The sequence below is a fragment of the Orcinus orca genome, chromosome 7 (genome assembly GCF_937001465.1).
Source record: "Orcinus orca chromosome 7, mOrcOrc1.1, whole genome shotgun sequence".
NCBI classification, from domain to species: domain Eukaryota; kingdom Metazoa; phylum Chordata; class Mammalia; order Artiodactyla; family Delphinidae; genus Orcinus; species Orcinus orca.
Genome location: NC_064565.1, coordinates 79,684,550 through 79,756,638, shown reverse-complemented (window position 1 = coordinate 79,756,638; position 72,089 = coordinate 79,684,550). Strand labels below are relative to the sequence as shown.

Below are 72,089 nucleotides of genomic sequence, written 5' to 3'. Positions count from 1 at the left end.
ATTTATAGGACATTCCATCCAAAAACAACAGAAAACACTTTCTTCTCAAGTGCTCATGGAACATTCTCCATGGTAGATCATACCTTGGGTCACAAATCAAGCCTTGGTAAATTTAAGAAAATTGAAATCATATCAAGTATCTTTTCCAACCAAAATGCTATAAGACTAGATATCAATTACAGGAAAAAAGTCTGTAAAAAATACAAACACCTGGAGGCTAAACAATACACTACTAAATAGCCAAGAGGTCACTGAAGAAATCGAAGAGGAAATCAAAAAATACCTAGAAACAAATGACAATGAAAACACGACGACCTAAAACCTATGGGATGCAGTAAAAGCATTTCTAACAGGGAAGTTTATAGCAGTACAATCGTACCTCAAGAAACAAGAAACATCTCAAAAAACAACTTAACCTTACACCTAAAGCAATTATAGAAAGAAGAACAAATAACCCCCAATTTTAGCACAAGGAAAGAAATCATAAGATCAGATCAGAAATAAATGAAAAAGAAATGAAGGAAACAATAGCAAAGATCAGTAAAACTAAAACCTGGTTTTTTGAGAACATAAACAAAATTGATAAACCATTAGTCAGACTCAACAAAAAAAAAGGAAGGGAGAAGACTCTAATCAATAGACTTAGAAATGAAAAAGAAGAAGTATCAACTGACATGGCAGAAATACAAAGGGTCATGAGAGATTACTACAAGCAACTACATGCCAATACAATAGACAACCTGGAAGAAATGGACAAATTCTTAGAAAAACACAACCTTCTGAGACTGAACCAGGAAGAAATAGAAAGTATAAACAAAACAATCACAAGCACTGAAAATTGAGAATGTGATTAAAAAACCTCCCAACAAATAAAAGCCCAGGACCAGATGGCTTCACAGGTGAATTCTATCAAACATTTAGAGAAGAGCTAACACCTATCCTTCTCAAACTCTTCCAAAATATATCAGAAGGAGGAACAGTCCCAAACTCATTCTAGGAGGCCACCATCTCCCTGATACCAAAACCAGACAAAGATGTCACAAAGAAAGAAAACTACAGGCCAATATCACTGATGAACATAGATGCAAAAATCCTCAACAAAATACTAGCAAACAGAATCCAACAGCACATTAAAAGGATCATACACCATGATCAAGTGGGGTTTATTCCAGGAATGCAGGAATCTTCAATATATGGTAATTAATCAATGTGATACACCAAATTAACAAATTGAAGGAGAAAAACCATATGATCATCTCAATAGTTGCAGAAAAAGCTTTTGACAATATTTACACCCAGTTATGATAAAAACCCTCCAGAAAGTAGGCATAGAGGGAACATACCTCAACATAATAAAGGTCATATGTGACCAACCCACAGCCAACATCATTTCACATGGTGAAAAACTGAAAGCATTTCCACTAAGATCAGGAACAAGACAAGGTTGCCCACTCTCACCACTATTATTCAACATAGTTTTGGAAGTTTTAGCCATAGCAATCAGAGAAGAAAAAGAAATAAAAGGAATACAAATTGGAAAAGAAGAAGTAAAACTGTCACTGTTTGCAGATGACATGATACTATACATAGAGAATCCTAAAGACGTTACCAGAAAACTACTAGAGCTAATCAATGAATTTGGTAAAGTACCAGGATACAAAATTAATGCACAGAAATCTCTTGCATTCCTATACACTAATGATGAAATATCTGAAAGAGAAATTAAGGAAACACTCCCATTTACCATTGCAGCAAAAAGAATAAAATACTTAGAAATAAACCTACCTAAGGAGACAAAAGACCTGTATGCAAAAACTATAAGACATTGATGAAAGTAATTAAAGGTTATCCAAACAGATGGAGAGATATACTATGTGCTTGGATTGGAAGAATCAACACTGTGAAAATGACTATACTACCCAAAGCAATCTACAGATTCAATGCAATCCCTAGCAAACTACCAATGGCATTTTTCACAGAACTAGAACAAAAAATTTCACAATTTTTATGGAAGCACAAAAGACACTGAATACCCAAAGCAATCTTGAGAAAGAAAAACAGCTTAGGAATCAGGCTCCCTGACTTCAGACTATACTACAAAGCTACAGTAATCAAGACAGTATTATATTGGCACAAAAACAGGAGCATAGATCAATGGAACAGGATAAAAAGCCCAGAGATAAATCCACACACATATGGTCACCTTATCTTTGATAAAGGAGGTCAGAGTATACAATGGAGAAAAGACAGCCTCTTCAATAAGTGGTGTTGGGAAAACTGGACAGCTACATGTAAAAGAATGAAATTAGAACAGTCCCTAACACCATACACAAAAATAAACTCAAAATGCATTAAAGACCGCAACGGGAGAGGCCACAGCAGTGAGAGGCCCGCGTACCACCAAAAAAAAAAAAAAAAAAAAAAAAAAATGCATTAAAGAGGTAAATGTAAGGCCATACACTATAAAACTCTTAGAGGAAAACATAGGCAGAACACTCTATGACATAAATCACAGCAAGATCCTTTTTGACCCACCTCCTAGAGAAATGGAAAGAAAAACAAAAATAAACAAATGTGATCTAATGAAACTTAAAAGTTTCATAAAGCAAAAGAAACCATAAACAAGATGAAAAGACAATCCTCAGGATGGGAGAAAGTATTTGCAAACAAACCAACTGACAAAGGATTAATCTCCAAAATATTAAAGCAGCTCATGCAGCTCAATGTAAAAAAAACAAAAAACCCAATCCAAAAATGAGCAGAAGACCTAAATAGTCATTTCTCCAAAGAAGATATACAGGTTGCCAACAAACACATAAAAGGATGCTCAACATCACTAATCATTAGAGAAATGCAAATCAAAACTATATGAGGTATCACCTCACACCAATCAGAATGGCTATCATCAAAAAATCTACAAACAATAAATGCTGGAGAGGGTGTGGAGAAAAGGGAAGTCTCTTGCACTGTTGGTGGGAATGTAAATTGATATAGTCACTATGGAGAACAGTATGGACGTTCTTTAAAAAACAAAAATAGAACTACCATGCGACCTAGCAATCCCACTACTGTGCATGTATCCTGAGAAAACTATAATTCAAAAAGAGTCATGGTGCTTCCCTGGTGGCGCAGTGGTTGAGAGTCCACCTGCCGAGGCAGGGGACATGGGTTCATGCCCCGGTCTGGGAAGATCCCATGTGCCGCGGAGCAGCTGGGCCCATGAGCCTTGGCCGCTGAGCCTGCGCGTCCGGAGCCTGTGCTCCACAATGGGAGAGGCCACAGCAGTGAGAGGCCCGCATACCGCAAAAAAAAAAAAAAAAAAGAATCATGTACCACAATGTTCATTCCAGCTCTAGTTACAATAGCCAGGACATGGAAGAAGCCTAAGCGTCCATCGACAGATGAATGGATAAAGAAGATATGGCATATATATGTAATGGGATATTACTCAGCCGTAAAAAGAAATGAAATTGAGTTAATTGTAGTGAGGTGGATGGACCTAGAGTTTGTCATACAGAGTGAAGAAAGTCAGAAAGAGAAAAACAAATACCATATGCTAACACATATCTATGTAATCTAAAAAAAAAAAAAAAAAAAGGAGTAAAAGCATATGTGCAAATAATTCCAAGTTTCAGATAGTTATGCTGGGTCCCCCAATCCTGCCTATATTTCCTCTTCCCCAGGGCAAGAAATTTTAACTCCTTAGCTGCATATATGTATTTAACTTCATTTTTAAGAATTATATGCTTGTGCTTATACTGCTTTCTTTTTCAGTGTTTAGCTTTAGACATGAAATCAACACTAGGATATAAAAATGTATCTCTGTTTATCTTCTACCTCTATTATACAGAGAAAACTCTCCATCCTTGTAAATTCCTGATATAATTATCGTCATTTTTGTTTACATTAATGTCCTGTAGTTATATTACTATGACTTTGTATATGCTCCTTATAAGTCATCCATGTAAAACATTACTTTCCTTGCAAATAAAAATTTATTTCTTCTCACTTTTCCATAAAATTGTCACTAATATGACTGAAAACTTTGCATAGATTTTTTAAATGTGGCAATACACTCAGGTACCGAAGACAGTCAGTCAATTTTAAAACGTTTTGTGTTGTATGAACTCTTTTAATCTGAATATTCCATTTTTTGGATCTGGAAAATTTTCTTGAATTATTTCTTTGCTAATTTCTTGCCTTCAGGTTCTCTGTTTTGTTTTTTGTTTTTAAAGAAAGTGATTTTCTTCAGATATTAGTTCAGCTGGACTAGTCTTTTAATTTTATTTCTTTTAACTTTTGTGTTGCATTCATTTTCTTATCACTCTATTTTGCAGAATATTTCCTCAAATTCTAAACATTATCCAAATTTTCCTGTTGTTTGGTATAGATTTTACCATGGTCTTTTTAAATATCCAAAATGAATTTTGTTCTTGGAATAATTCACTTTTGTAATTATCAGTTTGATTTCATCTGCATCATTTTTCTTTCTGAGGATATTAATGATAGTTCTAATTTTTTGTTCCTGCAAAAATCTTTCCTGCCTATCACAGTTTTTCTCTCTTTTTTATGATAAAATCTTTCATCAAAATCTGGGGATCCTTGGCTTCCTGATCATGTTTCATGGTGTATTACTAAGAATCTCATTGAAAACTCTCATTAAGTTAGTTATCTGTGCACTTCACTGAGAATAGGCTCACTGGGGTTTTTTTATTGGGGAAACCCCAATATCAGATGCACTAGAGAAGAACCATTCATTCTCCTTTTAGAAGACTACATTTCTGACTGAGGATCCGGGAGCTTCACAGGGAAGAATATTAAAAGTCTTAACATTTATAATGTGTATATTCACTTAGTCTCCTTATTTTCCATACATTTCTTCTGCCACCCATTAACCTCAGGGTTCCCAGGTCTGACAATCTCCAATTTTACCTCTAGTACTTCCCTTTTCTGATGTTGCATTGAATAAAAGAGATCAAAACCTTGCTAGTAAATAAAATATTTTATGTATCTCCCTTATTTTTTAGTTGTAATTCACATCCACCAGCAGAGCTGTATGAAAATATCTAAGTTTTCTGGGGGAATCCATTGAGTAAATGCTGATGTTGTTTTTCCCTTGACTTTTAACTGTATGGCCCATAGATTCAATACCCATGATTTTGAATCAGTTAGAACTCACCGTTTGCCCTTCCAATTTCCAAAACTTTGCTATGGTCTCTTTTGCTCTTCTCTTTGTGCTATCCGGGTTGTGCTTTTAGTTTGCTACATTTTTACCTCAGTTGGAGAGATAATGAAATAAAATATGAGGGTTCAAGCTGTAATTTTATGACTGTAATCTCATTTATACTTCATAATAACCTTATCATATTGGTACTATTTTCATTCCCCTTTACATATGAAAGAAAAGGGGGCTCAGAGAAGTCATTAATTTTCTCAGGGTCCCAAAGCAAGTAATGGGAAATTCAAGGCAAAATAAGTAATTGAATTTACATTCGTGGATCTTAGCATTTATCAGAGGAATGAAATATATCTTCCCTTATCTTTGATCATAGAAAGTATCAATACTTTATCTGCACACTCTTGCCTGTACAGAAGATTCAGCTGGTAATCCCAGCAACTCCTATTGATGCAGGTTAGCACTCAAGATGAAATCTATTTGCCATCTATAATGATCGCTTAGAATCCAAAGAGAAAAAATAATGGCTAAAATTCATTGGGCACTCTATTGTGCCAGATAATTTGCATATAATTTGAAACTTTCAAAATAATTCTGCAGTATACTTTCCTCCTCAATTTATGAATGAGGAACCTTAAGTAAGGAAAGGTTAAATAACTCATGATTAGTTTGATTCATGTAAATCTATAGTTTGTGATATAAGCAGTCAATTGTCAGGTTCTAGAGTCAAATATAACTGTGTCTGAATCACAGCTCTGCCATTTACCATCTGATCTGGCTCTGGTTCCTTATTGGCCTTATGACAGTGTTCTCAAATATAAAATGAGGATTATTTAATGACAGCTATTCTAAATAAAAAGTCACTATGTGATTTTTTTTCATTTTATTCATTGATGTATCACAAGCCTTAGGAATACCGTCTGGCAAATTTTACCATGTGTGCATGGACATGTGTGTATGTGTGTGTGTAATAACAGCATATAAGATATAGAGATATTATTTTAACACAATATATTTAAATGATTGCTATTGCCCACTGAGAAATGTTTCTCTTTTCTGATATATAGGAACTGAGAAATGGTAGTTTCAAAAACTGTTAGATTCTCAGAATAAGCATTCATGAATCTGAAATGCCATCCTCTTAAACATTGTACCACATCCAAAGTTTCAGTCATTCTGTGAATGGTGATCAGTAAGTGAGGAAAGCATTAGCTTTATTGCTAGCCATATATTACAGTGAGGCAGGTGGCAAAGCACCTGCCACCAGAGTTTTCCAGCCTGTCCCTCTCACACTTGTGAGGCTTATGAAAATTAACCAAAGCACAAATGCTTCAGCAAAAATGCACTCACACTCTATTTAAAGGCACATTTAGCAACACACTTTGGGGTAATTTTTTCAAATAATCATAATGAAAATGTAAAATAAAGATACTTGAACCTTGCCACATTTCATGTTTAAATTCATTACAACAGTCTTGATGTGTAGGCTTTCATAAAATATTTATTACCAAAAATACATGTATACATACATATGTGTACACATATGTATACATGTATGTCTATATATATAAAATTTCCCTTTGAAGTGACATAGGGAAAGCATTTATTTGGAAACATGGAGTCGCTCCTTTCCCTTACCTTTGTGACCTACGCAGAAAACTATAGATTTTCCAATTCTATCTCCCTCAGCAGATAATTCTATTAAAGAGAAAGTAGTAACTGTGAAGGATTAAACAATCATAAAGGGAAAACATTGGGAGAGAAAGAGTCAAACTGGAGAGATGCGTTTTCTCTTCTAGAGACACATAAAATCATACTTCTATTTCAATGGAATAGTACAGAATAGAAAGAATTCACAGACACTTGAAGGCATTTGATCATAGCAATTTTAAATAACAAAGGTTGTCAGTGCTGGATATCTTTCTGGATCCTGAAGTCTGAGCAAGCAAGTATAGACCATGAGATTGAGAGCATTCTGCCCTAAGCTTACAAACAATTCAATCAGCCTGAGAAGCAGAGGTGGACAAAACTGATGAGGGACTGAGAACTAGAACAGAGAAGGAAACGTTACTGACTCCTCCCACGACTTCTCAGCTTCTCCTGGATATACATTTTGTCATTTCTCTAATGATAAAGGAATGGACATTGAAGAAAGACCACAAAAAATGTATAGCCTGCCAATTCCCTTTTATAAGTCATTATGTATTACCATTTCCATCTAATAGTTGAGGAAACTGAAATTAGTATCTACCCTGACATTAAGTGGCAAATCGTGACTTTAGCTGAGTTCTTCTTGTCTCTGAAATCCCGGCTCTTCCAACATTGTTCTGCTTTTCCATTTCATAAATGTTTAGTAACCCAGAGTAATTTTTGAATCATATTTAAAAGGTAAATTGCAGATCCTCAATGTTACATCTCAATTCCAAGTTTGAGGAAAACTAACTTAAAAAATCATCTTTTCTTGAACATGTCTTAATTTTAAATTATAAAAACATTTAATTTTGTAAGTTAAAAACAAATGACATAAAAATCAAAATTAAATACATACATATGTGTATATATGTTTGACATGTATGTGTACATATATATAATCTATTCTATCTATGAATTTGTTTTATGTTTGTTTTTCTTTATAGTACACAAATATGTGAGATCATACAGTATTTGTTTTTCTCTGGCTGACTTATTTCACGTCTCATTATGTCCTCAAGGTCCATAACCAATGCTATTTGTTGGTCTTAGAAAAAAAATTATTTGTGTATGATTAACTGATATTCACTATGGTGTTATTTAAACAGCTTATGATCAAGAAAATCTGTTTACTTTTAGAACATTTGAGTACAACTCATCACACAAATTTAGCTGCAAAACATTTCTGAGACCCATGTACTTCAGTAACGGTCAATTTACATTAATAAGCATTTGCTGGGTGGGGGGGAGTTAAATGTTTTCTGGGCAAGAGAGAAAAGATTCTTAAGTGCTACAATGCTAAGGAGCTAAAATGATCTCTACTGCTAGGGCCATTGGCCAGCATGTACATGGGATCCCTAAAATCCCCATCAAAGCTCCATTCTATCCCAGTGGCATTGTATCTAAACATTTTCCCTTTTATTCTTATTTACATATATCAGATTCCTGCTTTTAAATTTTATTTCCTTTAAAGATACTTCTCTTATCCTTTTATGCTTCTAGCTTTACACCCTTTATATTACATATCTCCAGTAGAAGAAGTAATATAATGATGTAATAAAATGACATAAAAATAGGTGCCCCTAGATAAAATTTATGGGATGTACCGGGTTCTGTGCTGTAAAGTTCATTGTATAGAGAGAGAATTACATAAGCACTTGCATTACCTACTTTCACCTGAATTTGAAAAGTAGAGCTTATGGAGGGAAGATGATCTTGCAGCTCTACAGTAAAATGAAGAGAATGTAGTTGGGCTACATTTTTACTTGAATTTTTAACTTAAAAACAAAGACTTTAAAATTTAAAAATATGTAATTTCTTACACAAAGAAAAATGTGTCACAGTGTCATGTCATATTTGAAACTCAAATTTATACATAGTGATTGTTTGATCCTAACTCTAATTTAAGCATTTAATCAATTACTTATTTTACTAAACTCCCCCGCTTCCAGAACAGGAATTTTTAAATTCTCCTCTTTATTCTCCCCAATAGTAGAGACCAGCTCAATTTAACTAGATAAAGTTTGTCTATTATGTGTTACCTGAATATCCCTTAAATAACACTTTTCTTATTCTTTAGGCTCTAATAATCAAAGGTGTATTATCTTTCTCATCAGCACCTTAAGAATCTGAATTAATTCACTTAAAATGACTAGCAAATGATTTTCTCTTTCCTCTCTGTAAGGATATATCAATTCATTAATAGAAAAATTCTCTGGATATATGCCCAGGAGTAGGATTGCTGAATCATATGGTAGCTCTATTTTTAGTTTTTTAAGGAACCTCCATACTGTTATCCATAGTAGCTGTACCAATTTACATTCCCACCAGCAGTGTAGGAGGGTTCCCTTTTCTCCACACCCTCTCCAGCATTTATTTTCTGTAGATTTTTTGATGATGGCCATTCTGACCAGTATGAGTTGATACCTCATTGTAGTTTTGATTTGCATTTCTCTAATAATTAGTGATGTTGAGCATCTTTTCATGTGCTTTTTAGCCATCTGTGTGTCTTCTTTCCCAGAGAAAACCATAATTCGAAAAGATACATGCACCCTAATGTTCATTGCAGCACTATTTACAATAGCCAGGACAAGGAATTAACCTAAATGTCCATCAACAGAGGAATGAATAAAGATGTAGCACCTATATACCAATACAATGGAATATTACTCAGCCATAAAAAAGAACAAAATAATGTCACTTGCAATGACATGGATGGACCTAGAGATGGTCATACTGAGTGAAGTAAGTCAGACAGAGAAAGAAAAATATCATATGATATCACTTATATGTGGAATCTAAAAAAAGGGTACAAATGAACTTATCTACAAAACAGACATAGAGTTACAGATGTAGAAAACAAACTTATGGCTACCAAAGGGTAAGGGGGCAGGGAGGGATAATTTGGGAGATTGGGATTGACATATACACACTACTATATATAAAATAGATAATGAATAAGGACCTACTATATAGCACAGGAAACTAGACTCGATACTCTATAATGAGCTACATGGGAAAAGAATCTAAAAGAGTGGATATATGTATATGTGTAACTGATTCACTTTGCTGTATTCCCCAAACTAACACGACATTGTAAATCAACTATACTCCAATTAAAATTCAAAAAAAAAAATAGAAAAGTTCTACTACTTGTGAAAGCTTGGACATTTCTGACTCTGCTCAAATAGTATCTTGTAGGCAAACTTTCCTATCTTTCAGAATGAAACCTCTTTAAATGGTCTCCTGGCATGTTCATCAAAGAATACACAGTTAAAATATATTTAATAATTGTGATTAATTTTGCAGGTCTCTAGGCAGTCTAGAAGTGATTGGCATATCCACCAGGCTAATTCCTTCATCAGGATCTCTAATTCCCATAAGAATTTTATATAAAATGTGTACTTTAATTTAGGAAATTTTTATAGTAAGTGAATACATCTAAAATATATATCTTCTGAAACTTTAAAAAAGAATAATCAGCATCATTCTCATTATGAGACTATTAATTGCAATTTTAATGTTAATCCAAATATGTGTATTCACATCTGCAATTAAAGATGCATGTTTTTCTAACTAAAACTCACTAGCTGAGCTGATCTGAGCTAATCATAACTATAAGCCAAGTTTTATTTCTAATACTTCAATGGTAATCACTTTAATTAGTTGTATACAATACAAATATTAGTATACTTTGTATATTTCCAATAATATATATTTATAAAATTACCATACATTTTTTGCCCAAACAAAAAAGTAGATATTTCTACAATTATGAATCCTAATGCTTCCCTTGAATTGATTAAACCATAACATTACACAATCTTTCATATTCTGTGACAATTTCAGTTACTTAGTATTGAGGATACACAGCTAACATAAAAATGTATATTTCTCCTCTATACCATGTACATCTGAGTGAGCATTCTTTCTTTGCCATTCAGCAGTTCTGTGATACATAATTTATTCTCTGTGTCACACCAATTCCCATATAGATTTTCTATGGCCAGATTTATGATATGAGTTTAATGGCTTCTAGAAGCTAGTTTGCTAATGCCATGATTATAGGAATGGCTTCATGGGGATTTTATGTTCCCTAACCACCTACTAATATGTTGGAAAATGCACTCTGTTCTAAGCTTGTTTCTTGACAAGTGTGCAAGAACAATATAGAGTAATAAAAGAACTTATACAAAAGAGGTATTCCTTGGTCATTCTGGAAAATGTCTCAATTGTATTAAAATTAATATACAGATTAGGGAAGACCTTGGAGTTCTACATTAACTTATGACACTGTAAAGAAGCAAAGTTGGTGAGCAGAAATAAGCAGGCAGACAATACAAAAATGCAGTCCACTTGAATGTATAAAATCTGCTTCTCTTTTATAATTTCACCTGAAGGTTTGTATAACAGAGGGTACAGTGGGTCCCAGTCTTGATTTTATTTTAATGATGTTTGTGTGTATAAATGTGTAATATGTGTGTGGGGGTGCATGTGCATGCATGTGTGTGCTTCGTAGATACATCCAGAAGCTGCAGTTCCAAGGATATAGAACCTGGATATGATTTCCCCTATAGCTCAAAATTTTCTCAAAAGGTATGTGGACAGACAATATGAATAGAATAGATAACCAGAGAAACCTGATTGGCTACTGTACACAACTCCATTCTCCTACTCATTTATACCATTCCTTTTGGAATCTCACTCTTTTCTTATTGTTTATGATCATAATCTTAGCTGTTACATGATGTTGTAAAGTACAGTTTAATAAGTGTTACAGAGATGACTTAAAAAACTTTATTTTGACTCAAATTGGACATTCTGTGCATTGCGAAATTCTATTTGACAAGTATAAAACCACCTGACACTTGAGGGCATCTATAGCATTTATTTTCATTTTCTTGCAATTCACTATCATTTCTCTGATATCACTGATAAAGCTCTAGTTGTTCACTAGATCACACACCTTCCTACGATAAGTTCCAAGTACTGAATTTAGACTACAAATCCATATATAATATTTACAACATATGTTCTTTAATTACTTCCCCCATATTCACTAACTCAAATTTATAAAGAATGTATAGACTTGTCCTATTCAAGATTTCCCAAATTATTAAAATAGGGATTTTTATTCTTGTATGTTAAATCTTGGGCTAGACCACAATTCTGCATTTGTAGAACTTTTCTTTTTGCTAACCTTTATTGTATACTCATGTTGGTCAAAAATATTCTGAATAAGTTGACAAAAAAAACTTTAACTTAGAAAACTAAGAGAAAAAGATTTCATACTGATATTAATATTAACATTAATTAAATTGATAAAGTTTTATTATTAAACCTTTAAATAGATATTACTCGCTGAGTATTTCATTATGAGCCAGGTAGTATGTTAAGTACTTTATATACATTGTTTTATTAACCATCATGTTAACCCTGTGAGTTAGGCATTATAATCTTTAAGTTAGCAAAGGATAAATTAAAACTCAGTCTAAATTATTTGTCCAAGCCCTATGGTTAGTAGGAAGGAAAGCTAAGGTTAGAAGCCAAGCAGGCAGGGCCTTTCTTTCCATCCAATTCACTTTCTTATCCAATAACATACATTACTGGCTTCAACATAAGATGTCATGTCTTTGTCTTTCAAAATAAGGGTTGTGGAAAGGACAATTAAGACCACAGTGAATTCAATTCTTAAAATAAACAAATATCAAGGTATGGGCTTAATGTTGACTTCAAAGTACCCTTTAATCTGCATATGGATAAAAGAACTGCCTGAACTTCTGGACACGGTGTCCTGCCTTACATAGATCTTGAGACTGATTCTTTTTTGATTTCTGTCCTCCAGATCTCTTGGAGAAGATTTCTTGACTCAAGTTTTACTGACATAAGCAGATGTATTTTCTTCACATCTACTAGTCATTTCTCTCCTCCTCTGTATCACCCTTGTCAGTGAGATCCTTACACCAGGTGCTGGCAAGGAAATAGTCAATCACACCTTGAGTTAGATGCTAGGTCTCTTCTTTGCTAATTAAGTTAACACAGAGAAATTTAAAAGAGAGAAAGATGTTGCTAGGAGAGAGTAGTAGAATGGCAGGGGGAAAAACAGGATAGGTGCACAGTGGATGGAGTGGGAGATGCTATCTATTTATGAGTAGGTTAATTATCATGGTATCTCTCCTCCTCACTGCATGGCTTTCCAGAGTATAACTTTATTTTTGCTCTAACTACATTTTCTTTAGAGTTAATCACTGGACTTTCAGTTTCCAAATTTCCATGTAATATTACTACTAATTACTGGGGTTTATTTAACATTGCAAAGGACATGCCTCTGTAGTGCTTACAGTAACCGTGCTTACCAAGTTTTTTCCATATCCAATAGCTCCAGATGGACCTAATTTTTCTATATTTTACTTTGAAGAATCTTAAAAGCAATCTTAGGGGGCGTTATATAGAAAGCGTTAAGTTTCCACATGCTATAAGTAAACACACGTATGTCCCACAAGGCAATGTTAGAAAATTACATATTCTGAGTGTCAATTCACATGCTGTCAAGTTCAGCCAGTTTTCAAAATATCGCATATGTTCTTTTCTAGTAAGAAATACACTGACATTAAATTCATGTCAGACTTTCCAGAAAGATAACAAGAAAAAATACAAGATAATCCAATTCTTTGGCATAAAATGATAAATGAGTCACGCTGAAAAGTGGGCAGTTATATCACATAAAGAGATAACTACTAAAAGCTTTCCAAATAGCCATCTGACTCAAGCCAAGTAGGTGGTCAGCATGCTGGTTTGGCAGAATGCATAGCTGACTGCTGGAGTATTTTTGAACAAAGCAGCTATTCATTTCACCTGCAAAATTGGCAGTTCACTTTGACATTGCACATAACGAAAAACAAGTCAATGGCTATTTTTAGGCTAAACTAATAAAGAGGGACAATAAGGAAAATAATAGCACCTTTTCTGCTTCATGGAGAACACCTTAATGGATAATGTTTCTGTTATATGACTTATTTTTTAAAAATTATTCATTGTGTGCTTTCTTATTTAAATTATATTAGACAAATAGGACATAGCTTGCTGCAGTACTATAATGACCATTTTGAGATCTGGTGAGGTTTTAGGAATAGAATAAATTATATGTTTTCCAAATGTATTTATATTATTTTGTATGTATATGTACATGCATCTAATATTCTTTCCACTTAAATTAAACAATCTTATTGAATACTTATTACCAGTCTTATATAACATCTACACTTATTAGTAGAGAGTAGAATGAGAAAATATTTAAAATAGAAACACAAAAATGATTTTTGTGAGTAATTTAACACATTATAAAGTACACATAATATATATGTGTATACATATGAAAGGTAAAGATGTAAAACACAGCATAAACATTGAAACAATATTTAAAATACATCTTAGCACTTTAACAAAAAAATTTGTTGATAATAAAACTGAATATATTGCACATAAAAATAATCACAATTATAAAACACACACAAAAAATAGTAATTGATAGTGCAAATGCTCCTATTCCTATTTGGAATATATGTGTGTGTTTATGTAGTGTGTATATATAAATATAAATATTATTAGCATTCCTATTTTACTATATATGTATCTAACACAGGTAATAAAGATATATGAAAATATGAATCCTAATATTCCCCAGATTTACCCATTAAATTTGTTTTAATGTACATAATACACATTTATAACAGATACTTGCAGAGGAATAGCAAAAACTGTCATCTCAAAAAGGCATATGTAAAAGTTTACATGTGGAGGGGGGGGAAGGTGATTTAACCAATTAATACAGATAACTCAGAAAATCACTATGTTTATATAAATGCACATGTGTTTGCTTCTTGTTATTTCACTAAGAATTTTTGAGTTCTCTCAAACAGAAAATCCAAGGCAATATACCTATAATACATATAATACAGTAGATACAAACACTATCCTAAATATGTGTTTCCTTGTATGTGTTTGTGTGAATTCTTACATTCCTTAGAGTATTAAATACAGCTTATAATAACAAAAAGTCAAACATTTAGAATTCACTTAGAGTACTGAGTCAATGTTATTTACTCTAGTAAAAATATATTGCACATTAATTTAATCAATAGTAGAGAAACTTAAGCTTCCTGTACTCTAACCTGAGAAAGCACAAATAATTTTCCATATGCAAAAATTTAATTTTATAAAATCAAGCCTTTATCTATTACAACAACAAATTAATAAAACACAAATTTGAGGCTTTTCAACTAAGTGCACATCCTTATAGAATAATTTTTAATACTCCCAGTGAAGATACAATTATTGTATTTATATCAGAACTGAGGTATAGTGTGGAATAAAATGCACTAAGCAACTTATCAAGGGATATGATAAGAATTGAAATTTTAGGCAAAATTTGCAATGGCTCGATTGAATTGGCTTCTAACAACTTTTATGATCAGTTATTTTCCCTTGAGTCCAGCCATTATCTTTAATCATCACTCTCCATATCTCTAAATTATTAATATTATCATGTTATTATGGTTATTCTTGCTTACGACATGAGGAATACATACATGTGCATGTTTCCATGAAATTTAAGGTATATATTTAAGGTATAAATACACCTTGATTGCTCTTAATTTCTACATACTGATTACTCTGTAGCTGTTACTTTTTCTTTTTTTCAAGGTAGCAGTAAGTCTGAAAGAAATTAGAAGACCTTCAACAGAAGTCCTTGATTAAAACTACACTTCAAAGGAATATGCTGTGTCATACATACATATTAGTACTTCTTATTAATGTTAAAAAAAAAAACTTGTGATGAGTTAAGAGATAGCTTTTTACAATGATATCTCTGATTTATACTAGGAAGTGCTGGAATACAGTGTGACCCCACTTTAGTAGTGATGATTGTCAAAGAAGTGTTATTGATTCATGTTTCAGCTGAAGCAGAAAAATCAATACCAGACAGCTCTAGAGGAGATGTTTCTAATGGTTTCACTGTTTTAGAGTCACCTGGGAGATGCTTTTCAAAGATGATCAACATGGCCAAACAAGATCAGTCCATCTATACTGTGAACCAAATCTAGGGACCTCAAAATTCAATTTGGAAGAAATCCATCTTGGTTCTTTATTCCTAGAAAAAATAAGCATTGTACAAAAACATGTATAGGTGTATATGTAGATTAACTGTCATTCAAATACTTTTGTTGTTTTTATAATTCATCAGAAAATATATTTTATTGTGTATATATATATATATATATATATATATATAGTTTCAAATATTACCTCATTTATAATTTAACAAGAATTCCTCCTGTCAATAGATCAGAACATGGTAAGCAATTAAATTTTGTATTGTTTTTTTTGCCATCCACTTTTTCCAACAATTTGCTGTAGTCTTTTGCCTATCTTTACAGTTTTCCCAAATGGCTGGTGGTGGTGAAATAATTTTGTTAAACTTAATTAACAGAGTCTCCAAACTTGAAAGGTAAAGTAGAGTGTTTGGCAGAATGTATAGAAAAGCAATGTGTGACTTAAAAGAGTTGCCAAAACATTGATGTTTGCAACATAGAATTGAGATTAATCTAACAGTGATCTGAAACACTTGAAAAGAAATATTACACAATCAGAAACTGTTGGAAGCTGTTTTGCAAAATTGAAACTAACATTTCAGTTTTCTATCAGCTAATTAGGATGGGGAAAACTTTGGTAACATATCCTAGATAATCTAGCATGTTTTAGAACACTTTACAGATTATTCAACCTACAAATATATTCCAGGTCAAAAGATATCCTTTCTTATGAATGTTTTCCTTAAAATTGTTCCTGGAATGTTACATGTTCCGTGAAAAAAAAAAAAAAGTGGAGGAGAGATTCCGTAGTTAGTAGTATCTGAATGTCAGGTGGCATAAACCCAATCCAAACTGGCTAAACAGTATGTAGTTGGAAAATCCAAGGCATAGTTGGATATAGGGAATCAAATGATATTATCAAGAATGTGCCGGGGGCTTCCCTGGTGGTGCAGTGGTTGAGAGTCCGCCTGCCGATGCAAGGGACACGGGTTCGTGCCCCGGTCCGGGAAGATCCCACATGCCGCGGAGCGGCTGGGCCCGTGAGCCATGGCCGCTGAGCCTGCGCGTCCGGAGCCTGTGCTCCGTAACGGGAGAGGCCACAACAGTGAGAGGCCCGTGTACCGCAAAAAAAAAAAAAAAAAAAAAAATGTGCCGGGACTTCCCTGGCAGCGTAGTGGTTAAGAATCCTCCTGCCAGTGCAGGGGACATGGGTTTGATCCCTGGTCCAGGAAGATCCCACATACCACAGAGCAACTAAGACCGCGAGCAAACAACTACTGAGCCCACTTGCCACAACTACTGAAGCCTGCGCGCCTAGAGCCTGTGCTCTGCAACAAGAGAAGCTGCTGCAATGAGAAGCCCACACACTGCAACGAAGAGCAGCCCCTGCTCACGGAAACTAGAAAAAGCCCACACGCAACAATGAAGACCCAACACAGCCAAAAAATATAAATAAATAAATAAAAATTTAAAAATTGAAATAAATACATAAAAGAAAAAAAATAGACTTTAAAATATTTTAGTGGTCAAAAAATTGAAGAAAATATTTCAAAGAAAGGCAAAGATCATGGAGGGTTTAGAGTCTATTAATGACTCTAAACCTTTTCATTACATGAATATCTTCAAGTGTGTTTGTTTGTTTTCATGAAGAACTCAAAAGAATAAGAGTGGGAAAGACATACTTTTTGTATGATTTAGGGTTGAGGTTTTACAGAGCAGGTGAGGCAGAGGACATAGGATGGGGGATGGGAAAGGTATGAGGCTGATAAAAAGACAAAGTATGAAAGGAGAAGTCTAGGGTAATTAAGAACAGAAAAACAGGATGAGACAGATAGAAATAAGGAGACAAATAAAGGTACAAGGAAGGGTTTAATGGAAGAAATTAAATGAAAGGACTAAAAAGATACTTTTGTCAAAAAAGCATAAGAATTCATTAATACTTTAGAGGTTGAATATTGTCTGAGATAATATTTCAAGGATACATGTAGATATATGAATGGCTGAAGTTGAATAGAAGAAAAGTTAATTGGAATTAAGGAATCAAATTACTGTAATGAAAAAACATTTTTGTGGATATTGAATTTACTGGAATAATGGACACATTTTAACTGCAAAAGGTTATAACCAAAACATAGTGTCAAAATCACTAGTATCCGTAAAAAAATGATTTGGAGGTTGCTAAATGAAAATGATGAAAGCAGTAAAACATGACCATGCTTAAAGACCTGAATATTTATTGATTATATAATTAGGACCACAAACAAGTCTGGAATAATAGTAGATTTTTGCAAAATATTTTGTTATGGCATTGTAGGTATTATTAACACATTCAGCAGTATCAGGTAAGAATCAAATAGCTGTTTTCAAAAGTGGTTTTTTAAACAGTGATCATAATCAAAAGAGTTCTAATTTTATAGAAATTTTATATGTGTATGCAGATACAATTTTGCATGTTGCTAAAATCTTATGGATTAGCTATTGACATATTTAAATATTTTCACATCTATTAGTAAGGAGTTGTTTTGGCCCCTACCCTTAAGGTAACACTTCAACCCAACAAATAAAGTATAGATGTCTACACAGCAGGTGGCCTTGAAGACCCTGTTCTACCCTGATGTGGCACCAGCTGTTAAATATTTTGACAGTCACCCCTCTGTGTATGTGCATTTACATACTAAAAGTCATATGCATATATTTTGATATCAAAGACATAGCCTTCTGACTATAGCCTCCTAACTATCCTCTAACTACTTTCACCATGAGCATTCTGCAATCTAAACTGGAATTTCAATTGTTTCATCTCTCTAAGTTTGCATATTCATGACCCCTGCCTTTCTTTCCTCCCCCTTTACCCTGTGCACAGTGTATAGCCAAAGTTTTAGTACCTCTGTTGTCAATATCTTTTAATATCTTGACTACAACCTCTGTCGGCTTTTATATATTGGATTTAAGACTCAGTCTTGGGTGCCTACCATGCTCCAATTTTTGCTCAGATGATTTCATAATGCCCACATTTCATAGTTTCATGTGTAGGTTTATGAACACCAAATATCTCTTACTGATTCTGTTCCATTGAATTTCACACATCTATAGGCAGCTGCCTACTCAGAATCTCCACTCAAGGGTATCATTAGCTCCCTATACTCAAAATTTCAAAACCTGCATGTATGACCATCTTATTCTCTATTCCTTTATACTTGCTGATTTTCCTTTTTGGACGTTATTTTTATATTTTGCCTTTTTTAAGTGAAAGTTGACATCATGTACTGAATATTATTGACAGACAAGAGTCCTGAGAGTCTTCTTAGAAAACTCCTTGTCTTCAACACCCAGTTCAGAAATTACATGTGTCCTAAGCCAGTTCATTAAAAGTGAATCTTACTGTTATTGTTCAGAACAACCAAGTGTGAAACAAGGCTGCAGAAAGCAGAGAAGGGACACAAAAGGAAACTGAGTTCTGTAGCATTGAATTTTTGATCATGTAACTCTCTTGGGTAAATTTTGCCAATGGATTCTCCTTTATTTGATAAATCTGTTATAAAATCTGCCTCTAAAATAGGTAAAGTTCTCTTCTTACACAGTCCTGCAGCATCCTGTATTTTCCTCAGAGATCTTATGACAATTCGTAATCATATACTTGTGTAACTATTGAATAAATATTTATGGTTTTCACTAGAATATAAGTTTCAAGTGGATAAGTATGGTATAGTTTTCTTACCATTAAATCCCCAATGCTGCCACAACATATAAGCTCAACATTATTATTATTTTTTTTATTTATTATTTTTTTTTGCAGTACGCGGGACTCTCACTGCTGTGGCCTCCCCCGTCGCAGAGCACAGGCTCCGGACGCGCAGGCTCAGCGGCCATGGCTCACGGGCCCAGCCGCTCCGCGTCATGTGGGATCCCTCCCGGACTGGGGCACGAACTCGTGTCCCCTGCATCGGCAGGCGGACTCTCAACCGCTGCGCCACCAGGGAAGCCCCTCAACATTATTTTTAAATAAATAAATATAGAGACTTGAACATGATATACACAAGTAGAATAAATGTTCAGAGGGTCAATGGATGGATGAACAAATGGATGGATTTCTTTCAAAAGGACCTTCATAAAAAGATTTTTATGGGCTCCAGAGACAAAGTTATCATGTTTTCCTCTGAGCAGAATTAACTTCTTCATTATTAATTAAAATGAAATTGTCGCTGAGAAATGTTTGCTTTACTCGAGATGATTTATGGCTATCTCTTCTCAGTGAACAAGGACATTATAATTTGACTAAGCATTTCTCTAACAGGATGAATTTAGTAAAGCAAAATATTTTTAAAGGCCATCATCAGTATACCAATGTCAAAACGTCAATGATAAATTGTATTCATAGATTTAATATTTGGAACATGTGGCATTTAGACAGAAAGTACACAGGGAACTTTATTTTTTTTACAACCTTGATAAAGTTTGAAAAGTATTTTCTCAAGTTCATTTTATCTTACATTTTTTAGCAACATTTAAAGTACTGGTTCTCCAACTTTCTTGAATTAGGACTGTTTGGGAATGTAAGAGACCTGCATAACAATTAAAGACACATATACATATGCATACATAATTTTGTATATAATTTCAAAGCATTCATGAACCACTTAATCCAAATGCCAGTTTAGAATAACTGATTTACTGGATAAAACATGAGACTTAAAAAATGTGTGCGTATATATATATATATATATATATATATATATATATATATATATATACACAAATTAATTAAGTAGACACAATGTTTCAGCCAAAATTTACTTTGAATTCTGAATTACTAATTTAACTGTAAAATGTTCTCATATGTTAAAAAGCTGTATAGCTTTTGAAGCTGATTAAAAACTGTCATCACACTAGACAATATGTGCTAAAAAAAAAAAGAAGCCTGTGCATTCAGTGTTAGTGTTTCAATCTTAACACTGCTCTTTTTTCACAAAGAATTCTGGAGAGACCAAAGTTCACACGTCTCCAGAGCCCACATAGTATACAGCATCGCAAACAAATTTAATGTAGCTTCTGCTGTTACCACAAATTCTTATTTTATAGTTTATTGCATGAGACATTAACCCAGTAAATGTTAATTTTTTAATTTCATATGCAGAGAAAAGTAAAAAAAATCTGGTAATCTGCCTAATGATAGCATCTCACGTGGAATTTTTATGTTACAGAAGTGGTTGTTTAATTTCATCTTCTATTCTCTTGAAAATTTCTTTGACATTGCACAGATTCTGTAAATTCCGATTCAAAGCTCATACTTTCCATTCCTTAAATAATGTTTTGTTATTATTTCGTAAAGCCTTTCTCCAGGTCTTTCTGATGTCATGGCACAAGGAGAAAAACCCTTGTAAAAACTAATTCACAGGCTATAGATTCTACTCTCATTAAGAGTGACTAAGGACTATAATCTGTTAGAGATTTCGAAGATAACTTTGCCTTTACCTTTATTTAAAATGTTAAAGGATTAATTGCCAAAACACTCAATGAATGGATCTTTTGTGAAGATTGAAATCAAGGCTAAAGCTCTATTTAACACCGTGTTACATGTCACTAGCCCTTTTGATAAATCAATATTCAGAAAGTAAACATTGTCATTGAAATAACATATTCTTAATTCAAAACAATTATATCTACCCTTTAAGAAATTCTAAAAATATGACTCTACGCTTGTATTTCTAGACTGAATCCACTTTGCTGACAACATGCATTTTCAAAACCTAACTCTGGAAAAATATCATCTCTGTTTTTAGTTACAATAAGCATTCTTTAAATCGTTGAAGCTTTCATCATTTAGAAATCATTAAGGACCAAATTTTTCACTAGCATCACACATGCTCTTGTGTGTAATACAAGTTTCAATATCTATGGTTGTAGATTAGAATATCTTGATGAGATGTTATTGTCTAGCTTTATTCCCCCCTCACAGAGCAATCAATACTGCAGAAAAGACTTCCATAAACAAATTATATAATCACTCTTCAGTTTATATTTACTGCTGGCATACCTTGTATCTGAATTTATCTTTTACTTTCCATAATTGTTTAAGACTACTAATACTAAAATATTTTAATTTTTTCTTTTGGTTATCAAGTCTCTCATCGTTACAGGCATGGGTTCCCAAACCTCCCTAGGCTTAAATACATTTATTGCACAACTTGTCAGAGACTGTTTACTTTCCAACCTAGACTATGCACTATCTCCAGCCCAGAGCACCTCCACAGTCAGATCTTCATTTTGCTGACAGTCTTTTACATTAAACTAGATTTCTACCATCAATTTTGGTTTACTTACAGAATTCCTTTGCTGGTAAGAACCAGCACTTCCCAACACTGTGTCATTTTAATGAAGGCATGTGGGGCCTCTCATGAAAAAACGCAGATTTGGGACAAAGTGAGTAGAAGTTGGAAGTAGAAGTCACCAGTAACCTAAGCAGTGATTCATTTATTCTTTCTCTTTCTGTCATCCTCTCTGTCCCCTACCCCCCAACCACTGGCTTATCATCTCTGCTTATGTCTTCACATCTACTCTATACTTGTGCTTCTTTTTGGCAAACTGTTTTCTTTGCATAATAGTCAGTTTGAACTTGTCTTAAAAAATGGCTTTTCTAGCTCCAATTCAACATGAACTTACAATTTAAGGTCCTATACTTAATTGGAAATTATTGGAAATCAGTTGAAATTTTCAAGAAAACTACTCTGCTTGTTTTTCCAACAATGAACTCTCCATAGATTATCAATCCCTGATCTAATCAATCAATGGCATCTAGGGACAGAGGCACCAAGTTGAAATAACTCAAGGGCATTTCTTTGGTATGAGTTTTAGCTGGAAAAGTTGTTTTAAGGAATGAGACATGAACTGAGAGAAGCTGCAATATATGTCTATTCCAGCTTTACTTATATAGATATTTCGATGCTAATTCCACTGATCTGATATTCAGTGTTCACTCCTGTCAGCTTTTAGCATTAACGTTACTACATGCTCAAATTTCTTGAAAATTGTATTGCTGAGATATAATTCTTATGTCATACAATTCACCCATTTAAAGTGTACAAATAGTGATTTTCAATATGTTTGCAGAGCTCTGAAATGGTCACCACAATCTAATTTTGAACATTTTGCTCCCACTGAATAAAATTCCACACCACAGTTTGGCAGTTCCTTATGTGGTACATATAAACAGTGAAATATTACTCAGCCATAAAAATGAATGACATTGTGCCATCTGCAACAACATGGATGGACCTAGAGGACATTATGCTAAGAAAATAAGTCAGACAGAGAAAGACAAATACTGTGTAATCTTCTTACTTATACGTGGAATCTAAAAATCAAACAAACAAAACCAAACAGAAGCAGACATAGATACAGTGAGCAAACTGGCTGTTGCCAGAGAGAAAAGGATTGGGTGGCGGGAGGTTAGTTGAAATAAGTGAAGGGGATTAAGAAATACAAACTTCCATTTATAAAACAAATGTCACTGGGTTGTAATATATAACATAAGGAATATAGTCAATAACGCTGTAATAATTTTGTATGATGATAGATGGTCACTAGGCTTATGGTGGTGGTCATTTCTTAATGTATTTGATTGTTGGATCACTATGTTGTACACCTGAAACTAACATAATATTATAAGTCAACTATACTTCAATTTTAAGAAAAAGATAACTTGAACATAGGGTTACCTTCAAGCTGCATCCATGTCATAGCATGTTTTACTACTTCATGTCTTTTCATTGCTGAATAATATTTCATTGTATGGATACACCACATTTTATTTATCAGTTTATTGATGGATAGGCATTTGTTTCCATTTTTTAGCTAACATGAATGATACTTCTCTGATCTATTTGTGTACAAGTTTTGGGTTGATGTATCTTTTCATATTAGGGAGTATATACTTAGGAGTTGAATTGATGTGTCATATGGTAACTCTGGACCCTGATTGATCCCACTCAAGAGTTGTGGTTGTTTTTGTTGTTTGCTTTGTCATTTGTTTATTTCTTGAGTGACTTGATTGAATTAATTCTGTGAAGTCAATTTCCATCACAATTTCCATCACATCAGTGTGCAGCCTCTGATGTCCCTGATCAGATTCCCCTCCCTTTTTATCGTCTTTTATGCTGTTATCACAATTCAGGCAGTTTATTATTTTTTAGTCCTATCATCATCCAGGGACACTCAGCTTGGACGTTCTCTCTTAATATCTGAAAGGGTCTAGCCTTGGTCACTTAAACAATCTTCCAAACTGCCAGGGCCATGTATGACATTATTTTTAAGCCTGGCTTCCTAGGAGTTGCCCCTGGTTCAGAGTGGCTTATTGTTCAGACAGTGTTTGATCAGAGATTGTTTTAAGCTGTTGTACCAATGAGGCTTCTCGTCTTTGTTGGTGGGTTTTTGTGCTTTCAATTCTGCCCCCACATCCTTTTCTGACTGTTCCTAAAGGGGTTCAGCTTATAACATTTGCACAGCCTTCCAGATCCCCAGGATTGACTGTGATCCCAGGAAGGCTCTTCTGGGCTAGCTCTTTCTCTGGTTCTCTCTATTAAACTTCTGGCTGCTCTGCCATTTTGCTTATATCATGGAGCTACCAGCCTCTGACTAATTGCTCTCCACCAAGATCTCCATTGCTTTAGACAACACCTGCTAGAAGAAATTTTTACATACAGAGGTATAGGGAAGTCATTCTGTCTTATACGTGATTTGGCTTGAATTTTATGCTAACTAGAAAACTCTGTCAAACATACATTGTACATCTGCCTTAACTTTTTAAAAAAAGAATGCATTTACAGATTTCAACTGTCCACTTTGAATATAGATATAAATGCCTCCCTTTCCTATGATGCCAATGCTAGTACTCTTTCAAAGATGAGGTCCCCTTCCCAGACACCAAGGTCATGCTGACTTGCTATGTGTGTGCTAATTTGTCTCCTTTGAAATCTTGAAGGAAGGTACCCCTCCCATGTTTGATGTTTGTTCTTTGTTCTGACAAGATATAAAACTGTGGTTCAGGCATTGAAAATGGAGCTGGGTAACCATTGCGGATATGGATTCAGATACATTCCCACATCACTGAGAACTTGAATTTTCTGAACTGTATAAAACTCAAGGTACCACCAGCCATTTTCAAACAACGTCTGCTAGCAGCTGCCAGCTGCAACCTTAGGGTTTCAAGGTATTCCCTTGTAACTATGCAACCACATCACACCCCAGCCAAATCTTGCTTAACAAGCACCCTTATTTCTTGCCAACTTCAACCCTAATTCTTGACAAACAACTTTTGTGACTTTGTGGGTTTTGCCTATATAAGCCTCTCCCATTTTGCAGCCAGGCAGAACATAATTCAAGGGCTTCTCTAATCTGTGTCTCTGGGGCTACAGTTCTCAGGTAAAATTCTTTCTGTTCCTATTATAGATTGTTTATTAATTATTTGCATTGATACACCCTAAGCCTGAAGTTCCCCATTCTCTGTTTTAAATCAAGTAAGTCCCTTCAGGTAGAGCTGAATAGTTTGTACCATTATAGCCTGCTTTCTCCCTGGTCAGTACCCTTGTGTCACTGCACTGGAGCTGGAGGTTGGCTACTGCTTTCCTGGAGTGACACTCTTGCTCTATGACTGGGCACTGGGGGTAGAGTGGCAGGTGTAGCCTGTAGTTTTCTTGGCTTGCACTTTCCAGAATGGGACCTCTGGTCTATGAATAAGCTGGGGAAGGGGCAAATAGTGCCCTGATATTCATGATTCTACTAGAAAGATGATTTCAGGTAAAAAAGATACCTGACAAGATTTTTCTTTACCTTGAAAAATAGCCATGCTTTCTGAAAATCTAAAATTTTCCATCTTATCATAGGATCTCTACACCTGATTTATAGTTGTTTAATATCTTATGGTTTATAAAAATTATCATACAATAACTATGTCTTTGAATGCCCATGGACTACTATGAAGTAGATTAATATCCTCATTTTAAAAGTCAGAAAACTGAAAGATATATGACTAGTTTGCCTAAAACCATTTGACTAGAAACTTCCATGAATCAAATATTAAATTTTCCATGTCCAAGACCTGTCTTTTTTCATATACTATAATTTTATTCATATTGAAAATTTATGTACAGTATATTAGGCAATAATGTTCAGTAATACAGTCACTCAATAAATGTTATGACACACTGTCATCTTCTGATCAATAACGATTGCACAGGTCTCTTGGTGTCTAATATGTCTGACTTTAACAAAGTAGGGCAGTCATTTGTGACATGGTTGTGTGCTCTTCTATTTAATATCAAATTCAAATAAAATGAGAAACTTACAGCATGAAATCAGTTGCTAGTTTCAAGGAAAACCCTTTTCACCTTTGAAAATGTTATCATATTTAAAAAGAAAAAGACCAGATTTAATACTTTGAAGTTACACTTTTTTCTTGACTCTGTGAATAATGTCATTGGAGAAATGTCTGAATGCTGATAGATTAAACACAACAGCAGCCGAAGTATGACTTTATTCTTTCACAGATCATTTTAGATGCAAAGACCAAAAATGAGAAAAGATGAACAGTGGAAAATGGGAAGTTTTAAAGCTCTGATTTTATATGAATCTAATTTTATAGTGTAAGGTTAGAAGGATAAGTCAGGAAGGAAATATGAACCCTGCTTTCATACACTGATGCAGAACTTCCATTTTGAAGTCTATTGCTTCTGATGGTAAAGGTCTTTCTTAATGGTATGCCTGGTTTTATGTATTTATTTTTCACTATATTGTTCCTCATCTGTCATGTATCTTGGCCAAGGTTAAGAACAATGTATCATCATACATTACAAAATGTACCACAAATTTTTGTAAATCAACATCATGAAATCCATGTGTGCATGGGATTAAAAAGTAGCATTTTCAAAGTACTTTGATACTCTCAGTTAAATGAGCTGTCTTACTATTCTTTGTAATTTTGTCATATTATTTATGTTCATGAAAGATAAACCCCAATCTTTAGGATGACTAAGCAGCCCAAACTCACGACTCAAATGTCTCTTTAATTAATTTTTTAAGGAAAAAGAGACAACCATCTATTGGACACTTTAAACATTAGTTCACCTCAACATAGACAACAAGAGCTTATATGCTATCTAAGTCTATCCTAGCTCTGTTTTCCGTACTGTGCAATTGTGATGTAGTAATATAAAAAAAGCAAAACACATTATATAAGTCTTATTCTTTTATCTGAGTTAATATGTATGTTTTACTGTACATAAAACATAAAGTGATTGTTTTATTCTCTCTGTACTAATTAGGAAGACATGAAAAAGTAAGTTTAATGCAAGAGGAAAGGAAATCTTAAAAGCAAGTAATACATAAAGACATGATCTTGTAAATGTTGACCAGTAAGGAGAGGGGAGAGTAAATTAATCAGCTTAACCTTAAATCCCTGTGTAGTGAGATGAGTGGTATTAGAATTGCAAATTAGTCTCTCTGAATGGGCCTTGCCCTGTGAGGTATTATTTTTATTTATTTATTTTTGTTGTTGTTTGTTTGCTCATTTTATAAAAGATATAGTACAAATTGAAATGTCTGCTGTAGGCTCTTTTTTCAGTAGACATAGTTTGGATGAGAATCAGTAAAAAGGATCTGTTTGTTTTAAAAGATGACATGCAAGACTTGTGAAGCATATATATATTTTTTAATTTTTATGTGCTTAAGTATCAAAATAATCTCAAAATGTCAAAAGTAATTCAGGAAGTTCATCCTGAAAAAAGTCCATGATAAAAACATACTAATATAAAGGAACACAACCGAATCCATTGAATTCATAAAAAGGGGGATCTGTGAGGCACTGGCTTTGGAAAGTCTTTTTCAGATTTTTACTGAATATTTGACACCTGTGGGAGGATGGGCCAATAAAACCACTGGGAACTTTTAACACATAAACTGCAGTACTCATCAATTTCTCACCATATCTTATTTATAAATCTGTACTACACTTTTGTATTAAATTTGGTATTTCCCCTGGACTTTACTATCATTTGTATGTTTTGTACCTCTTTTTCTCCTCTTGAGTCATCATAAAATTCTGATTTCTTGATCCTTCTGGGAACGTCAGATGCCTTTTTTTTTTTGAATCATTTTCTATTCACAACAGACCATATTCCTGTTTTACCTGACATTCCTATCCATTTACCCTACTCTGTTTTGCCAAGTCCCATCACATTAGGCAGTAGAATCAGAAATTTCCAAGAGCAAATAAAATTCAAATATATAACATTTTATAAGTGATCATTACATATGACTATAGCTGCTACTATCATTAATGATCAAGTGTTGATAACTAATATCACCAAAAGAATGAGTTATGTTTACTATGTTAAATGATGAGTTATGTCTGTTAAATAATGGGTTATGTATTTGTAATCATGTGATTTAATTATTTGCTAATTTGGAATTCTTCAGCATCTATACAATTTAAGATTCAATCCATAGTGTGATTGTGAATGAAAGGAAAACCTGGCTTCACTAAACACAAAAATAAGTATGCAAGCTTAAAGTATGATGCTGCCTAGTTAGAATAGGAAATGTAATTGATGATGGAATGGAAGGAGAGAGAATGGAAACAGGGAAATGCTTCTAGAAAGTCTTTGTTTTATTTTATTTTGTTTTGTATTTCAGGATTGGTGTACATAGCATATATGCAGGGGTGAAGACTAAACTGCTGAATAGTTGGAAAGACAAAAAAATAGAATAATCAAAGATATATTTGAATAGAATAAATAAAATTTTTTGGCAGAAGTAAAATTCCAGAAATTATTCTGTGGAAGTAAGAAAACAGAGTTTGCTTTTATGTGTCCCAGTCAGAAAGAAAAAGGATTATATAATGACTATTCTTTTAAAAAATATAGCTGGATAAGCCTTAACCATTCGTGCAAATATTAAATTAGTTTCCATGGTCTAGCCATATAGGAAATATAGATGACAAATCTTAAGATTTCCTTCAGACTCTGATTTCATGTCATTAAATATATCAGCTGCTATTTTGATAGAGTAGCAAGGATATCAGCTGGGATCTGAATTCTCACTTAGCAAATGGCAGTTGATATCCCGGGAAGTCTTATATATATGTTAAATTAACATTGGGTAATTTTGTATTTGAGATTTTTTTTTTTTTTTTGGCGGTACGCGGGCCTCTCACTGTTGTGGCCTCTCCCGTTACGGAGCACAGGGTCCGGCCGCGCAGGCTCAGCGGCCATGGCGCAGTGGTTGAGAGTCCGCCTGCCGATGCAGGGGACACGGGTTCGTGCCCCGGTCCAGGAAGATCCCACATGCCGCAGAGCGTCTGGGCCCATGAGCCATGGCCGCTGAGCCTGCACGTCTGGAGCCTGTGCTCTGCAACGGGAGAGGCCACAACAGTGAGAGGCCCGCGTACCGCCAAAAAAAAAAAAAAAAAAAAGGAATAAAAAATATAAATAAATATAATAAGTCCACTTGCTTATAAAAGTAAATTATAAATTTTTGTGTATTTGAAATATAAGCATTCTTTCCTTAGGTATTTTATGTAATCTCTGCCAATTTTATAATATTTAATATTATTTAATATTTAATATTTTATTTTCACTATTTTAAAAAATAAATTTTCGGCAAGATTGAATTGCTTACATTGTTATAGTATCCTGTTTGATATTATACATGTATTATAGATTACCACCGAGTGAAATTAAACAGTAATGCTCTCCTAAAATATTAGACTAGATATCATTAATGGGTATCTGGTTAGTTATCATATGATATATAAAATAAGACCATATACTTATAAAGTTTTATTTGTTAAGGTTCCAAAAGAAAACTTATGGTAATAAACAACGTCTTTGTTTAAAATAATAAAGCTAAATTTTTACTGAAAAAGTTAAAATTTTACTGAAAAGTAAAGTTCCTTTATATATTTGCACACCAAAAATGCTATGGTCAATTAGCAAACGATAAATGTATGAACAAAAACATTTTGCAACAAGTCTAGCCTACATTTCTTTTTCTTTATTTAAAAAGTTGAATTTAAAAATTCCTAATATAATCTACAGCATTTGTAATGTTTTTAATTCTTATTATCAAAGTTATAGGTATAAGAACTTAAGATACACAAACTTACAAAGCATACCTTATAAACTTCCAAGCTAAATAAACTAGTATTTAAAACAAGCTTCAAAATATTTTAAATTAATTAAGGTTACCAACTATCTATTGAGATTTAATGCTTGAAAATTAAGGTACAAATAAAATCCATATATTTCCAATAAGACTTTATAAAGGACAGGCCTTTATATTCTATTCTACAACTTATAGCACTGTTATATAAAGGTATAAGGAAACACAATACAACTTTGCAGATACTTATCAGGAAATATAAATGTTGAGGCACAGTGATGGGAATTCAGAAATATAAATTCAATGAGAAGCTATTTATTTCTTAACGCGGGAAAATGGAGATACACCAATATGCCTAAAAGAGCATTCCAAACAACCTAGAGCATTATGATCTAGTTACTCTTTGCTAAAACTTTCCAAAAGCAATAATAATCTCATTTCAGAATGAAATCAAAGATAGGAATTTGGAAGATTCCCTGAGACTATCCATAATTTTGAAGGTGATTATAACGGTATTTTAAAGAAGCTACAAATAATCTAATGACACAAAAATGTATTAACTGATAAAAGCTTTATTTGTATAATGTTAAAATAACATTGAGCAAGTACACAAAATAACCTGTACATCCTTCCTCTTAATCCAAAAATTATAGGGATGCTTGATAACTCTAGTCTTCACTGTATCTTTACGGTCTTCAAACTACAGTTAATTTACCAATGGAGATTTTTAAATCTTAATAAGTCAGAAAGAATAACTCAAACTGAAAATGAGAAAGAGAGAGAGAGAAGAAATTATCAAAGATAATTATGCACTTTTAAAAACTCAAATCCTAGCAAAGGTAAACATGTACAAATAAAGTTAAAGTTTATAGGGTACAATTTACCAGTGTTAGCAACTCAGTTTGCCCCTTAGAATATGGTACAGATTTATATAGAGAATACCTAATTTACTATTTTCCTAGTTGAAACCATCTAATGCCATTTATATTTCACCTCACTAAACACTCTCCCAGAAGAGACTCAAAAACTCTAAAAGAGTAAAGTAACAGAATTCTATTTTTCATAAAAAGAGAAGTGTAAAGCAACATATATATCAATGTACATAATCATATGTAGTAAATAATGAGATTCAAATGTAGAAATCTTATTGGAATACCCCTTTCAAAATTCACATAGAATCAGACAGCAGAACTTCGAAGACTCTCAGATGGAAGAGCTCACTCTCAGTCTTTACATTTTACTATGTATATTTTCAGTTTTCTGTACACACATATATTAATATATTACTCCAATAGGCTCTGTATATTACTACAGAATTTAACACATATAAAGTGTCATTTTTATAAGTATTTAATACTCTAGTGCTGACTGTATTTTAATTTAAACAAAACATGAATACTAGAAGTATAAAATTGGACCACTTAAGTCCAAGGGCTTAATATTTTAGCTTTTTAAAACCTTTTCCCCAGAGTTAAATTTGTATTAAGTTATAGTTTACATACTATAAACTATAAATAGTTAAATTGTATAATTTGATGCATTTTGACTCTATATATATGCCCAACAAATAACCACTAAAATCAGGATAATGAATATATTCAATATACATATACAACTTACAAAAACTGACTAATACTGATATTTTACTACTTCAAGTGAAATATACAAAACTCACCAACACTTAGGTTCCTTTACTCTCGTTTTATATGATTGTCATAAATATTTTCTCTACATATACTGAGACACCATATGATGTAATATAATAAATTTTACTTCTAACCATCACATATAATATGAAAGAAGAGAAGACTAGTGAACACCCTTTATTCTGCTCCACTTCTTTATTCAAAAATTTATTTAATGATGTTTAGCATTTATTCTCTTTTTTATTGAAGTAAACCATTTATTTTGTTATAGGCTTGGGTTTTGACTCACCTCCTAGAGAAATGGTAATAAAAACAAAAATAAACAAATGAGACCTAATGAAACTTAAAAGCTTTTGCACAGCAAAGGAAACCAAAAACAAGACCAAAAGACAGCCCTCAGAATGGGAGAAAATATTTGCAAACAAAGCAACTGACAAAGGATTAATCTCCAAAATTTACAAGCAGCTCATGCAGCTCATTATCAAAAAAACAAATAACCCAATCCAAAAATGGGCAGAAGACCTAAACAGACATTTCTCCCAAGAAGATATACCGATTGCCAAGAAACGCATGAAAGAATGCTCAACATCACTAATCATTAGAGAAATGCAAATCAAAATTACAATGAGGTATCACCTCACACCAGTCAGAATGGCCATCATCAAAAAATCTACAAACAATAAATCCTGGAGAGGGTGTGGAGAAAAGGGAACCCTCTTGCACTGTTGGTGGGAATGTAAATTGATACAGCCACTATGGAGAACAGTATGGAGGTTCCTTAAAAATTAAAAATAGAACACAGTCATCCCACTACTGGGCATATACCCTGAGAAAACCATAATTCAAAAAGAGTCATGTACCATAATGTTCATTGCAGCTCTATTTACAATAGCCAGGACATGGAAAAAACCTGAGTGTCCATTGACAGATGAATGGATAAAGAAGATGTGGCATGTATATACAATGGAATATTACTTAGCCATAAAAAGAAATGAAGTTGAGTAATTTGCATTGAGGTGCATGTACCTAGAGTCTATCAATCATACAGAGTGAAGTAAGTCAGAAAGAGAAAAAGAAATACCATATGCTAACACATATATATGGAATCTAAAAAAAAAAAAAAGTTATGAAAGACCTAGGGGCAGGACAGAAATAAAGACACAGACATAGAGAATGGACTTGAGGACACAGGGAGGGGGAAGGGTAAGCTGGGACGAAGTGAGAGAGTGGCATGGACTTATATATACTACCAAATGTAAAATAGCTAGCTAGCGGGAAGCAGCCACGTAGCACAGGGAGATCAGCTCAGTGCTTTGTGTCCACCTAGAGGGGTGGGATAGGGAGAGTGGGAGGGAGACGCAAGAGGGATGAGATATGGGGATATATGTATATGAATAGCTGATTCAGTTTGTTATAAAGCAGAACCTAACACACCATTGTAAAGAAATTATCCTCCAATAAATATGTTTAAAAAATATGCTTGGGCCTGTCTGGTGGCGCAGTGGTTGAGAGTCCGCCTGCTAATGCAGGGGACGTGGGTTCGTGCCCCGGTCCGGGAAGCTCCCACATGCCGTGGAGCGGCTGGGCCCGTGAGCCATGGTCGCTGAGCCTGCGCGTCCGGAGCCTGTGCTCCGCAACGGGAGAGGCCACAACAGTGAGAGGCCCGCGTACCGCAAAAAAAAAAAAAAAGCTTATATTTGGTTTAAAAATTGCCCTAATTTTTTCTTCTTCTTCCAATATTATTATACTTGCTTTCCTTTCAAATAGAATTCTTTTGTCTGCCAGAAACAGAAATTCAGTGTTGGTCCAAGAGATCAACAGTGCTGTCAAAGACCAAACTCTTTCTTTGTCTCTATTCAGCCATCTTCTGTGTTGACCCCATCCTATCACTGATTCCTCATGTGGTTATATCATGACAGCTGAAAGCAAGAGAGACGTCAATACTTATTACTCATTTCAAGTAAAAGAGAGAAAAACAGAGTTAATTTTGCTCCCTGTTGCTTTGTTTTTAAATAGTAAATGTTTCCTTATCAAAGGAAACTAACTTTTCAGCTAGACTCTGAACCACTCAGTGTCAAAGAAAATGGAAATATGATTGGCTTAGACTATTTGTCCCTACTTGAGATCTCTGGATCTGTGGTCAATGTCCCAATTTGCAGGAAAAAGGGGAATGCCTGGAATTCCCATTGAGGATCCAGTTTCAAATGTGCTTTTCACCTTCTTTCCTTTATTAAAAACACATTATTTTGATTGCCTACTATGTTCTAATATTTTGAGGGGCACTGAAATTTTTTCTGTCATGTACTAGTATCTTGAGTTGTGAATCAGCTCCTTTTTATTGTTCTTTGTGTCATTTAACCATAGAAAATAATTTCAAAATAAAATCCAAAGAGAGAAAAAATTATATATGTATATAAGGCTATATATTTTATATTAATTATGCTTTTTATTTATTTTATGCTTAAAACATATCAATACATTCTACTTTTCTTAAATGTTTACCTAAATCAGACTGGAAAATTATTTATCTTAATTATGTAAATTCATTAGTACTGCCTATTCCTAGTTTCTAGAAGGAAAACATTTATGATTATAAATTCTTGTTTTTGCAAGCAATACTGTATCACGATAGCTTTAATGGAAGGAAAAACATGCAGTTTTCAGATTAATACTAGAAAGAAATTGCTGGCTGAGGAGGGGGAGTTAGCAGAATGGTCTCATTAGAGATGAAGTAAATTTAATTAGTAGGTCGGTCTTGTAGTGGAATAATTATGGGAGGAAACAATGTTTCTTCCTAGTTGAACTCTTGTTCTGCCCAAACCCTCCAAGGTTACATTAACCTAGAGCTGTCAAAAAGTCCTGCATTATAGCTTAAACAGGCTTAAATAAATTATTTTTCAAGAACAGGCATTTCATAGAAAACCAGAGTATTCCATAGATAGCTCTTCCCCTTGTTCTCTGAGAGAAGAGAAGAGAGAAGACAATAAAATACCTTGAAATGATAAAAATAAAATCATGTGGATAAGCAAATTTAGTATTATTTTATCACTGAATTAATCAATCTGAATGTTTAATATAAAATATCAGTGACTAAAAACATTGCAATAAATATTTAGGAAGAATGCAATATAATGAAGAGAGCATTTAATAAGATATTAAGCATCTAATAAGATATTAATTAAGATATTAAGAAAATGATAATAGAACTAACAAATATGCTGCGTTTTAGATTTCACATAAGAAATCTGGCTATATTTTTTTCAAACTGAAATAAATACAATTTAATAGTATTAAAGATATATACACATTAACATAAAGATAAATAATACTGGGCATTTTAAAATCACAGTTAATTTTTAAATATAGCAAATTTAAATATAATCATTTGATGTACATTTGTTATGACTCTAGGAAACATAAAAATGGACAAGAAATTAATTTTTATGCTACATATGATTTTTTAGCTTATTACAACTTTTTTGTAAAATAAATAGTTTATAAACATGTGAATATTATTTTATATAATTTCCTATAATTATGCTCTAAACATAACTTAAATGAGGTGAAGATTTTCATTGTTTACAAATATAAATATACATCAGACATAAGCTTGGCAACTTATATTTACAGTTTAATTATCTGGGCTATTTTTTCGTATTGTTCACATTCTAAAATGTTTTTCTTGAGCTTTTCTGTTTTTGATATTGTTTAATTACCTTTTTTTTAATAAGGATGCATCATAACATTGTTCATTAAAATAAGATATCTTGGGAACCAAATATCAAGATAGAACCTACTTTCTTACTAATTGTCCCTTGATACTTAGGAGGAAAGAAAATCAAATTATCTGCAGAAAATAATATCTATTAAGAAAAAAAAGCTACTGGGGCTTCCCTGGTGGCGCAGTGGTTGAGAGTCCACCTGCCGATGCAGGGGACACAGGTTCGTGCCCTGGTCTGGGAAGATCCCACATGCCGCGGAGCAGCTAGGCCTGTGAGCCATGGCCACTGAGCCTGCATGTCCAGAGCCTGTGCTCCGCCAATAGAAGAGGCCACATAGTGAGAGGCCTGCGTACAGCAAAAGAAACAAAACAAAACAAAAAGCTACTGTATCTTTTAAACTTTTTATATAACAATCAAAATTACATAATCAAACAAATTCTTAAAATTATTAAAATCCCATCCTGCTTCCCATCCTGGGGCTAGTTACAGACTCCCTCACATAATATTCATACATTAATTGTTTGTGTTCTGTCTACTCAGAGAAACTGAAGGCAATTACTTTGTCAAAACCAGCATGTTACTTTGCCTCAGGTGAGATGATAGGCTCAAGCAACACCTCAACTGGGATGCTGAGCAAAGGACCCAACTATCCTATATCTAGACTCTCATTCCATGGAAACTATGAGATAATAAATTCATTACATAGCAACAGAAAACTAATACAGCTGACTGTAACATAAAGAATACCTGAGTTATAATCTTTTCTCTCTTGTAGGAGAATCTGGTTCATTGACAAGTATGGAGTACCTAGATTTAAAGAATTCTATACATGTTTTTGCCTTGTTCCCAAGACGTATATTTTAAGTTAATCCCTTTCCAGTCTACTGATTTTGTGGGAAGTGATTCTGGATCCACTCTAATTCAAGAATTTGCTATAGTTGACATTCTGTAATTTATGTATCTGCATAGCAGAAAGATGTCATAGATTGAAAGGTGAAAAAATATACACACACATATATATACATATATACATATGCATGTACATTCATCCCTCAGTACCTCAGGGGATTGGTTCCAGGACCCCCCACTTCCCAAGTATACTAAAATCCGCAGATACTCAAGTCCCTTATATAAAATGGCATAGTACAATCAGCCCTGAGTATCCATGGGTTTCACATCCGTGGATATGGAGGACTTACTCTATAATTATTGAAAAAAATCCCCATATAAGTGGACCCACACAGTTCAAACCTACGTTGTTTAAGGATCAACTGTATTTATAAACCCATATAAACACATACACATTATACAATATATAAATTTATGCATATATATTTAGGCACATATATTTTATATCTGTATATGTGTGTGTGCTTGATTGTTTAATTTGAGTGAACATTTAGTTTCCAGAGAACTATGTGGTTTAGTTTTTCTTAAAGGTGGCATATGAGTGGTAGCTTTTTAGTCTACTCTGAAATTCTAAAAAATTATCATAGTTATAAAAGTTTCTGCATAATTTGACCACATTTATTATTTTTCCTTGGCAAAAGAATAATAGCAATTTAAAAAATTATTTAGAAAGGCTTACTCTGGGGAGGAAGTATTCTCCTTTCATTTTCCAAATATGGAATGAAATGAGAGTTTAGCAAGCTAGCAATTTTGGAGTATGATTCAGTTGACTCTTACTGAGTTCCAGTATGACATCTAATCACATCCAAGGTCTAATCATATAGCAGGTCCATCATCAACATAACATGCTTGCTGACAAAAACTTATTAAATTAAAATATAATTTATTTTCCTCATGGTGGTTATAGAAAAACTATGCAGAAAGGAAATGTTTTTTTTAATTAAAGATGTTAAAGAGGAACAAGTTGTGATAATTTTTAATAAGAGAATATGATTAATCAATACCTTGTAATAAAAAATAACTGCTAAATTAGTGACTTTTCATACTCTGTACGATTAAAATATAATTAAGATAGATCATAAAAACACAATATTTCATGGGTTAAAGTTGTGCTTTGTCAACCTAAAAGACAAACAAACACTAAATTGTTGATACATTCCCTTTACCTCTGTGCTCTATGGATTAAATCCAGATTTTTTATTTTACAATTTATAGGTATAAGTAGAGCAGACTTCTGAAAATCAACTGGAATAACCCGAGTGTTCACTACTCCAGCTCATGTCGATGTTTTTTGCTGTCAGTATTCTCTAGCTTACTCTTTTACACTCACTTAGAGATTTAGAGAAACATTTCCTGAACATTCTACGCAAAATAACAGCTCCCCATTACCACTTTATCACCTTACTCATCTTTTCTCTTTTTGTAAAACATGTATCACTGCTTGTCCTTATAGCCTTTACTTTTTTGTTATTATGCTTATTGTCTCTGTTCCTCAACACAACACTGCAGGTGTTATAACACCAAGGGCAAAACACTACAATTGAAAGCTTAGTTATTCCATAGTATAAACATACCACATAGTTTTATTAACTTAGTTATTCATTGAATAGGCATATATCTTTAAATACTGAAGGAATAAAAAAAATTGTATTAATTCACAGAAAACACCAGACAGTAAATCAGGATTCTATACCAAGAGAAAATATCTTCTTTACAAAAAGCAAAAAAAAAAGACTTTTTTCAACATAAAAATTGGAGAGAATCTATGGTCAGCAGACTACAAAAATGTTAAAGGAAGTCCTTCAGGGAGAAGGAAATGATACTCAAGAGAAGTTTGGGTCTATAATAGTAAATGAGGAGTGCTGAAAATGGTAAATGAATGATTAAATACAAAGTACTTTTTCTTATTTTTCAACACTTCAAAAGTGAATTGAAAATAACAACAATGAAAAACAACAATTCATTTTAGGGTTTATAACCTATGTAGAAGTGAAATGTATGGCAGCAACGGCACAAAGACTGGGAAAGTGAAGATGGAAAGATACTGTGGTCAGCTTCTTCCACTAAATGAGGATGGGTATAAAATCATTTGAAGTTGTACTGTGACCACTTACAGGTTAATAATGTGAATCTCTGTACTTCTAAACTAAAGTGATTGTCTTCTAAACTCAAAGATTTGTCTTTGTCCTTTTACTTGAAGGAAAATTTGTCTAGATGTAATACTCTTGGCTCCCATGACCTTTCCTTAAGTATCTTGCCACTGTCGTTCAACTGCTTTCTGACAAGAAATACGGCTCTTGAGAAGTTTGAGGCCAACTTGACTTTTAGTATTTTTAAATAGATACCCAAACTATTGTTTATCTTTACTGAAGTTATTTAGACTTTAAAAATTGTTTTATAAATTTTACCAGTTCCTTTACAAATCATTCTTTTTTCTACCATCATATATTGTTGTCTGTTTGCTTTATGAGTCTTTGTGTGTGTGTGTGTGTGTGTGTGTGTGTGTGTGTATGTGTGCATTCTTTATGTTGCTCTTTCAAGGCTACACTAGCTTCATTAACTTTTTTATTCTCTAGCAATATTAGGCAATTTTTAAAAATCTCTATATGTCTTGCAAAAACTTTCTTATTTTTTATTGTGGTTTTAACAAAGGACTTAAAAAAAAGAAGGCTCTTTGCATTTTCTTGAGCTTTTCCTGGACCCAACTTCTACTCATTTTTATGAATTGTATCTCATCGGTGATCTATGAGATCTGCAGCCTTTGAGATCACAGATTACTTCAAAGCAACTTTCCCTGCCTCTACCAGCAATTCTGCTTTGGTCAGTCATTCTTGCTCACAGCAGTTGCTTCTCAAGAAATATGTTGAAGATTTATGAGATTTGCTTGCACTGATCACCTCAAAAGTTTCAAATCTTCCCTGTAGCACTTTCATGGTTTCCTTTGTGACCTGTCTTGGCTCTCACATATATCAGCTTCATGGTCCTAAAAGGAAATATATGGCACACTCATACTAGGAAATTTCATTGTGTATTCTTTACAGTGAGAATATTCACAAGGTATGAGGATGGTTCAAACTACAAGGAATGGTGCAGGAATCCACAATAAGTTACAGTGGAAGAGCTTTTATTCATCTGATAGCAGAGGAATTCTAAATATCCCAGTCAAGAAAGGGTATAGGGAGGAAGTGGCTAGCATAATCTGGAAAGAGATGTGAATAGAGAAAGTTGTATTGAAAGAAGTAATGGCATCCATGTGAGGGACCCACACAGATGAAATATCTCCCTGGGACAAAAACATAAATAAATAAAATAAATATATTTACATCAATATAATTCCTCCCCTTGATTTCCTGCCAGGACTGTGTATTACTTATATGAGCCAAAAGCCAAGATGCTCAGCTTCCCAGGGCAGAAGTAGGATAAGAATGATGGAGAATGGACTCAGAGCCACAAATGGAAGATCAGGCAAAGTGCACCACTTTGCTCTCTCAGCTTTTCATTTTTGTCCTTCCTTCAGGTAAAAGTTTGTGTCTGCATTTTAGAGTACCCACAAAGTACAACCATCTGCTAGTAAAGGTATCATCATGGGCACTATCAATTTGTTGGGGAGAAACAGGGAGAAAAAATACATAATATAAAATATATAGCTGCTGTAGTCCTGGGCTTCCTAGCTGGTCATAAAGTATAAGTTAGTAAAAATAGACACCTTTATGTGTCTAAATAAAGATAGACACTAATCATATCATTCATCTCTTACCCTTTTATACATCACAGATATATTGGGTTCTTGGCCAGGTGAAATAACTCAAAGTGTTATCCCTGCAGAACTTGAGTTATTGATGACCATTTTTTAGTAGAAACAACAGTTTCTCATTGACCACAATTATTACGAAAGATAGATCTAGGAAGAATCCTTCTTATTTCCAAATAGTCTTCTCGTCCCCTGCTAGGTATCAACAACAAAATTTTCCCTAGTAATCAGGATCAACCAACATTGTAGGTTCCCTGATGATTTGTTATTTAACCTAAATGATGAATGTCAAATTATGAGGGCATCTTTCAGTTTCCAATTCACTGGAACCATTTTTGAGTTCCCTGTTGGAAGCAGACTTCCCTTGGGCACAATGACCTACAAGCACAAGTTCAAGATCATAGAACCAGAGACAAACATTCTTCAAATACATTATTAGGAATAATAATGAGAGAAGCCACTCCTATCTCTGCTGTTGGTTTCAGGATTTATATTTCGGACTATGAGGGAGACTGCATCATATATTGACTGCTGATTTTAAGCAAATGTCTCATTCAATAGGCTGAGATCCCAATGCAATAGGTTCATATAAATCACCTGTTACATAACTGAGCCTTCTGAAGGTCATTATGCTGTTCCTCCAAGCCAAGTGTTTCCAACTGATGGAACACACGAAAAAAACAGTGAATTCCATGCAGGGTGTATACTGCTACACTTCCTCTACCATAACTCTTCTGGTAATCAGTTTTATGTGGCATACCATGGTGATGAATACAGTATTCTATAAATCTATGAGTAATAGTTCTGGCAAAAGAGCTATATGCAAAAATGGCAATTCTATACCCAAAACATAAGTCTGTCTCTATGAAAATGATTGTTGCCATAATAGAAGTGTTCTAATGTAATTAATCTGCCATGATGATATCATTTTATACTCTATGGGAATGGTGACATGGTGAAGTGTTATTTGATATTTCTACAGAGATAACCTTCATTCATTCAGAAGTCAAGAAATCTATGATTAAATACATCTTAATCTTTTATCCATCTGTCAGATGGTCTTCCTCTTTCAGTCCATATCCTAATCAATGGCATTTCAATCTACTTAAATACTTGAGCTAGAAGTCTTAGAAACACTCTTAGCTCATTCTTCTACTTTACCATCTATGTTCTCTCAGTAATCAAGTTTTAAAAATTCTATTCAAAATTCCACACAAATATGCGTTTTCGTCTTCATTCTCTATATCACAGCCCATCCCAGAAACTTTCCTAATACTCTTTGCACCACAAGAATAGTCTCCTCTGTGTCTACCCTGTTTCCAGTCCCTTCCCTCTCCACACTGCCCTCAAACATATTTCTAAAAATACAAATATATCACTTATTTTCTTTTTAATTAATTCAGTCTTCCTTAGGGGTCATCATGGCATACAAAACCCATTAAAATCTGTCCTCACCCTACCTTTCCTTCACTCCTTATCATCTATTTGTCCCCACCCCATAGGTTTTATGTTCTAACCTCAATGCACTACAATATTTCGTGTTTAAGACTATAAAGATAATATATAATATACTTCTGGCATTCTGTTCTATGCATTATAATTTTTATTATACTTCAGAACAAATGCAGTCATGTGTATATAAATGTAATTTGAAGGTAAAGTAAAATAATAGATTCAAAAATAATAGATTTATTTAATCTGCAAGGATTAAATAAGGATCAGCAATTTTCCATCAAACAAGGAGCCTCAAGAGCATTTCATGGTTTTCTTAAATTTGGCAAAATAATGTTATGAAAGTCATCTTCCTACCTGAATACTTGTTTTCTCTCATTTAGTCAATTACTGTTTGCTCCTTGAATGTTTGAATATCTATATTCTCACAAATAAAAAGGCACAAAGATTATAAATTGAGGTATTAACTTTCACATAAAATGTATGGATGTTTACTTTTTTTTTAACAAACAATTTAATGCAACAACAGTTTTTATAGTCTGTGTACCAGGTATAAATTGATCTTTTGGGAGGTACATAACAATGTCAATTAACAAAGTATATATTGTCTACTATTTATTTTCTCACATAACATACACAACATGACATTTAGTATCCAGTCACCTTGTATAAAGGGTTTTGTTTTGTCTGGTCTTGCTTTGCTTTCCATTGATTAGATGGGTATGGAAGCAGAACTTCTTTGTCACTTCAGAGGAAACTGTCTGGATAGCAATGGAGTGTATCATAAATCAATTCTACCAGGAGAACGGCTCACAACCAAAGTCAATATCATGGTATAAAATGCCTATAACAGGAATCAAAATGCACTTGCTTCATCAAGGAACTTTAAAGTTTTAAAAATGTGTGCAATAAGTCTTTAAATTAATTATTATTATAAATCTATATTTAACAAGGTATATAAATGCTAAACATATTTTATGAAAGTGGGAAATACTGAATAAGATAATTGATTGTAGTCTTAAAAGTTTTTTACAGTATAAGATGTATAAGCATGCCTAAACAGAAATTCTGTTAAGTCAAATCTGAATTATTCAGGATCCCATGCTCCATTAATAGGTCCTATGGATTTTTTAAATTCTATAAACTACTGTGAATTCTGTTTAGTAGATACTGAACAAATTTTGTGCATGATATATACATATATATAGCTATATATATATACATATATAACTTTTCACACAGATCCCTTATTTTATTTGTATCCCTGAATTATTTGATTTCTCTACAAAATCTAAAATTAAAAAAAACACTGCCATTCTACTTTGTTGTGATTATTTACATTTTAAAAATATCTTACAAATATTGCAAGGAGAAACATTGGCTATGCAAGAGAAATAAAATTGAAATTATCTAGTAATATATCCTTAAACTGAAAAGAAGTTCCCATTTCTAAAGCATTATTATTATTATTCAGTGATTACAATATTTTGTTACACAGAAGAGAAGTGAAGGTCATAATCTTAGAGAGCAAATTTTGATTGTTATAATTACTATAATGATTAAGTAATATGTATTTTTGGAGTGCAGTACAATACATTCAAAGGGTTAAGTAAAAAGAGTTGAAAGATTAGTAGAGACAATAAGAAGACTTTCTGTCCATTTTCTTTTGTGTGTGCTTTTCTTATAAAATAATTTACTTATTTCTTGGTTGCTTGTCTTTCAATAGATGTTAGGCAACCCATTTTAGTGCTCAATATTTCTTAATGCTAAGACAGGGCTTGTTTATAAATGTTTAAGATAGTTCTACTGCAATAGAATAGCACTGATTGCCAAGAGCTTGCAATAACTCATGGTGAAGTTGTTCAAATTAAGAAGATTTTTTCTACTACGAGTGTTATGTCTGTGCCTCTTGCTTCTGTTCCGTCTACTTTTAATACTACTATTGGTACTTATTATTACTGTTATTATTGATACTATTGTTGTTGTCATCATTATAGACAAGTAGCTTTGAATAGTTTATTGAACAAGGTTTTCTTTTTTCAATTTTAGGTAAACAATTTTTTAGGATAAATATGTCCCAAATGGGCACACACCCAAGATGCAGCAAACTGGAGCCTGGGCATATGGGGTCACAGTATGAGCACAGGGAAAGAGGGTGGGGCTGGACACAGTATAACTGACCGAATTCATGGTGCAGCGACAAGCTTCAACCCGGCAGTTCCTGCCCCAACTCTACTATGTGCCCCTGGGCACTTAAAAAACAATGGAATAAACAGCTTAAGAGGGACAAAACTGAAACAAGAAAAAAAAAATCCCATCCTCTCCTTTGCCTAGGAGATTGTTTCATAGAAAAAGATATAAAGGAAAAACATTTTAAACAATTGCATTTTTATAATGATTCGAAGAGTACGGTTTAAGTTTGTTTGTCTCTTTTAAATGAATGCTTAACACTACAAATAATTCCTTCAAATATTTAAAGGAGATGTAAGCATCTTTACATTTCCTAACTTGTGATGAACTTACTACTTCATTGTCAAAGTCACTTGATACATGTCTTTAACTTTCTATAAACTCTAATGATAACACTTTCTGTAAGCAAATTGTGTTGGGTGATAAATCAGACTGGTCAGAAAATCCAGTCATAGAAATTAAACACTCTTAGAATATGAAATGAAATACCCTATTGTAGGTAGGGAGGGCAGAATTTTAGTACCAATAGCTAGGAAATTGAGGTTATTTATACATTTCTGTTATTTTGTTTTGTTTTACTTTATATTGGAATGAGTGAGAAGAGGGGTTGGATGTTGAGATTGGGGGGAAGGTAACCATGGGTTCAACTCTGAGGTGTTAGAAATTATAGAGGCTGAGAAAGTGAAACAAGGGCATACACCATTTGAAGCAAGTTTGTAAAAGATTATTATACAGGATTCAAAATGTTTAAGACTTGGAAGGAGGACTCTTGAATTTAGAGCAGCCTAGACAAAAAGTATCAGAGTGGTGAAGTTCCTTCATCATATGTATAATCTCATTTAGTTCTGATAACAGTCTATTACATTTAAGAGCTCAGCTGCTGAAGGTGGACGGCCTCAGTTTAAATCCTTGTTCTGACATTTAAGAAGTGCATGCATGTCCAAAGTGCATTTTCTCTGCCTCAATATTTTCATCTTTAAAGTGGGGATGATGATAATATCCATATCAAAAGGAGTCTTGAATATTAAACACTTTTAAACAGTGTCTGGCACATTGTATTATGTAACTATTAGCTACTAATAGAACAACCTTATGAAATATGTAATAGCTTTATCCTCAATTTATAAATGAGGACAGTCTTCAGGGAATTAGCCTTTAAAATGAAACCCAAACTACTACTCCTAGTAGACTAGAACTTTCAAAACCCTGCATATATTTTCAACTGGTCTCTTTTTGTTGCCCTCTTAGTTGCTATTTTCTAGTCACTTTGGTTTTTATGTTCTTCACAGAGCCTAACCCTTCTCTTGCCCTGGTTCCTCAGACCAGAATGCTTTCTCCCCAGTTCTTCTCATATTTGCCTTCTTCTCATCCACCAGGTCTCAGTTTATGTTGACCCCTCTATCCAAAGTAGTTTTCACCCTTATCCCCATTGCAAAGCCCTCCCTCTTCAACACCACACAAAAATCCCTCCACAGCAGCATTGCTGGAGGCTTACCAGGAGAAGCAAGGCGGAAGAGTCACGGTTCGCAAGCCAACGCCCTTGTCAAGAAAGAATATTATCAGGATCACACTCTGTGAAATGCCAGAGAAAAATTGATATCAGCATTTAAAATGTTTCAAAGCTACCATGTGTCTCCCTACTACTCATCAATTTTTCTATAGTCTTTAATTGAAACGTGATGGAATTTTACATGTATATCTGTTACATATGTCTTATTTTTCATGAAAGAAGATATAAAATATCCCAGGTTTGTAAAAGATGAATTTTTTTAATACTCATAAGTGCAAAGCAAATAGAAAATTCTATTGTAAATGACTCTAGTAGAAAACAGAAGGAATCATAACCAGTGATATAGTCTAGGAAATATTTCAAATAAATCCATACAAATCCATCTGACATCTTGAAAATAAACTGCATTGTCCCAAGCAAAAATAAAATTATTTTTACACATCTCTATTCACTTAACTAAAACTATAATCCCCTTGAAAAACTTCCTTATTTTTCAACACTTTATTTATTATGTCATGATTAATTAAAATATAAGATACAGAAACAAGCACTCTCTCTTGATCTCATTCAAAGTAATCATTAGGGTCAATTTAGGCAAGAAAACACATCTATATTTTTGTAAGGGTGAAAAGAGTAAAATAATTTTCCTAACCCTTTTTTTGAGAAATCAAGGAAACCTATGCAAGGACAAAATATGTAAGAAATATGTTGTGAGAGCACATAATATGTACTTTCAATGAATGGTATATAGTATTCTTGACTGTATATACAGGGACTTAGAAAAAAGACAGAGTGGAATAATTTGAAAGATAGAAAATAACCAATTAAATGGCCTGGAACAATTCTTATGCTCAATCCACTCACTGAGTTTATACCCAAAAGGGAGCTTGAAATTAGATATGCTTGTTCCCTTCGGCTCAGAACTCCTTGGCCCAGAATTGGATAGGTATATCCTAATGCTGAATGTGATTCTAGGATTGAAGGAAAATTTGTATTCAATATAGAGCCCCCCAATGTAAGTCAACTACTTCATCTGTTGCAAAACAAAAGAAAAGAGCTATCTCTTCCAATGTTAGAAGAAAACTTTGGTGAGTTACAGCCAAGTGTATGAGAAAAAGTATGTAGATCTTCAACTGGTGACTTTCTAAGAAAGTTTGAGGGATAATTTGGCATTAGGTGATTTATACATTGATTTTTAGACTAAAGATTTCCAAGGATAATTTTGCCTTAAATATTTGATTGTCTAGAGAAATTTTGCCTTTAAGTCCTGACTTTTCAAAAAAAGTCAAGTCCACAGTATTTAGAAAGAAGAGCAACTCTATAAAATTACAACAACTATAATCATTATTTCATTTTAATGAATCCTTGCTAAACAAGCTTGTAGAGTAAGTGCTATAAATCTGCTCAGAACCTCAAGTTATTGAAGGAAAACTAAAGCATATTTCATTTCACTTGATTACCTTTATTTAGTTGTCTTACTTGAGCCTATATTTCTGGTGACAATTTTTAGGCCTGTGTTATATTATTGTATTCCAGTGTCCTTAATATTTGACTTTGTTCATTGCCCAAACCTTTTCCCCTTATTTTTTCATGTGTTTATATTTCACATTTACATATGTTTACATACTCTAAAGAAAAAGTAAGCAACGTATTTCAAATGTAATTATTTCAGTGTATCAACACATAGCTCTGCTAACACAGATTTCTGTAGTATGTGCATTTTTTCAAATAAAGTTCATCCTGGCTATTCACCATTATCCATATTCTTCTATGAAATTGACCAGTGATATATTTTGTAGCCCTTATGCTATTTTAGCAATACATAAATATATTCTATAGCTACTATAATGATTATGACGGGGTAGTCTGATATTCCGTCAGACTACCCAAAGGATCAGGTTGACCTGTGGGTCATAAAGAATTGAACTGACTACAGATGTGACAGTAAAAATTAGTTCACTAGCCTACGTTATTGTTGATTACAGTAGTTTTCATTTTGGCTTGTTCAAGAATATCAATAACATAAACATAATGATAAATTCTGGAGCAACTTAAAGCTCATTATACTGTACAATATAAATAAAATAGCATTTAATATCATTCAAATATTTGATGACAAATAATTTAGTATATTCTTTGATTAAGTATATTTTCTAGCTTAGAAAGAATTCAGATAAGAAATACATTTTTGTGTAACAGATAAAAAATAAACAATCCTGTATTTTCAGCCAAATATTAAATTGTGCTATCATAATTTGAACACTTACTTTTGTTTACTGTATTCATTAACTTAATGACTAAAAGGAGTTAATAAAATCAAACATGTATTTTTCCCTATCTGATATAATTCATCGCGTATTATATATAAAATAAAATAGATACTATGCTCATGTTATAAAATTAAAATATTAATTTTAATATTTTTAAATGGATGCTTCCAGCAGCATCTTAAAGTTACTTGTCTTAAAATATCAACATTGAATTACTTTTCACTTGATTCCATTACTAGATAACAGCTAAGCAACTTTACAGGGGAACAAATAAAAACTACAGGAAACTGGAAGTGATTGAAGCCCAGCATTTTTCTAGTGTAGACTTCTAAAGTGTGGAATCTAAATCCTGAGGCAGGCCTCACTGTGCTCCATCTGATAACAGACCAGTCACTGCTTCAATTATTTTTATTACACGTCCTTAGATCTATTAAAATGCACTTCATCAAAATATAGTAGTCTTTTCTAGTTCTTTATGGCAGAAACATGTTTTAAAAATCTGCATAAGATAACACACTTTGGAATATCACCATTGTATATAACTCGTAAAAGAATAAAGCAACATTCAATTTGCCAACAAAATGAATTCGGGAAAAATAAGTTGGGAGAAAATTTTATATGTCATTATTTTAAGACTTTGATCAGTTATTCTTTCTTATTTTGACTCTTCAAAAGAAAATGCTAAGAATCAGTGCATTATTAATAAGATTAAAAAAAACTTCCATGGGTTTATTTACTCTGAGTAATCAATTATATTACCTCTGAATATAATACAGGGTTGGAAACTTCAATAATTATATGCTGTCCTCATGCCTCAGGCATAGAAGGATAGTAATGGTGTAACCTGGAGACATTTTAAGGCTGTTTTTGTTGATTCTACTTGAAGATTGGCCCATTACTTTTGGCATGCATTTCAACATTCTACCATTGTCTTACAATTTTCTGGTGTTCATTTGTCACACTGACAGAAACCAGTTTAAAATTTAAATCCATATCCCTCCTGAATCTCCTAAAAGAGTTTGCAGACCAAAGCCTGTGCAATGACTGATGATGCTTCTGTCAGGTGCCAGAAGATCCAGCAGAACTGCTCAACAAGTTTCTTAACAAGGTAAACAGTAAGGCAGATTACAGAAAAACAAATGACGTATCATAAGGTTGCTTCCACAGCATTTTTCATATTTGTCCCCTAAAGTCATTTCTACAAATAAAGCATTTCAAAAGTAGTAGGTATTCCTACAAATATATTGGTATTTAATTCTCTCTGAGCTCATTCAGTTTATTATTTGTAAAGAAAAGGGCACACAATTGAAACATAGGGTAAAAAATTCTTAAAAAATACACTTTAACTTGATTAAACTACTTTTCTGTCTCAAAGATATAAATTGATAGGATTTGATTTTGCACTAATTCTACTATGAATTTATTCATCATTATGATCCAGTTTCTATTGTTTGCAAATTTCCAACATCCAGACTACTGCTCATTAAAATGCTCTTCCTTTAAATCAGTGTCTCTCTAAATCTGAGCCAGGGAGGATTATTGTTGTATCTCAACACTAGCCATGGTAAAATGTGTATTATTCTAAGAGCCTTTTATTTTTCCTAGTGCATATTTAAATCTACAATAAAAATCACAAAAAGCATACCATTAAAAGAACTATATTAATGATTTTATCCAGACACATGAAGTTCTTGTGTTCACTCCTTTCTTCTATGGCAGAATATGTGCATTCCCAGGCTAAATCATTTGTCATAGGCATTTTACCTGGTCTATGTGGTCTATAGCTTGAAAAATATGACAGCTTGTTGATTTTATCTGCTTAGCCATTTGTATATTACCTTATATGAAAAATTAAACTTACTACTTACTAGTATGTGTTCATCTCTGTTACATTTGTCTGTTCAACAAAGTATAACCACTAGACAAGAAATTAAGGGCTTGGCTTCCTGAGCACGGCTATCAGCTTCTGATATGACATGCAGTATGTATCATACCTTAAGTTGTAATGTACCAAGAGAGTTCTAATGACAGGCTTATGCAATAACATGAGTATAATTGTTTTATTTTTTATAAAATAAATTATAAAATTAAATTAGTTCAAGGTTCTGGATATTTTTGCTTTTGAATTATTATAACAAAATATTAGCTGTATAATCTTAGATAACTTAAATTTTTTTTAAAGTTTCAACGCCTATAATTCACATGAAATGGCATCTAAAGGAGGTAAATACTGTAGGAGTCTGTGTTTACATATTATGACCCACGTGTTACAGAAAAGAGGAACAGCAAATGATTCCTGAAAGCATTTTGGGGAATAACACTTAAGAGGAACAATTGGTCATTAATTAATATTGGAAGCACATTTTCTATTCATCCATTAAATGCATTAAAATTGCACAGGAAAAGAGACATGATTAAAATTGCAATTATATTGATTCACTTAACTTGAATATACAACTAATTCACAGAGGTAGCAAATGCCCGTATATAATATTCCTAATGGAATGAGGTTGAGCTGTGTGGAATTTAGTTTTTAAGACAAAAAGATATACTCTGGAACACACACTCAAAACATATTACAAAGATTGCAGAAGACAAGTGGCTGTGAAGTTTTGATGCCACCTATAACAGTTAACGTTCCTAAAAATAATGACACAGCTAGAAATGCATGACTTCATAAGAAAAGCTTGTCATACTTGTCTATGAGACTAAGTTACCACCAGAAAAATATCATCATTAAGTGAATAAGACCAGGGATAAACTAGCTGTTCTAATGGAAAGAATATAAACCTAATTGCATTTGCCATACCCATGATCAATGCAGCCCAGTGTTCTGGTAGTGACACTCTATAGTGTATTGTACCTTTCTCCTTGACTCTTCTATCAATTCAGACATAACATTTCCTAATGAGTTTTCTACTCCCACCTAATCTAACATTCTCTTTGACCTTAATTATACTTAAAGGTTTAAAAAAAATTTTTCCCACCACTTAAGTATTGGTGATTTCAATTTTTCGTTATACTCACACTTCCAAACTCAGGCATCAACTCTTCCCTTCAACTGTCTCCTGCTTTAAATACCTCCTTTTTATTACCTTCACTGCTACTCTGGCTCATAAATGTATCATCTCATACCTGGATTATTGCAATAATCTCTACTGTATTTTCCCAGTCTCCTGTTTCTCTACATTAATATTTCGAACCAATTGCTACAGAAATAATCAGCATAAATTATCACTGTGGACACACTCTTGCTCAATTTTTTTTTTTTTTTGCGGTACGCGGGCCTCTCACTGTTGTGGCCTCTCCCGCTGCGGAGCACAGGCTCCGGATGCGCAGGCTCAGCGGCCATGGCTCAAGGGCCCCAGCCGCTCCGCGGCATGTGGGATCCTCCCGGACCGGGGCACGAACGCGTGTCCCCTGCATCGGCAGGCAGACTCTCAACCACTGCGCCACCAGGGAAGCCCTTGCTCAAAAAATTTTGGTGGTCTCCCTTAATGACAGAATATGGTTTAAACACTTAGACAAACACTTAAGGATCTCCATATAAGAACTTTTGTGTATTGTGTAATGCAAAAATTATATTCCTAAGTAATAAAAACCAGTGGGTAAAAACAGAAACTGAGATCAGGCAAGGTTAAACTAAGGAACCTATGGCACCACAAATTATTGAGCTGTTAATTTAGTTATGTCCTCATATTTGTAGTCTCCAATGTTGAATTATTGTGAGATGTTGACTGATATCTTTTCTGAATCATTTAAGATTATTGAAAAAATTATGCTAGGTACCCAGGATAATAGGAGGGAAGAGAATGTCGTTAATTTAAGGGAAATAGTTTGGAATAAGGGAGTGGTGTCTTGAAGTTTAGATTCCATATTACTAAATATCAGTGGAAGCACCCCATGTTTATGTTGGGGAAAAAATGCTCCATGAGTGTCTGTTTATATCTGCAAGGTCAGAGCTTTCAGAGCAAAGAACACTGGTACTGGGTTTAAAAGGAATGCAAAGTATCTTCTACGCTGATCCATTTGCTTACTTTTTAAGGATGATGAATCCTGAGTCAATTGTTTACATTTCAGGCTAGTGAAAAAGAGCTAGAGAACTTCTTCCCACCTCTCAGCCCCAGGGGATTTATTTATATTCCAGAGCAAAGGTCTCCCTCCCTCTATTCCCAGAGGGAGAATTGTCAGTTGTCCCAACTGCCTATATAAGCTCCAGGTTTCAAATCCAGGATCCCTCTCTTTTGATGCAACCCTACATGCACAGGGGACATTCTGCTCTCAGTACATTGCCCTGTGGAGAATGTGGGCATGGGAAACCAATGCGGCGAAGATTGCTCTGTGAATAAATATAAAGTCTGCTCTTTGATCCAGAGTATGGTGTTCCTGTTAATATATATGAATATAGATAAATATATATAGAGATACACACACTCACACACTCTGTGTGTATATATACACACACATATATACACGTATCTCATACATACATATATATATATGTATCCATATATAAGAATGTGTATATATTCATATATGGGTGCATCCATGTATATGTATATATGTGTGTATGCATATATGTGCATATAATACTGCAGCAGGCTGTCATATTAATAGGGTAGCTCCTAAGATTCTGCATAGTTTCAGGCTTAACGGTTGGTATCAAGAACTGTCTGAGGAAAGAAAAAAATTGCAGGCCCTGAAATATAGAAAGAATACAACAGAGGCTACTGGAAGAATCAATTAAGGAAGTAAATGTGAATTCTTGACCCATAACTAGGAAGTTCTCCAATATTTGGTTAACTAATTAAGGCCCTGTGGCTACTAGAGTTGCTAGTTTTGAAAAAAGATGAAGTTTTAAATTTCCTTTAGATGGATTATGGTTAAGGTTGAAGGTACTTTGAATTGAATTGAAGTTTTCACAGTGAAGTTTGTATACTCATACTTCCTATAGACGCTTCCTGGTCTTAGTGCCACTCCTGAAGGTGGTGGATTGTAGCCCATCTGTGGTGGCTAAATGAGTTGAGTGAAATAAGTATAAGAGGTAGTGAGGAAGGAGGATAGGGAAGGAATACAAGCAAAACACTTTAGTGTTCATATTCAAAAGTAAATGGGTAACTGTGGCTCTTATGTGAATCCTAAAATAATAGTGCTGTTATATTTTAAGCAAGTTCTAGGTTGAATTATGCATCCACACCTCCTATTGTGGTTCTGTCCTTGATGTGACTGAACACAAACTCAGGAACATTACTGGAACCACAAAAAGAAAGCACTCTAGGAATAGATGTAACAAAGAGACTAATGAAAGAGATATGAGACAGATGTACATATGCTATGATATTTTAAACATTATGACTGCGTAAAGGTCTAGCCCCCATTATGTTCTCATTCAGAGCAGAATCTTGCTGGATTGCTTTGACTAACCTTGGAGAGGACAGAAGTGTGCCTGATAGAGAGAAAACTGACTAATGTCATCCACCTTTTACAGGTTGTCAGGGTAGCTTGAGCGACTGAGAGCCAGTACTGATTTGGAGAAAACTGTGTGACAACACATATGACTTTCATATAGCTAACAGGGGAACAAATGAAATAAATTACAATAAACAAGAAATGAATGACCTCTTAATGTCACTTCTAGCAATTATCTATTTCTTTTCTCACCTCATATACTATGGCTGCACATCCTGCTGTGTATGGTCTTGAAGCCATGCTGCCTGATGCATGTTTAAGAGAACTGCATGTTCAGCAATTTCAAGATCCCTGATTGTGCATAATTAATATCAGTAGAGGTTAATTATAGCTACCATAAAGCTTCATTACAATCTATCAGAGAATAAAACCAATCTGATCATTTTAATTATTGTATAAATTTTAATTATCTAGTCAGAGTAGTAGTCCTGTAAATAGTGTTGAAATAGTCTTCTGAAGTAGTATTTTTGAAACCATGATGTCTTTCATAAATAAGCCAGTGCAGCTTTAAGGAGCATACAGCTTCAATAGTAATGATTTTAGCTGAAACCCCAGCCACTGTTTTGAATATTATGTAAAATAGGTAAAAAGAAAAAGTACATTTTGCTTTGTCTTATCGACCTTGGTGCACAAAATTAAATTGATCTTGATTCTTGTTATTTAACAGATTAACATCAGCAGTCTATACATGCCCTTTTATATATTTATTTCTTGTTAACACCAAGGGAACTTTCATAAACTTCCAATAATTAGAATATTATCTGTAAAATACATGTCTATGTGCTCCTCAAAGAAGAGAATTTGTAAATATTCCAGATTTTTGATAAATGTTCAATTAAAAGAGTGTGAGCTCTAAGATTTAATAGCTACTGATAAAAATAAAGATAAAGTATTTCGATTAAGAAATGTCTCAGAAAGATTCCTTAGGGAAAGCAACTGATGTTGGTATAATAGGAAGAGGTGGACTCAAGGTAGCAGGAAAGAATTGACAATATTTTTAGAAGTTAGCGTAGAAAATTTTCACATCCAACTATAGTGCTTGTTTCCATGCCTAAGACTAAAATTTCTGAATAAGAGTTTCTAAATGATTTCTTGGGTCACATACTCCTTGCATGTTCAGTGAAGGATGAATAGAGTAGACACTTTGGCCAACTCAGATCTTTTGCTAGTTCCCAGTCTTTTTCCTTTGGTAAAATAATGCCAACTCTGTTCAAGTATTAGAAAGACCCTTATATTTTTCTAAGCCAATAATGGTAATTTAATTACCTTTGACATAATTGGTTTAGGCATAGACTTGCTAAATATGGTAGATTGTAAAAATGGCTACATCCCAGTATGCACACCTTTTCTTGTAATTTGACTTTGCAGCACCTTCCCTCAAGTGTCTACCTCTGAATCTCTTGAATCTGGGCTTGGCTATGGAATTTGCTGAGGAAAATGGTATATTAGTATTCATGAGGCAAGCAGACACATGAAACATACCTGTGTGCTGGGCCTTGCCATTTTTTTCTTTTTTTGCTATTTTTGAAACAACCCTGTGATCACCTTTATGTGAAATCCCATAATAACCTGCTGGAGATAAGTGGCCCAGTGACTTTCATCAACCCTTCTGAGAACCAGGCAATCACCACATATATGCATATGACTATAAACTACCAGCTGACTAGAGATGCAAGCTCTGCTTACAACAAAGTGAGTTAGACACGAATCATGCAGGTTTAGTCCAGCCCAAGTTGCCATTCCACTTATTTGTGAGCAAATAAATTTTGGGAAATTTAAAAAAATCACAGCAAAGGCTAACTGATACATTATATAATCTTCATACTAAGATGAAATAAGGGGAGGTCGGCTGGCAGGCTGAAAAATTTTTCTCACTCCTTTTTGCCTTTGGACACAACTATATAAGGGAATAATACTTGAAGTAACTATAATGGTGTGAGAAAACAGTTGATATTTTGAGCAGAGAAGAGTAGAATAATAAAGAAATGTGGGTCCTTGATGATGTTATATTGTTGGATCAATAAATTAACTGATTCAGGAGCCACTTTACCTCTAGACTTCATTTTTTGTGTTAAAATAAATATATATACTCTATTGTTTAGTTTACTGTTGTTTGATCTTCTCCACTTGCAGAAAAAAGTGTGGTAACTGATACAATGACTCTGAGGAAATATGTGACCTGGGGAGAGCTAGAGCCTGAACATCTATGCTTGGCCTCTATCAGAAGACCTCTACTTGGGGGAAATAAATCATCAGAACTTTTCATGGATGCTTCAGCTTGAGTGAAAAGAAAATTGGAGATATGAGGTTTTCAGACACATAGCTAAGTGTTCACTACAAAGTGTTTGCCAAAATATGGAATTGTATGAAGGTGTGAGCTAAAAAACTATGCCAAAAACCTTTGAGAAACATAAAGAAAGAGTTCTGGATCAAGATTGTGGAGTAGGGAGATCCTGAGTTCACCCCCTCCCACAGACACATCAATCATACTGCATGTAGAACAACTATCTCTGAGAATCACCTGAAGTCTGGCAGAACAGATTTTCTACAACTAAGGATATAAAGAAAGGCCATGTTGAGATGGGTAGAAGAAACAGATATGCAGCCTACTCAGAAGTCAAACCCCCAGAGCAGTGACCCACAGGCGGAAGGGATATCTCAACCACAGAGGTCTACCCTGAGAAGCAAGAGGTCTGAGCCCCATGTTGGACCCCCCAGCCCAGGGGACCTGAGTTGAGAAGACAAGTCCCCTTAATGTCTGGCTTTGAGAACCAGTGGGGTATATGACTGGGAAAGCCAGAGGACTCTGGGAAAACTAGACTTCTATCTTGAAGGGCTCACCTACAAACTCACTTGCTCTGTGTCCCAGCCCAAAAGCAGCAGCTCGAAAAGCACTTGAGTTGCACAAGAGAGAGATTCATTGACTAATTTAGGGCATATGCTGGAGGAACAAGGATCTGGTGGAACTTTTGACAGAGACAGAAGTGCTGGTGGGTGCCATTTTTTTGCTTTTTAACTCTCATCTAGCTGTCTCAACAGTAGTGGGCACCATTTCTGTCACTCTCCATCAACCTAGCTAACACCATGTACCTAGTTCTGGTGCTCCCTTGAAGACCCATCCTCCCCTTCCTGCCAGTCCAGGGATCAAAAGCAACTCCTGCACTGCCCCCCTTGGTGGGCAGTCCTGGTCAGTACTGGCACCCTTCAAAAGCAGTTCATATCCCTCCCTATCTGGCAGAGAGCCCAGCCCAGCACCATCAACCCTCCAAAGCGGCTCCCGCCCCAACCTAACCAGTGGACAACCCTGGCCAGCCCCAACACCCCTTCATACGACCTCCCTCTCTGGGAGGCCAGCACTGCATACCAGTGTGCCCACAAGAGTCGTAGCTGGGTTTCATGGCCAGCTGCACTGAAGGACAGCCCTGCATGTGAGCAAGCCGCCAGCAGTCAGGGCCAGACCTCTCAGTCAAGCAGGTTGGGGGTCAGCCCCATCTCTCAGCACACTTGAAGCAGTCTCAAGCAGGCCTGGAAGACAGTCAGACTGGGGGCCAGGCTTGTCCCCCAGCACACCCACAGCAGTTGCAACCAGGCCTTGAAGATGGATGGGCCGGGGATCAGTCTTATGCACGAGCGCATCCATAGCAGTAGCAGCTGGGCCTGATAGGCAACTGGTCTGGGGGCCAGCTCTGCCCACCAGCATGCCAGCAGCAATCATGGCCCAACCACAACAGGGGGGCACACTCAGCCCACACAAGGGATACCTCTGGGGCATAAGGCTCTGGTGCATAGGGGACATTGTGCCACTGGGCCCCACAATACACTTCCTACACAAGGCTTGTCTTTCAATAGTGGGAGACGTAGCTTATATACTTAATACATTAAAACAAACACAGACACAGAGAGTTAGGCAAAACTGTATACTGTATGTCAACTATACTTCTATAATAATAATAATAAACAAGAAAGAAAAATATAGTGAAAATTCTCAGACTCTCTGGTCTGAGGAGAAGATCCACCAGACTGACATCTGCCCTAGAAGTGGGAATGAACCAAAGATAGATTCAGTTTTAGTAAAACTGCAATGATTTTTGATAAAATTCAGTCCATGATTCAGTTAAGATCATCATTCCTTTACTCCGTCAGCTTAGCAGAGGAATTAGTTGGTTCTTTCTGATGGAACATAAAATTGTAAGTCCTTACACTTTTTTTTCATATATAGGATCCAACGTTCCATCTATGAATATCAAGCTTCAAAGTAGACAGTGCTGTATGACTAGTAAACGAGAAACAATAAAATCAACCTTCCAAACGTGTGGGATAAAGCAAATATTGCCTGTTTCAGAGGAGAGCAGTTCCCTTCATAAACCTAGATGACCAGCCCACTAGCCTTTATCCCGAGTTGTCCCACCAGATGTAACTTAGAAGAGTTAACATTTACGGGCTTCTTTCCACATATTTTACTGTTTGAATGTTTAATAATAATTGACTTTTGGACATTTTTTTTTTCCATTTGCTGAATTTATTTAAACAAATCAATTTAGAAATATCATAGAATTAAATAAAACTTCTGACATGTAAACATACTGCCATACTCCTGAAACATATGTTAACATCTGAGAGAATTTAATAATTGCTTATTAGGAAAGCTGTCCATTAATAAGGTCAGTCTTCAACAAAACTAACCAACAAAACCAAGATTTAAATGCAATTCTTCTGTATCCAATACCAACGTTATGTATTACTAGTTGGTTATATTTTTTCAAGGCTTACTGATATTTATCAATTTTTTTCTCAGATTTTCTGAAATATTAGTTTCTCTGATAACCAGGCTTTGACTGACTTCAAATGAAGGAATTACTAAATCACTTGTGACACACTCTTCTAAATCTGGGGGCATGTTCACTTGTATTTTATGCATTTTTTCATAACTGATGCATTTAGAATTTGTACATTGATTTGTTTAGTTCAATGACAGTTAACATAGTTATTTGTTTCCTCTAATATCATGATTTCAGGTTGAGAAAGAAAATTTTGCTCTGTCATCTAAATATAAGTACTTAATGTCTCAAACACTTTTTTAAAATAAGGCTTGAATTTATGCAGTATAATGAAATACTAATATTATTCATAATAATTAATGGTATTATTAAAATAAACAACTAATAAGTAAAAGTCAAGACGAGTGAAATTCAAATATTATTGAGTAGAAAGAATTTCAATCATAATGTTCCATTATACAATCCAAATAAGTATAATTTTACTGAGTATTAACACTTTAATTCCAATATTTAGACCTTATGGTAGGCTGAATAATGACCTTCACTTCACCCAAGATGTCTATGTCCTAATCCACACAAGCTATGAATGTTACCTTATATGGCAAAAAATAATTTTGGATGTTAATGAATTAAGGATTTTGAGATGAGGACACTATCCTGAAATATATGCGTGGGTCTGAAACATAGGAATCCTTATAAGAGGGAAGCAATTGTCCACAGAGATAGAAGGAGATGTGAAAACAGAAGCAGAGAGAGATTTGAAGATGTGACTTTGAAGACTGAGGAAATGGAAGGCCAAAGAATGTAAGCAATGCAGCTCTACAAGCCAGAAAAGGCAAATAAAAGAATTCTCCCCTCAGAGCTTCCACAAGGAAACAGCTTTGCCATTAGCCAGTGAAACTGCTTTAGGATTTCTGAACTCCAGAGTGTAAGAGAATGCATTTGTGTTGTTTAAGTCACCATGTTTATGGTAATTATAGCAGCAATAGGAAACAGATAAAGAACTTGAAACTGCTCAAATGTATGAGCTACAAGTTTCATTGTAGCTATATGTATTTTATTGCTGTGTTTGATTTTTAATTCTTTTGGAACTCAATTTTAATTTGTAATATTGATTCTATATGTAATTTTATCCGATACACTTAACATCTCAATATGCTTCAATTTTGGCATCTTTAAAATGAAAATTGTGTATCAAGGAAGTCCCATGGTGTATTTTCACTCTGAGTCTAGATGTCCTCAATGGGAGAACGTTATGAAAGATTGTTAGTTACAGGTCAGTAATATCTTCCCAGTGGCAGAAAAAGATCAGTACACAAATGTCTGTAACTTTCTTATTCTTAGATGAGAGAAACTGCATTTAGAGTCTTGCATGCTTGCCGGAAATATCATTGAAAGTCAATGTAAACCAGGGTGGTTGCTTCTGCTGCTGCAATTACCTGCAGGGAACTTTTAGACGGAGGGAAATATGTTTCCATGCAATAGAGTTTCTGTTAGAGCATACACCTGATGCATAAACCTAGGGCCTAGGATTTTGCCACTACAGAAGATAATAAATAGATAAAATAATAAAATCTACTACTCAGATTGTAAGATCCTTAATGCAAGAAATATGTTACATATTCAAGTCACCAATGAAAAGTGCCCTTAAGCCAGAGGACAACAAAATAGTATATAAGGAGTCTCGAAATATTGTATTAAGTATTGGGAATTCACCTTTTTCTTAATTATTGGAAGTTTTATTTTCTATGAATTTTTTTTAAGTAATAGTGGAGGTCATACTCTTCTTGAGCAAACTTTCTCTTTTATTCTTAAAAATTATAAAATTCATACCATTTCATTTTGGGTTTTGTCCTGATATTTTCTCCAAAGTCATATTTTAACTCTGAATATTCAACTGTCTTGCAAATATAGAGAGTGAAAAACATGTGTCATTAAGATAAGGAAAAAGTCCCAGTAATCCCTTTGTGAACCCTTCGTCCAAAGAGAAAGAGCTTGTCTTCTCTTTGCATTCTTGTGTTTTACTCTACCCATCAGCACTGACGTATTCAACAAACATTAATTGCCATATGTAAGGCACTAATAGAGGCTTAGAATAAAAATAACCATAAGAGGAGATAGAACAAATAAGGAGGTGGACAGATAATTTAGAATATAACTTGTCATACATTTTAATAAAATTTTGAACCACATAATGTGTATTCCAGTGATTCTACATTCTATTTGAAAACTGCTTTAACTTATACATGTTCTTTAGTTCTGGAATAACCTAAAAATTAATGACTTTAGATATTGACTTACAAGAAATCAGTTAATAAGTCAGTTCCTATTTCAGCAAACATTCACTAATTTTTTCCTAAGTATCAAATAACTTCTTTGCACTGAGGAATATAAATATTAACAATAAAATGTTCTGATAAACAGTATGTATCTTTCACATAGAATAGCCTATTTTGAATATAATTTAAACAAGTTTTTTAAACATAATCTTTTAGATACTAACTTATTCTACAAATTTTTGTCAACTGGTCGATAAACTTTGATGCTGGTGTTATCAGGCTGGGATGTGGTAAAACCCTTTCCAAAAAGGGAGTTAATATTCATTAATGGAGTATAGGGGATATAAATTAATAACTTTTGGTTTTTCAAATATCATTATAAACTTTAATTAGTGTATGTTAATGCAGTGTAATGCTCAAAGAGGTGGTTTTATTTACTCCTACCTTAAGGTGCAAGATTACTAGTTAGTTGAAGAAGTGAGAAATCCAACAGTTAACCACTATACTCTGTCATAATTTGCCATGTGGGATAATCCTGTGGCAGCAGTAAAACTGTACTGCTCAGATCGCCCTCATTTGACTTTCAGCTGTGAGAAGTACAGTTAGCTGAGAGCTTCCAACCACAGCTCCAACTTTAGGATCTGCTGCAGCATTACCATCAATGCCATGCAATTCTCAGGCAAGTTACAGAATTTAATGAAGCAAGGAATGATAACAAAATAGAAAAATATTTCTACTGCTTCCCAATGGCATTATAGCAATCTACATTCTTGAATAGTATTATAAACAGAAACAAACAAAAAATTTCATTTAGTGGCAATAATTTCTGAGCCACTTTAACCAAAGCAATATAACAGTGCCCATTGTTTAAGTCACTGGTTAGAATATTTCTGAATTCTTATTAAGTACAAAAGGCATTGCATTTAAGTATGTAGTTGGCCATTGAACTTGCAGGCATTCTGCAATTGTCTTTGGAAAGACATGAAATTAATGGACTATAAAGTTTGGCTTCAGAGAACTTTAATTTTACAAGTACAGCAATAAAGGTCATGTTATTTTTTTTCCTACATCCACCTTTTAGTCATGACTGTATGGCTAGAACTTAAAGGTTATCCATAGACACAGTGTTTACATATTGAAGGAGAGTTCCCTTCTATAACAAAGTAATTATGCTAGTAATTTATATTTTAATTTTATTAAAATATAAATTATTAAGAACAATAATGATAGGGAGCACTTTCTATGGACCAACTCACCTATTTGAACGTTATATTTTTATTCTCATTTAATTATTAGAACATACTGAAGAATGTTTAGTATACACATTTAATGTGTGAAGAGGAATAGCAGATTATGTAGAGTTCAGATAAATTCAATTACTACTTCCTAAGTGGCAAAATCAAGATTCAAATTCAGTTATATTAACATTTTAGTATTTTTTTCCTCTATCATGTCACACTAATTCTCAACAAATTTATTCAAATACAATAGCTATAGAGAAAGTTTTACACATGACAACTCAGTTTTATTCTAATATTAACCTTATATTTTCATTAAAATGTTGCTTTCTACCTAACATTAAATCATGTTTCATGATTAAATTGCTTCCATGTTTTCTCAGATGTCTTTGTATCAAGGTCTTGCTTGGCCATTCTCTTCCCCATCTCATCACCCATCACCCATTCAACTACCCTTTGACATCTGTGACTATTTTAATCAGCTAAAAATAAAACGTTCACAATTAATACCCAACCCCCAGTCAGCAAAGACATTCCTCCACTTGAGTCAAAAAACATAACAAAACAAAAAATAAAATTGAAAAAATACTGCCACCCACCTTGTGCTATTGGCTGTAAATAAAAATGATAATATATGCTTAGTGCTTGCACTTTCCACAGTATGCATTTTCTTTAGCAATGTTTGGCTCCCGTTCCACAAACACTATGTTTTCCAACAGAGGTAAAAAGTAATTAATTACAGAGAATAGTCAATATACATTTTGTAAATGTAGGTGTGAGAGAAGATATAAGAGAAGGGGCTCACGAAGTAAAATCTTTGTGTCAGGAAGTATCTTGCTACAATTCTGAAAACAAATTAGAAAAAACCAGGTAAGCAAATAGAGGCAAAATGTTTTATTTATTTTTGATATTAATAGGTTATTATCTCAGCAACTGACTTTGCAAAAAGAATATGTATCTTTTATGCTTAATATTGGATATTAATGTTGTCACATTCCCAGTAGGTACATGGATCATATCACATCTAGAAATATATGATTTCTGTTTTCCCAAGTCTCTGTGCTATATATTTTCTTGCAGGCAAATGCATATTGAAAAGACCCTTTAAGATTATTAATTATCTTGACAGAAAAAATGTTTTCCCTAAAGGGTATTCAGTAATGAAATTAAAACGAATTTAAATTAAAAATTTTTTTTCCTCACTACACTTAGCAGAAATATTACAAAGAGTCAGAAAGCAAACAGATTTTTTTCTTTGCCAGGAAGTAAAAATACTGATCCAGAATGAAATCATCAAAATGAAAGTTTACAATTATAAGGACTTCACAGTGATATTTCATGAAATTTAGAAGCAAGCTAAAAATGTGTGCTTACAGCATAATTTAACATTTTCAGTTTTAAAAATATATTCACAATTTTGGAATTCTTCTACAATTTTGCCAGCAGGTAAAAAGGAAGTGCCATTTCTACTGATTAATTTATAAGCAACTTTAAATTTTAGGAGAAATGTCAGGTATTTTGAAGTAATTGATATCGTTTATCCAAATCATAAAATCATTGTTTATTTTCTGTTCCAAGTTAACAACAAACTAGACCATTTCTGAAGTATATATCAAATGTTCTCACTTAAGTATCTTTAAGTATATGTGGTTCCTTTTGCTTGTAATATAAGAACAGAAACAACAATGACAACCTTTGTAATATACTTTAAAACAAGACTTTTTGATTGGAACAAAACCAAATTTATGTCAGATTCCAGAAAATAGCCAGCTCTGTTGTCTGCAAATATATACTGGTGAGACACTTCATTGAAAAAGATATATTACACCTATTACATCTTGTTATGATCCAGGATAATAAACAAATAAAAATGTTAATTAATAATCAGAGTTTCTTGTCTTCGTTTTGTTTCATTTTACTATAGGCCAAAATGATAAAAAAAATTGTCTATAATTATGACAAAGTAAATTTCATTTAATTTATATTAATGAGGAATTATCCTAGAAAGCATAACTTAGCAACTATTATGATTCTTCATTTGCCATAATAAAAATGATGCATAGCCACAACATAATTCAAACACAGGAGGAAATAAAATTAAATCTCTTCTTTCCCATACCTACTCTACAGATCTTCATTGTAACATATAATAGTCTCTTTGTATTAGTGCAAAATTTTTATGTGAGTATAAATATATACATATATAGTTTTCTGAACAAGGAAATCTAGAGTACTTTTCTGTACTTTGCTTGCTTTACCTCCCTTAATGTGTCTAAAATATATTTTATATCCATCTATCTATCTACTATCTATCTATCTATCTATCTATTTTAATACAACAAAACTTAAACACTCTGAACTAAGCAAAATCTCCTCCTTATTTGGGTTCATTTGTCCAAGAAATGTATCATCTTAGTGCATTTCTTGCCTATATATACAAATATTCTATCTATACTCCTTTGGACTAAAACACTCTTTAATATCAAAATTTGAAAAAAATAGTTAATTGAAATATATTTTTTGAAAAGTAATATATATTTATATACTTAATAATATATAATAAATTTATTTCACATATACTTTGGAGCCTTTTTGGTACACTTTTTTGTATTCAAGGAACACTGGATAAGGTATTCTGAACTCAAGTTCAGAGAATCACTTTCATTGTGCATAGGTTGATATTCCAATTGATAGGTATTATTTCTGGTTTTAGGAAAATGAAATTATAATTGTTTTCATGTATATTATTGCTTGGGGACATGTATAGAAAGTATAATTACTCCTTAACTCTTCTATTTAGATTCCAGATCACTGTGATGTGAGATGTATAAATATTTCAGAATTTTATCTTTCAGAAATTATGCTATTCCTCATATTCCTGCTAGAGGAATTCTACAATTCACTGCTCTGCTATATGATGGGGGTGAATTATATCTGACTTGAAAGGAAACACCAATACTTAATTTTAACATATGTCTTCACTAAGTTCTTTATTAAATATATATATGTATCATTTAATTTTGTATGGTAAGCAGTGAAATGACAGGTAATGCTTGTGAATGAGCAACACAGTTAGGACCTTCATTCCATCCTTTGTTTTAATGCCAAATTATATTATTTTACTAATTTATTGCTAAAGCTTTAACCTTATCCATTCTAATATACACAGATTTCAGATATAACAGATTAATATAAATGAAGATGGCTTCTGTAATAGGCATATAGTAACTAATTTACTATATTCTTATTATATTTACTTACTATTTTCACATGATTTAAAAAACAGTGGTTATTACCTGTCACATCTTGCTGCTTAGAGTTGTGCTGGCAAAATCCATAGATAGACTGACTTTTTGGTTTGCTGGAGAGTGAAATACCTCACATATTAAAATAGAGAAAAATAATTTAAAATTTTTGTTTCTGTACAGCTAAAAAGAAAGACCACAGTTTATATCTTCAATGGCCACTCATTGAATTTGTTCATATTCTACAGAGGCAAAAATCTGTAGCCATAGCATATTGTTTCTAGGAATTTGTCTTTGGGGTGCTGGCAATGTTTAAGAAAACAAAATAAATTTTAAAATGAAAATGTTCAAAGCAGCAGGGTTATGGAGCTCTTGATATATGTTTTTACAAGCCTGTCAGTAGGTCATTTAGATTATACCTTACTGTTTGAGTCATCTTTCTTCATTTACATTTTATCTCATTTCTACCATTCTGTTTTAGTACTTAGCACCATAATTGCCTTGTAATGATTTTTGGCACCTACAGGAAGGAGAGGAAAGAAGGGTGTTGGAGTGCTGATAAAGACATAAATTCTACTAACGGTGTCATTTTAAGTTGACATGTCAATGGCAGTTTTAGATTTTTTTAAATTATTTTTTTGTCAGAATCATCTAAGAATATACAGGAACTTCAGATGGAAATACAAAGAGTAGGTTGAAATTTCAACAAGCCCTCAACTTTTAGAGCTCATTGAGTTTTTTCTGTATTAAATAGACAATATTAAGAGATCTTCAACACTGTTTCAAGTCATTGTATTCTTATGATAAGCCTAAGAAAACAATGCCACCTTATCAGGAAAGATTCTTTGAGGCTTAATATTTTGGTGCCTCCAATATTAATGGGTCAGATCGTTCCCTCTTTGTGAATCTCTAACTCTTAAAATAAAATGTTCATTCTTTTTTGAACCAAAGTCTATCTCTGTAACTTTTTACCCTTCGTTTCAATATCTATACCTTGGAAACATGCCAAATCATGATTAAAGCTATTTTTATGAGATAGTCTCTTAAATATTTAGAGAAAACTATCAAACCCTCTGGTTTAATGTCTTCTCTAAATTCAACATCTCCATGTCCACTTTGGTCTTCATCCTCTAAATAAGACTCCACATTATCTCCATGTCTCTCCAATTTCCAGACTGGAAAACACTGTGAAGTTGTACTATAACTTTCTTTACCTAAATATTCTGCATGTAGTTGTCGAGTATAATATTGGCTTCTTGGTAAGTTTTTGGTCATGTTCAGTATAGCATTATATGATCTTTCACTTACAAAACATATACTCCCCAGAGGAACTTCTATTATTCAAACTTTTTAGTTTTCCTTATAGCAGTTGTATTTATATAATGTCACCATTTCTGTCTGAATTTTAAATTGTGTATTTTGAAACACTCCATAGGAAAATGGAGCCTGTCCCTTTAAAAAAATATATATAAGGGTCATGGAGAAAAATAAAATGTTATAGGAGATATTTTTTCAGGGGCAGGTAGAGTGTTGTAAGAAGGGAAGTAAAATTGATCCAAAGAGGTAAAATTATATACATTTTAAAGCTAATTGGGTTCCATAATCAAGGGCCATTTTCTTCATTATAGCACATCACTCTTTGAGTTGTTTCTTGGAGTTTTAATTTAAAAAAAAAAAAGAATAACCAGAAACATTTGGAGCAGGGACAAAGAACATTAGACTTATATAATGTGAAGTTCTAGATTCAAATCCCGATCTTGTAATTCATTTGCTCAGAAAAAGCAAGCAAATAAATGAAATTCCATGAGCTTCACTTTCCCCAAATGCAAAGCCTAAGAAATGTGTGTTGAGCTTCTTTCTTGACCTGGTCTTGCCCTGGACAGATGTCATGCCCCCAAAAGCCATGTTGTAAGTAATAATAATGAGATAATACAATGTTAGAGGTCATCAAGAGACATGACTGCCACCTGACCCATGAGCTGGACCCAAACATTAAGATGTTTCTTACCCCCTCCCCTGTCCTTGGAATGTACATTCTGCCCACCCTTCTCACAGTGGGAGCCGTTTTTGAGGATGCGGCCTTGAGAGAGCAAGGTGTTGCTAAGACCATCTGGATGGTATGTGACTGAACCCCCTTAAGGCCTTTATATAAACTTTTTAAGATTCTGACTGGTGGGTGCAGAGATCTACTCACCCTATGGCCACCCAAGACAAGCCTCCTCTGTAAGTTCCTTTGCTTCTAAACCTGCTACCTGCCAATATGAAGTAGTTTGCCTCTTTTTCAGTCTTTTCTTTCCCTCCATGTACAGGGGCCAGTTTGTGAACCAAGAGTTGGCTAGCCAGCCAGGAGACTAAAGCAATGAGCCTTGAAAAAGAGGTATCCACAGGGGAAATTCCAAGTTAGCCATCCAGCTCTAGGTAGGGAGGGGTAATCTCTATGTTCAATGCTTGTGCATGGGGACACCCCCAAAATGCCAGCTGGCCTAATGTGTTTGTTTGAGGAATTGTGTGTAGTGCACTGGGACAAAGAAAGGAAATGAATGGCTGCTGCAGTGGGCTGGTCTCTACTCTGGGCAGGTCAACTGGCCACTGATGCCCAACTAGAGGCTGAAGCTTCAGTTAGAAAATTGGAAGAAGAACTGAGGTTAGAGAAGGATGTGTGGGTGTCCACTGCTCTGCTAGATTTGGGGCTGGCAGACCAGGTAGGAGAGCTGAATGATAAATTGTAGGCCTCAGCGTGATGTTTTGCAAAGATAGGAGGACACAAGCTGCCCTGGATTAACATTTGAGTGCTTATGACAAAGCCTGATTAGGATGGTAAAAGGTGAAATCCCTGGGAAAGTGAGAAGGAGAAAGAGGAGAACGTTGTGGTGATTGACAGTGACACAGATGAAACGCCCCTTGCCATCAGACACCTAATACACAGGAAAGCAAAAGTATAGTAACAGCAACCTCAGCCAGTGGGGCAGCCTCCAAGTCAGGAAACATTCGTGATGAGAGAATACACTCCCAATGAGCTTACTGATATAGCTGCCAAGTTCCAGCAAAGTCCAAGGAAAGTGTCCAGGCGTGGATAGTGCCAATATGGGATAGAGTGTGGAAGCGGGGAGTGATGGCATTTTTCTGACTGGGCAGGAGGAAGAAAAAATGAACAACATCACCACATCGTGCCCTCCAGCAGTGTCTGCCTGGTACTCAGAGGGTTCAAGGTATTCACTCCCCTATAGACTGGGTTACTGTAGCCTTCAAGGAACCTTGGACCAATAAGGGGGATCTCCCTGGGTATGTGGGACCCTGGAAATCTATAGATGAGGTACAACAAATCCTTAGGGAGTTGGGAATGAGACAGGCCATTTATACCCCTGTGTCTGAAGGCCCTCATTGAACCACATTCACTGCAGGAAAGAAAGCCTAGATACTCCAGTTCACCCCCAGCACCTGGTATGGGGCATTGATATCTATGCTGTGCCCAGTCATGAGACAAGGCATTTATGGTGTTGCACAATCCATTGCTGACCTAGGAGAAACTGACAAAGCCCGGGAATAAATACAGTCTGTGGGAAAAACCAGAAACAGACAGGGAACTCCAGAAGACAAAATGCTGTCCCAATCAGCTGTAAAGGGTCCAGTAAAAGTAAGCCAGAAGCTAATGTGGTTTGACCTCATTGCTGCCAGGATCCCACAAAAAAGGATAGACTGGCAACTTGATGCTCTGTTTGACAGCCTATAAAATCTTAAAATCTGGACAACAGTTCAGACCTAATTCACCTGCCTCTACTGTGCTTGATGCCCCCACCTGCTCTAGAAGAGGACTCAGTGATAAAGTCCTATTCAGGGTGGGTGCCTCCCATGCCTAGGGTATAGGATGAAGGTCAAGATTTCCTCTAAGTGAGGACTGTTAGAGGCATTCAGAGGCTTCATATTAAGCTCACTATTCACTGTTCCTACAGAAATAAACAACAGGTAACTGCTCAGGTTAACACTGGAGCTGAATGTACTCTAATACACGGTCACCCTCAGGAGGTTTCTGCCCCTCTCAGTACCATTGATGGTTATGGAGGGCAACCTGTTACGGTCCCTTTGGCACTGCAAATTGGTGTTCTCTCCCATGAGAATATGAGGTTTTTATCTCTCCAATATTAGAGTACATATTAGACGTTGAAATCCTACAAGGTCAAACTCTGCAAACCTCTTTTGGTGAATTTCGCCTCCAAGTTAGAATAATCAGATCAGTGCTGAGGGGAAACACTAAAGAGTGGTTACTGCCAAATGCTATAAATTACCTGGGGGTATAAAGAAATAAGAGAAACTATCCAAGAACTGCACCTGGTGGATATTGTACAGTCTGCCCATAATGCTTTCTACAGCCCAGTATGGCCAGTAAAAAAAGCCAAACGGCTCATGGTGGAGGACTGAAAATCAAAAAATAGTAGTGTCCCAACCACACAGCTGTGCCCAATATTATCACCATCTTAGGTACCGTGGCCAGGGTCTTAGGAATGTACCATTCTGTACTGGACTTAGCAAATGCTTTTTTCAGTATACCTCTAGACTCTGTGAGTCACATGGTCAATTTGCTTTCATGTGGGAGGGGCATCAATAGATCTTTTGACTGTTTCTCCAAGGCTACCTGTACAGCCCCACAATATGTTATGGGATGGTAGCCCGAGACCTGTCTGTGTTCTCCTTCCCCACATCAGTAAAACGGGCCCATTACACTGATGGTATAGTGTTAATATGTGAAGACTTGCCTCTGCTGCAGGACACTCTGTACCACCATAAAGTTTTGGAATTGTTTGTTCGGGTAAGGCTTGCGTTGTTCCAGAAGCTGTGATTGATAAGATGCAAACCTATCTAACCCTTAAGAATGTGAAAGAGGTACAAACCTTTGTAGGGATTTGGGGGTTTTGAAGGACTTCTATTCCTCACCTGGCACAGTGTCTCTCTCCCTTATACCTCCTGGTAAATAAAGGGTATGTGTGAGACTGGGGCAGCAAGCCTCCTTTGTGAAGGCAAAAATTCTAGTGAAGCAGATTAAAGCTCTGGGCATCTCCCAGGAAAGGCCACCATTTAAGTTAAATGTAATTGTGACTTCGGAAGGAATGGATTGGGCATTGAGGCAGAGACAACAGAAGGAGAGACTTTGGAAGGGGCAGAAACCTGATATATCCCCACAGAACAACAGCTCCTGGCAGAGTACACAATGCTCCTTCAGGTAGAGCATCTGATGAAGGAACTGCACACCATGGTAAACACTTTCCTTCCTATGTAGGGATAGGTTGAGAATATGTTCCACTGATACATCCTTCCATGGCTCCAGCTCCCATTATGACTAAGTGACTTGCCTATTTGCAGCAGAGGAACACCCTGTCCTCCAGAAGTGTGGGTTCAACTAGCCCTTGTAGATTATGTACATCTTCCAAATGTCCCAGGCCCTATTCCTGTAGTGGTCCCTGTGGCCCGTAGATAGTCAGTAAGGAAATTCTCGCTGATGCCTGGTATACAGGTGGGTCTAGTCAGAGCAACCTGCCCACATGGACTGAAATTGCCATTCAGCCCAACACTGACACTATCTGGATGGACACAGGAATGAACCACAGCAGCAAGTGGGCTAAACTCAGGGTGGTTTGGCTGGTGGTCACTCATGAACCCTGGCCATTAACTCTTTGCAAGACAGTTGGGCTGCTCTAAAGGAATTGACCTTGTGTCTTAGACAATGAGAATCCTAGGGGTGGATGATCACCAATAAGCCCTCGTGGGATCAAGAAATGTGGAAAGATATTTGAGTTCACCTGTAAGAGCCTGATGCAGTCCTCACTATTTTCCATGTCCTGGCTCATAAGGTGCTGACACCCACTGGCAATCAGAAAACTGATTGAGTACAAACCCTAGCAACCAACGCTTTAATAGGTACAGCAGATTGGGTGCACAGAAAGAGCAGCCACCAGAACATCCATGAAGGATGGTCTATAGCCAAGGTTGCTGAATTGCCCTTGAAATACAGTGACTTGGTTAATGCAGTAATAACATGTCCTGTGAGTTCTAAACCATACCCAAAACCAAAGGAGTCTGAGACTACCTATCAGACTTCCCAACTGGTGAGGGACTGACAAATTGATGAGATTGGTCCCCTCCCTCTGAGGAGTTCCAAATACGTATGCCTACGGACATTATATCTGGCCTAACCCAAGCTTTTCCCTGTTACTGTGCAAGCCAGGCTGCCCCCATTAGAAGATTAGAGAAGCTGAGTACCATGTAGAGATACCCTCATTGAATAGACAGTGATTGGGGTTATATATCAAAGGTCATGATATGTAAGCCTGGGCAAAAGAACATGACATTAGAAGTTCCAGCTCCCCTAGAACTGGCAAGCAACAGGGTTGATAGAAAGAAAAAACGGAATAGTAAAGCAGCAGATTAAACTGCTAACAAGTAAAACCACCTTGGCCAAGGGGAATAAAGTATATACTATCCCAGGCTTTAATACATTTGAATTGTAAGGCATACGCCAGACTGGGGACCCCTGGCAAGACATCCAATATTGTAAAAGTATGGAAGTTGTGGAAAGCCATTGCCCCAACTCTACCTTCGATCAAAGTGCTATGCTGCTGAGAATACCAAGTCCCATCATGCTTGGGAAAGGCATTGTCTACTGGAATTTGCAAAGGGATGTCCCAGTGGGAATGGTGAGTTATTTCACACCCCTGGGTGAAGGGGAACTACTCAATTTCCACTGGGATCCCTTTGTTCTGCTGCAAGCTGGACCTGCCGAAACACACTATACACATGCAGTTGAAAAAGGGGAGAATATGGAGGTCCTAGTCTGGCCTATCTCACCCCTAGTCCATCTCCTCATGCCTGACAGTACTGCATCCCCCACCCCAACCAATAATAGGTATAATATTCACAACCAAGTTAAGTTACTAAAGCTGCCAACTTCCCTCTCCGCAAGGCCAGATTGGCACATTCTATTTTCCAGTGGTACGATCATTTGGCTGCCATCTTTTTTCCCTCTGTTGGTCTGGAGGACATTATAGCCCTTCCTAAATTCACCCAACAAGACTTAAATGATAGCCAGCAAAGCCTGTCTTTACTGAACACTAAAATATCTTTAATGAGAAAAACTGTCCTCCAAAATAGAATAGTCTTGGTCATTATTACTGCCCTGCAAGGAGGCACCTGTGCCATGATCCAAACAGGATGTATGTTCATAGCTGATGAGTCTGCTAATGTATCATCACATGAGGGCACAAGTGAACAACCCAAGTGATCTGATCCCCAGCTTAGGGGACTTAATAAAGAATAGTTTGGATCATGGGATTTTTGGTGAAAAAAGTTACTTATTTTGGGCATCATATTAATCTGTGTTTTTTCTTGCATGTGCCTATATCGTTGCTGTTGTGTCTGCCTCCAGTGCAACTAGATAGCTGCCAAAGAGCCACCGCCATGCTAATGAAACCCCTTGCTGATGGCTAGGGGCACATTTCAGAAGACAGGAAGACGAGATGGGGGTGGGGGGAGG

The 72,089-nt window shown here is 34.6% G+C and overlaps 1 long non-coding RNA gene across 2 annotated transcripts; it reads left to right on the top strand.

Annotated features, from left to right (window-relative positions):
- Positions 1-25,281: 25,281 nt before the first annotated feature.
- Positions 25,282-60,000, top strand: LOC125964975 (uncharacterized). 2 transcript variants are annotated; one of them, XR_007478364.1, is made up of 2 exons: positions 25,282-25,374; positions 55,161-60,000. It is a non-coding gene; the product is annotated as an uncharacterized LOC125964975 (long non-coding RNA). The 2 variants fall into 2 exon arrangements; XR_007478363.1 differs by lacking the exon at positions 25,282-25,374 and adding an exon at positions 48,347-48,666.
- The last annotated feature ends 12,089 nt before the right edge of the window (positions 60,001-72,089 follow it).